This window comes from Crocuta crocuta, unplaced genomic scaffold, assembly GCF_008692635.1.
Source record: "Crocuta crocuta isolate KB4526 unplaced genomic scaffold, BGI_CrCroc_1.0 scaffold339, whole genome shotgun sequence".
Taxonomy (NCBI): domain Eukaryota; kingdom Metazoa; phylum Chordata; class Mammalia; order Carnivora; family Hyaenidae; genus Crocuta; species Crocuta crocuta.
This window is the reverse complement of record NW_027530357.1, coordinates 646778-706457: the sequence shown is the minus strand read 5'-3', so window position 1 is coordinate 706457 and position 59680 is coordinate 646778. Positions and strand designations below refer to the sequence as shown.

Sequence of the window (59680 nt, the reverse complement as noted above, 5' to 3'; positions counted from 1 at the left end):
CTACGTACGACCGCACAGCAGATGAGCAAGTGCGCGGGGCAGGGCGAGCGCCGGCCCTCACGCCAACCACCACTGACAAGGCAAAGGTCCAATCACAGGTGAGAGCTTAAGAGTTTCCCATAAATACACAGTATTTGTAAACTATTATTAAGGCACTCAATTGTAAAACAACAATTACAGTGTCGGAAGAGGGGAGAGGAAGCGGCCACCTTCTTGTGTGGTGTGGCCAACGCAAAGGACAGCGGAGGGCTGGAGGGCTGGTTATAAAGACTCCTATTTAAGAGACTGACTGAGGCCAGGGCACCGGCTGCCAGACAAAAGGCGGTCACGTCCAGGTCTGCCGCGGGGGCGGGCGCTGCACAGCCCCACTCCAGACCAGTCACAGTGATCCGCCTCGTGCTCGGGGGACACGGCATGGATGCGGGTGGGAGCGAAGTGGCCCACAAGATGATCTGATTCAAGTTATAGATCTAGATATGCAGCGTGAACTCCTACACACAGGGATTCAGTTACAGAGCGCACAGCAAGAAGACCAAGTAGCTGAGGGTGGGGGTCCATCAACTACCTTCGTTTGGCATGCAGCACGGGCAGACCCTGTAGGGTGGGAGCAGAGGGGTGAACCAGCACCGCGCTGTCTGGGTCCCAAATCCTTTTGCCTGCCGAGCTCTCTGTCCTCGCTGCGTCTGCGGGAGGCCCTGCTAGGTGGCAAGCCAGAGTAGTGCTGGGTGAAATATGTTCTGGCACTGGGCATCTCCTGTCAACAGAGAGCACGTCTTTCTTCAGACACTTTGGGCAACGTTACTTGTGTGACCTTGAAAACACAGCATTTCTTCTCACTGGGGAGAAATGGCTCCAGGGGAGCACGGGGAGTTGTGAACCTTCTGGGACCTGGCCAGTGTGGAGAGACGGGGGGGCCCGAGTCCAGGTCTGTCCTGAAGATGTTAATTCGGTGGCATCCTCTGGGCTTACCCGGGAGGGAAAAGGCTCTAGAATGGGCTGGAAGGGTTTCTGGCGAGAGGCGTGGGGTGGAACAGAAGGGGGTGCACAGCATAGCCATCAGCGAGCAGCTGGTGAGCGGTTTCACACGTAATGGACAGGGTGCTGCTACCCAGGGGCGTGCCGTTGGGCGCCCAGACTCCACATGGGTCCCCACAACGTGAGATCAAAGAAGCAGGGCATGCCACGAGCGAGGAACTTTGTTCTCAAGTTCACCCAGTGATGGACATCACTCTAAGACCTTGAAGTAGCTACATGGCCAAGAAACTGAAATCAACATTGTCAGATCACGATCAGAGGGTACTGTGGTTTCTCTCTCCAGACCAGTTTTCCCCAATACTTAAAGCTTCACAAGAAGACTCCTCCCTACCCCAACCCCGGAGCCAATGCAAGATGTACATCTAGGGAAGCTTGGTCTAACTTCTGGCATGCCACGTGAATGAAAGCAGAAGAGAGAAAGTGAGGTGGTGCGCGGAAAGCAGTTCAAGACTCAGGTTGGTTATCAAGCTGATCTAGAAAACTCGTGCTATTTCAGCAAGGGCGGTCCCCCAAGACGGTGGTCACCAGAACCAATGACTTTCACAGCAAAACCCCTGCCTCTAACTTGTGTCACCTGTGCTCAGGATTTTCGCCATCAGCAGAGATGACGGACAGGGCATTGGTCAAGACCCAGCCTGTCGTACAGCACAAACTTTCTCTTCCAAGGGGGTCAGTGGGAGTCTGTCTTTGCCAGGGTGTCCCCAAGCCCGGCGGGATGCCCTTGCTCTTCTGGGTCTGGGAGAAAGGCTTTGAGCCTTTCCTTCAGGCCAGAGTGGTACCCTCAAATCCAGAGGGCTTCCTTCTGCTCTGATGATGGGGACCTGGGCCCTGGTCTGTGTAGATGCTGACAGACGAGCCATGCTTCTGAAGACAAACAGGGGGTCGAGTTCTTAATCCTCCTCCTACACTTTCCAAATTAAAAATATCCTGTTCTCACACAGACCCAGTTAAAAGAGCAACCTAAGCTTGTCAGCATCAAATCCAAAGGATTATTTTGACACAGAAATTGAGCCGCCACATGAAATTTAATTTGGCAAAACATATGGAACTTGGTATGTTTTCTGAGAATATGTTTCTTTTGGCCAGGGCGGTAGGGGAAGGGTGTACCCAAAAGGGTTTTCAGGAAGAAGTAGATAATCCCCTCTTAAGGTGATTTGAATGGACAAGGGTGGGAAAATAAATTCCTATAAAGTAATGTTACGTTAAAAAAAAATAAATAAACGCCAGGGAGGAAAACTTCCCGGGGAAAGCGTTTTTGCACAAACTTTACCCACTAGCTAGAACGTGGATGCCCTTGTTCCTGAAGATCCTTCCCGGGGTGCTCTCGGGGGCCCAGGTCTGACCAACGTAAGAGAGCGACTCCATCACCCACTTTCAGGGCTTGGCTGGCCCTCACTGAGGCAGTCTGGCTGCCGGTAGGGTGCCGGCTGTACCCTGGGAACGCTTCAGCTCACAGCACCCTCACGCCTACACAGTGACCCTCCCCTGCGTGAGAGCAGCGTGGGGGGGCTGGCAAGGTCTGGTTCGGGAGAAGGCAAGGGTTTCGCCTGAGGTATCCAAGAGGCAGGGACGGCCTTCAGATTTGCCTGTTTTGTCTTGGAGCCCTAACAAAACCCAGGGTGGGCAAATGTTCTCTCTCTATAAAGGGCTAGAGAGTGAGGACCTTAGGCTTTGCTGGCTTCGTGGTCCCTGTTGCATATTATTATTTTTCTTATAGCCTCTTACACATGTTCTTAGCTCATGGTCCATATGCCAGAGTTCGCGGCCTCCTGGGATGAAAACTTTCTGCTTACCCACCGAGCCTCTTTTTTCTCTCTCTCTGAACACCAGCAGAACTCCTACCCCCAGCCCCGTGGCAGCATGAGGTGCGCAGCTCACTGGATTCTGAAAGGGGCTACCTGGGGCCCAGGCCGGGACTCCAGTCCCCTCCTCTAAGCTGTCCTCATCGCTAGGAAGAGCGGGACAGAAACAGGAAGCAGCGTCCTCACCGAGGGAAAGGGCAGCTGTAAACATCTGGGAAGCTTTTCAACCACCTCGTTTCTCTGAGAAGTTGCTGCGGAGTCGTCCCTGGGGAGGGACACCCCCTCGGCCTCCCCAAACACGCTCCTGTGACCTAAGGAACCTGAGGGCGGGGCTCCTGGCAGGACCATCGATCTGGGTCTCAGGACGGCCGTCCCCACCTGATGCTCAAGCCCTTCCAAAGCCTCAGCACAAGCGCGCCGCGTCCCGCAGCAGAGGGGCTCGCACAGCATTGTGGGTCCTCCTCCCCAGACTGGGGGCAGCTTAAATGTTGCTGCGAGCAGTGACGAGGACGGCACATACACTCTCCACCCCCACCCCTCACCCCGGCCAGACACGCATCACTCGGCGGTGGCGACACACCAGGACAAAGAGGTCAACCGTACGGGTGACTCCACGCACCACAGGGCTGGTTCAACAACAGCGCTGGGCAACTTCGCCGTACTTTACCCAGGGTATTTGGTGCAGTCGACTTAAAAGTCTTAACACTTTTTGGGGTGGTTTTTTGTTTTTTTTTTTGGTGGGGACCAAAAAAAAATTCTCTTTTGGAAAAAACCTTTTCTGACACAGCATCACTCCCTGGAACGAGCCTTGGGTCACTATTGTATCTTAAAAATAAAAAGCACAGCAAGAACAGAGGTAGGACTTAATATATTGCCATCCGAGGGTTTCCCCGCGAGGGCCTGAACGAGCTAGGAATGGGCACCGTGGCGACAGAGCCGTCACCACCGCCATCGTGTCGCACGGTGTGGGGGGAGTACTCATGACGTGTGTGCACATCTGTATATGCTCTTTGTAAAACAGGACTCTTCCTGAAAACCCAGGACTTGGGGGTCAGGGTTTCGTATCTACTGGCCGACGGCTTCTGGCTCTCCCAGGCCACACGACTGGCTTCTCCCCCTTCTTCTTGTGCTGTGTGATTTTGGTCTCTTCCCCTCCTCTCTGCGGCAGGAGTGGGAAAGTCTGAGTGTCAGCTGTCTGGGAGGAATCAAGATGCAAGGGGCTGCCCCAAGCCCCCAGTGAAACAGAGGGATCGCGTGAAAATACCCATCCAAAGGCAGCAAGAGGCGGGTCAGCTTCTGCTCATCCACAAGGAGCTTCTCGAGTCTTCTGAAGTGCATTTCCCTGACGGCGGAGAGGCTGCGGCTGGGTTCCTCGGGGCTGCCTGCGGCTCACATGAGAAGGAAGTCTCACTCGACTTGGCGTCCCGGGACTCGGAGAGGGTGGATGCGTCTGCCTCGCTGGACAGGTCCTCCGTTGAGAAGTTGAGACTTCCAAGCTTGGCCAGAGAGTGTGAGCGTTTGAGCGGGGACGAGACGGTGAGGCCCGCCAGCCGGAGCCGTGTCTCAATCTCCTGCGTCCGCTGCTTCACCAGCCCGGGCTTGCCCCGGACGCTGTGGATGCTGTCGCTGCTGGAGCTCCGGGTCAGGTTGGAGCTCATGGACGAGGAGGTAGGGGTGTAGCAGATGGTCTTCAGGAAGTCTTTTGAGAAATGACTGGTGTGATCCAGGCGGCAGAGGAAGGGGGTGGGGCTCCTGAGGGGGCCTCCTTCAAACGGAGGGGGTGCGGCCTCCGACTTGTTGTCACTGCCAGCAAGGCCTGGCGGAGGCAGGGGTGCCGGCGGAGCGGTGGGGGCCAGAGTGGGGCTCTCCTCGGGGGTGTTGGCCTCCAGCCTGCTGGCGGCGCTGTCCCTGGAGGAAGAAGCCGGGTCTGTGGGCGTGCCCTTTAGCCTCTCCAGTTCTTTGGTGTGCTTCCGGACCAAGCCCGCCTTCTGCAGCTGAATGATGGATTCCTGGTGCTGCATCAAGTAGCTGTTGGTGGTGGGTTTCTCAGCCTCTTTACTGAAGAGAAGCCGCAGGTCCTTGGCTGGCTTCAGATCTTTCTTGGGTGGTGATTCGTCCTTCGCCACTTCCATGCTTGGAGGGTTCTTATCACAGTGAGAGTTCTTCAAAAGGAGTGACTTTGGCAGGACTTTTTGGGTTTCTCTGGAAGGTTCCAAAAGGCTGGCCGGTAGCTCTGGGGCAGCTTCAGCCCCAGAGCCACCGCTGTCTGACCTCCTCGAGCCTGCTGGTGGTAGGAACGGGGGACTTTCACTTGGGCCAGAGGCCAGTCTCTCTAAAGCTCGGGCCCTGCTGGACGCGTAGGCCACAGGGGATGACGTGAGGTGGGGCAGGAAGGTGGGCTGGGTACAGATGGCGGGTGCACTGGGGTTCTCGCCCCGCTCCCTGAAGGCCTCAGGAGCCCCGCTAGCGGTAGGGTACATGCAGTCGGCACAGGATTTGTAGGAAGGCTTCACCTTGTTAAGGATCCCGAATATAGCATCGTGCTGAAAGGGGACAAGAAGGTGGTGAGCACAGGGCAACGAGCCCGGGGGCGCAGGACATGAGGGGGCTGAGGGGTGGGGCTGGGGCAGGCAGCGCCCCCGCTTCAGTCAGTGCAGGAACAGAGGCCTTGCAGAACCCACTGGGCCATGAGTGGTGAGGGATGCTGAACCAAATTTTCCAGACGCCACGTGCCCACAATCCTGGGCACATCTCCCGCCACACAGCCAGCGTGGTGGTCGGGAGCAAGGCCGGCCCAACCTCAGCTCCGCCAACTCATGTGGGTGCCTCCCCCTTCCTTTCCCCTTCAGAGCAGATCTGTGCTTGGGGAGTATGCGGCCTCACAACGGGGCTCCTCCCTGCTAGCACGAGCACAGCACGGCTCCTAAGAACGTCACAGTGAGGTGGCAGAGGGCAAAGTGGCTTTGGAAAGACTCTACTGCTCGCCCAGACACGGGTACCCAGAGTCTTGGATGAGAGCGCCAGGCTGAGGTGCGTTGTTGTTTTTGTTTTTTTTAAACTTNTGTTTTTTTTTTTTTTTTTTTTTAATGTTTGTTTATTTTGATGGGGGGGGGGTGGCAGAGAGCGAGGGAGACAGAGGACCTGAAAAGGGGCTCGAACTCACCAACCACGAGATCAAGGACCTGAGTCAAGGTCAGACACTTAACGGACTGAGGCACCCAGGCGTCCCTGAGGTGGGTTCTATATACCAATGGGGAAGACATTTGCATTGTTTTCCGCAGAAAGCCACCTGCCTCTAGGTCAGTGTGCCTGCACCTCCACACTGTGCCCTTCCGATGGGCGGGGCAGCTGCTCACCTCCCTCACATGCATCGGCAGACAACAGGGCTGCTCCTATGGGCTGAGGGGGGGAGCCGCCCCCCGCCCCCGACACTGGTTTAGCTGTGAGATTCCCAAGCTAGTCTAAAACAAAGGCTTCTTGGCAAAGGGCTGATAGTGCAGGTGTTTCCCTGTGTCCTGCCACGGGCCCTGACTGTCAAGGGTTAATCCCATCCTGTGTCACAGACCTAGGCCCCCCAAGGTAAGAAGTCACAGGGTGGGACAGTACGGGAGGAAACTGGTCTCCCGCAGAACCCTGTCCTACTCAGGGGCCAGCTTCCGGTCAGCCAGTGAGACCCAATCACCCCCGACATACAGCCTGAACTCTCCACCTGGAACTCTGACCAAGGTTTTCTTCTAAAATCTCCAGAACCCAGCGTTCTAAAACGCAGTGAAACGGTCCCGTGGTGGGAGATTTAAGACCACCTTTCGGAGCCCAAGGAGCAATAGGCCAGGAGAGAATTCACTCGTCCAACGCGTATTTAGGGGGTGCCTGTCCCATGTCATGACCTGTGTCAGGGGCAGGGGCTGCAAACCAGACACGGTCCCCGCCCCCAGAGGGTCTACTGTCTTCTAGAGAAAACGGACCCGAAAGCTGAGCGAAGGCACAGTCACCTTACAGGTGAAGCCCTCACCAACCTGGCGCCGTAGTTCACAAGAGTTGAATGAACAAACGAATGCTTGTGTCTTGGTCCTATTCCCTCCATCGTGTCACCCACTTGATCAAATTCCAGCCAGGAAAGGCAGGCGGTGTCCTTCTCACACCTTCCTGCCCAGGCTACGCTCGTCATCTCCATTCTACGCTTCACCCCAGGTCCTGTGAGACCGACGGAGGCTTCCCGTCCTCTCGCTATGGGCATTTGCTCTCTGAGGGAAGCGTGAGTGGGGAGGCGCTCCTGAGTAATTAACACTGGGTCCGGAATGATTACCGGTGGGACGTCAGTACATCTAACTTCCCGTTTCATTCGTATTATAAGGTGGTCAAGGTGAGCCCTCCGTACAGGGGATGCTGGCACCTGCCAGCCTTCCGCGGGTGGTGAGGCCTGGGGAAGCGAAGCTCCTGGGCCCTGACTGTGGCGAGCAGGTGGGAGGAGGGCGGAAGCCAAGAGCAGGCGGCCCGGCACAGCCCTCAGAGCCCACCCTCTGCTCCTGGGCCGCTCGGAGGAGGGAAAAGCCTGGTGGAATTCATGATTTTTGGAGCAAGCGCCGGCTTGCGAAGCCTCTGCTGCAGACCCAGCACCCAGGAGCGCCACAGGGACTACCGGAGCCCGGCGCTGGAAGAGGGGTCTGAGACCAGACATTTGATGATACGGAGCAATTCCCACCAATGCTCAAAGGTGAAACTGTGGTCATGTCGCCCCTGAAGCATTTGTGAACGCAGCGACAAGTGTGGGATTTGTTTCCAGACGATTCAGGGTGGAAAGTGCGGGAGGGTGAGAACTAAGAATGGTCTTGGGTTGATAAACGCGATGCTGCGTGCTAAATTCTGTTTTCCATTCTATGGAAGAAAAACATCGAGGGGCGCCTGGGGGGCTCGGTCAGCTGAGTGTCTGACTCTTGGTCTCGGCTCAGGTCATGATCTCAGTTTGTGAGCTGGAGCCCTGGGTCAGGCTCTGTGCTGACAGCTCAGAGCCTGCTTGAGAGACTCTCCCCCGTCTCTACCCCTCCCCCATGTGCTCTCGCACGTGCGTGCCAGCACTCTCTCTCTCTCAAAATTGATAAAAATAAACTTTAAAAAAGAAAGAAAAGAGAAGAAGGAAACTGAGCCAGAGGTGCTGCCCGCCTGAGCTGCCCTGCAGAGCCCTGACACGGTGTGCCCGCCCTCCCCCTGCAGCAGCACCCGCGGGCAGGGGGCAGGCTGGGCGAGCTGCGGAGCTGCCTACCTCAAAGTCCTCGGGACAGCTTCTCTTGCTGTTGTTGTTGTTCAGGTTCTCCCGGTTAAGCAGGCTTTTGTCAGGCTGGGAGGGGGGCCGCCCCCAGCGCCCTGCTCCCGGGGCCTCCTCCCCTTCCATGTCCTCCACCTGCGGCGGTGAGGAGGCCTTGGGGCTCCTGAACTCCAGCTTCTTCTTCACCTCCTTCTCACAGGGCCTGGAAGCCTCCTGGGGGGGTATGGCCGGCCCGCACGCCTCGGTGGCCTCGGCTGCTTCCTCCAAGAGGGCGTCCCTCTCCAGGTCGTCCAGGCGAACCACGCTGGCGGTTTCGTCACTGGGGGGGTGCAGGAGGGGGTCTGGGAGGCGCCGGAAGCAGCAGGGGAGAGCAGCTCCTCCCAGGGCCCTGCTGTCCGGGAGCCCAGGCCGGGCGTCGTCGTCTAGGCAGGGCAGTGGGGCTTCTGGGGTGCTGTCTAGAGTCTCCGGCAGGAAGTCCCCAGACCCCGTGGGGTCCTCCACGGGCAGCTGGAGGCAGGCATCGCCCTGCTGGCGCCACAGTTTGTTGTGTCGCTGTTTGCTGCAGGGGAAGAGGAGCAGAGGAAAGTCGGGGGGGCAGTGCCCACGGGGTCCCCAGAGGTGGGGTGGGGGTGGGCTGGCAAGGGACAGCCTGGGGCTGACACCAGTATCGCGAGGACCCTCAAGTGCCAGGGCTCACGCCAGGAGCCTTAACTGACTTTGTCATGCAAGGACTGTGTGCCAGATACGGAAAAGCAGGGTGGACCCTGAGTGCCATCGCGGTCTTGGGGGTCTCGTCTCACTCTGTGACCTTAGCCAGTCCACTTCCTGGTTCATCTCTAAGTCTCTCCATCCGTTGGCAAGCAGGATTCTCTCCTCCTGTACCGCTGGGAGATAGCAAACAGGCCTCACACTGGCCCAATCATGTAACATGGAATATGCTTTCACTTGGGCCCATCGGAGAAAACTGGAAATATGTATTTAGGTCAGAAAGATTACGGGTCACAGGGGTGCCTGGGTGGCTCAGTGGGTTAAGCGTCCGACTTTGGCTCAGGTCATGATCTCATGGTTTGTGAGTTCAAGCCCCGCACCGGGCTCTTGGCTGACAGTGTGGAGCCCGCGTCCGATCCTCTGTCCCCGTGTTTCTCTACCCCTTCCCCACTCGCATGTGTGTGCTCTCTCTGTCAAGAAGAAACATTTAAAAATAGGTCTTATAAAGCTGTAGTAGCATTGTTAGAACACATTTTTTAAAAATGCTTATTTTGAGAGAGAGAGAGAATGTGTGAGCACAGAGGAAAGGCAGAGACAGTGAGGGTGAGAGAAATCCCAAGCAGGCTCTGCACTGTCAGCGCAGAGCCTGACATGGGGCTCGAGCTCACAACCCATGAGATCATGACCTGAGCCTAAATCAAGAGTAGGACGCTTAACCGACTGAACCACCCAGGTGACCCTGCTATAACACATTTTTAATGTAAGGGTGAAAAAAAAAGAGAGAAGAAAAAGGTTTGATGTGAAATAAAGGAAGTCAGTCACCTCCACGAACCTTAGGGCACAATGCCAATAGCATGTGGTGGTGCGGGTTACGGTGAGAGAAGCAGAGTAAAAGCACAGCGTGATGTAGGCCCTGCCTTCCTGCAGTGCACGGGAGCACCGTGGCCATTCGTGACCGCTCTGTATGCGAATTCCAGGCAAGGCCGAGAGGGGCCCCCAGATGGGGCTCCAAGTCAGGGTCGGTGCCTGTGGCTGTGAACTCAGCCTGAAGACCCCTGGTGAGGCTGCAAACACCTGATGGCAGCCGGTGACTGAAGGGCCAAGGGACAGGGGAGCAGGACCACCCACCTCTCCCCCTCCCTCGCCTCCTCCGGCTCCTCCCCTTCTGTCCATGCCTCCTCATCATCCCTGGGCCCTGCCCTGGGATCTGTCCAGCTGCTCCTTGGTTGACAGTAAAGGGACTCCAGAGACTAGGCAGTTCTCAGACCCTGTCAACCCTGCCGGGGCAACCCTGCTGGAGCACTCCTGCTTTCACACACGTGGCCAAGCCCATGGGCTCAGCTTGTGGCCTCTGCATACATCAGAAATAACCGAGGGGGGCCCCGCACCGCCCGCTGGAACAGAAAGGAGTCCTGAAGTACAGCAGGGCTCCGCCTCCACGGGGCATCCCCACGCAGGGGCCTCAGGAGCCCACGGACCTGGGGGTGCTCCCTCCCCTCTGCTGCGTGCCGGCTGCGTGCTGTGGGACACGCTACCCCCCAACATGGGGGACAGCCTGTACTGTGAGGACCTTTTCTGGGTGGGGTTAGAGGTTTAAGAGGTTCCCACGAGCCAGGTCTGGCAAAGCACCCGCAAAGGTGCACGTGTATGCTATTCTCCTCACTCTCCCAACAACCCTATCAGGGGGGCGTTACTTCCACACTCAGAAGACACAGAGGCTCAGGGACACGGGCGAGCTCGCCCAGGGCACCCAGCTCATCGGTGCTGGGGGGTGGGGCTCAGTCTGCTCGGCGGCCCTTGGAACCGCCACGGGGCGCAGCCCAGCACAGGCTAGGCACGAAGCAGATACCCAGGAAACGGGGACGGCCACGTGCCTGCACTGCACATGACATCACAGCCGGGTTAGAGGCTGTGCACCGGCCCCTCCGGCAGCAAAACAGCTTTCTGTGCGTGCCAACAAAATCAAACGGATCCCTCCTGGAAACCGCTAATCAAACCCCAAACAATGGTTGTTTTTCTCAGCCGGCCTCCCTCCCCTCTCCAGAGGCAGGGCTATAGCCGCGGAGGCCACCTCCGGGGGGAGGGGGAGGCGCCGATCCTTCTGGGCAGGCGGTCACCCACCTGGCGTCCAAGATGCCTTCATACTCAGACAGCTGCCTCATAAAGCCGGCGTTGGGGCGGGTGATGCTGCGCTTCTGCTTCACGTAGTTGTAGGCTTTCTCCAGGGGCCAGCCGAACTCCTTCATGGCATAGGCTATGACCGTGGAGGCGGACCTACTGACGCCCATTTTGCAATGTACCAGGCACTTGGAGTGGTTCCTCCTGCACGGGCGGGGAGACAGTCCAGACTCTTCAACAATTTCCCTCTCTCGGGAGTTCTGCACGCCCTGAAGTTATCTCCGCACCCAGACCCCCCTTCTGCCCAGATATTTGTGCAGCAGATGGCCACACGCCCTCTAAAGGAAATAGCTTCACTGCAGAATCAATTAGCACACAATGGGAACTCAAAAGAACTCTGTCCTGGCCTTGCCAAGCTGTGCAGGGAAAGCTCCCAAACAGGGCCGCCTTCGGGGACACTCCAGGAGATGCTCCGGGATGCTCCAGGAGACCAGAGGCTTTTCTGCAGGGAGCAGAGAGGCAACCAAAGGGACATCTGCAAAAGCCACGCAGCTGCTACAGCAGATGGAGCCAGGGAGTGGGTGACTGCAGAAAATGGGGTCAGCGAACCAAAGACTACAAGGCCCTCGGGACAGCAAGGTACGCACTGGACAAGAGGTTGGGGAGCCGGCGCCAGGGCAGCAGCACCCCGGACTCAGAGGAGGGGAGGAACACAGGTGCACAGGTGGCTTGCGGGGAGGTGGTCCTGACTTCATAGATACAGCAGAGCCACAGACGGTGCTTCTCGGGACCTGGCTTCCTTGAGAATGGAAGGGGCTGGCAGGGCGGGCCTGGAGAGCTTTGTTTGCACAGCGGGCAGACCCACCAGCCTGCCTGTTTACACTGGAAGCAGCCGGCTGCTCAGGCTCGTTTCCTAGACCCCAGGCTTCAAATTCATCCCCGTATGTCATGCATTTTGTTTTGCTTGCTTTTCTGTTTCACTGCTGGTCTGAAATCTACCCCCCAAGAATTCAAACAAACTGAGATTTGGTAAGGACATGTTACATAGCTTCGCCCCCGATGGGGCACAAAGCATAAGATGGGGTTTCTCTCGACAGCGTCGTGGAGGGTTTTCTCTCCCTTGGTGAGGCAGGGTTGTTCCGTAGGAGAATAAGGGAAGGACCAGAGACAGCGGACACCCGTGACCGGCTCAGGGCAACGGGGACCTCTGACGGTCTGCCCCTTTCTATGAATAGGGAAACTGTACTGACACAGCTGTGCAAGGCGGGCCATACCTCGGGGCGTATGCGGCCCCGAAGGTGCCCAAAGCCCATGTACGACTTGGCCCACCCTCCCCTCTCCTTTGGCTCAGCGACTCCACAAGGGCAGAGTGCCCAAGAATGTGCACTCGGTATCAGACCCTTTTTTGATACCACTTCTGATGCCATCAGCAGAAGTGGGGGCCGACGTCACAGTGGAAGATGGGGGAAACGAAGGCTCGTCAGGGCCCCCACCTTGAGATCAGCGACTGTGCCCTTTGGCGCTACGGGTGCTGTGGGTTACGACCAGAGGTCTGCCGGACCTCAGAGGCTCCACAAACCAGGAGACGGCTGTGTCTGGGACTGCTGTTCATTCCTGCCCACCCAGCGTCTGCCAGACTCAGCCCAGCTTCTCCCGCCCACTTACTTTGCTTTGTTTATAAAATGGTACGCCTCGTTCCAGTGGGCAAGGAGGTCGGTTGTTTCCTCGTCGTAGACTCGGATGTTATGATATGCAAACAAGCCAGGAAAAAAGTTATCTATTTCTCTAGTGACATTTAAGATGTAGTCAACACTGTAATGAGAAAAAAGTAAAGGACACATTTGGAGAATCAGAACGAGGAACTACAAAGAACAAGGTAACAGAAAACTGAGCAAAGAAAAAATTAAACATGCACGCATAAAGGGTATATACGTTTACGGTGGGACTTTTGTTTTTCCTTAACGGTCATTAACACACATTGGTGTGTTTTCTAAATGCCTCTATATGATGACAAGGTATTATATTTAAAATTTTTAAAAATATAGATTTCTTCATAAAAACTCAGAAAAAAAGTTCAAAGCATTGCTAAGCAATACAAATTCTGGCAAGCAAACATACATATTACTTAAATACATTTTCAAACACTCTTAAAGTTTCAAGATTTGTAACTGTTATGAATATATTGAGGCTTAACAAAAACAAAGTCTCCACTTTTAAATAGCTAAAAAAAAAAAATAGAATATATCCATCCATTATTCATGTACCTAAAAACTGCCTTAAATCTTTTTTGAAACAAGGCAGACTAGAAACAAATAAATCGTTGAGAAGGTCCTCAAATGCAGCTTCTGTAGTTCTTTAAATGTGATACTTCTATTCCCGGAAGAACAAAATAATTTCAGGAGTTAGAAAATACCTCAAATCAGTTTTGTAAGAGAATACACAGGAACACTGTAAGAAAATACCTTTAAAGGTCATTTATTTATTCCCAGCATGAAAAGGCAGAAAGAGTATTGCTCTACATTTTAAGAATATTTTTTTTTTTTTTGTCGAAAAAACACATCTTAACCAGTAGTTCTAACGGTGTATTTTAAGATTTGTTTAGTCTTGGTTTTTAAATGCAGTGATTCAAGGATGCCATCATGTCAGACCCACAGAACGGTGATTTTGTGGCTGTGTTGTTTAAAAGAAAATGTCCAGACATCTGTTCTTGAAGATCTAGATTTAAACTTTTTTTTTTTTTTTCTATTCCCACTGCTGGACATTTCTCAGGCTGAGGCAGGTATATGCCTCTGGCCAACACGGATTCCCACCAGAACCCAGAGTGTAACCTCTGTAGAACCAAGAGCGCCCCTGGGATCCGAGCAGCTGCACGGGCCACCCCAGGACCACCAGCACCCATGCCGGGCAGTGGGCCCCGTGCCACTGGTGTGTGGTTGTGAACTTCTCTTGCTAACACGCACAATCACAGGGAACCCCGTTAAAACATAAAACCCATGAATGATTCAGGAGGTGGCATTTTGAAGCACATCTGTTTAGCTGTGCAAAGCTGCCCGGCCCCGCCAGGTGGCTGCCTTGGAGACTGGAGGTGGGGTGTCCGCAGTTCTAAGGGCTCGACCTTGAGGGTTTCTAAGCTGCCTGGAAGGACAAGGGGAGACGAGGGGAGCAGACTCACCCTGAGCCCTGCAGTTCCTCCAGATTGGATGCATTCCATTCAGAGCCCTGGGGGACAGATCACACAAACCCCCGTGAGTGTCACATGTCAGCCTTAGAGCTGCTTATGGGATGCACGGTGCGGGCTAGCCCCGACGGGCCCTTGGCCTTCGACAACGGACAGAACCAAAAGAGGCCGGTATCGAAGCAGGTTCCCGAGGCAGTCACAGTGTCGTCAGCCTGAGCGTGATGCCCTCTGGCCTTCGGGGAACAGCAAGTTCCGCAAAACCTGCACCCCTCTTGCCACTTCATTTCCTAGGACGCCAGCAGGGTCCTGTCACCGGAGGCAGTGGCTTCCGACCTCCCACTCAGGAGAGGGCCCTTGCACACACTGCGAACTTAAAGCAGGGGTTGTCTGGGGCACCTGCGTGGCTCAGTCGGTTAAGCGTCCAGCTTCAGTTCAGATCATGCCCTCACGGCTCGTGAGTTCCAGCCCCATGTCGGGCTCTGTGCTGTCGACGCAGAGCCCGCTTCAGATCCTCTGTCTCCCTCTCTCTCTGCCCCTCCCCTGCTCATGCTCTCTTTCAAAAATGAAGAAATGGGGCGCCTGGGTGGCTTAGTCGGTTAAGCGTCCGACTTTCACTTAGGTCATGATCTCGCGGTTCGTGGGTTCGAGCCCCGCGTCGGGCTCTGTGCTGACTGCCAGCTCAGAGCCTGGAGCCTGTTTCAGTCTGTGACTCCCTCTCTCTCTGACCCTCCCCTGCTCACGCTGTCTCTCTCTCTCTCTCTCCTAGAAATAAATAAAACATTAAAAAAAAAAAAAGAAAAAATATTAAAAAATAACAAAATAAAGCAGGAGTCAGTCCACCTTTCCTGGGAAGTATTTTTAAAAGATCCCACCCTCTGACCCAGTAGTTCCATTCATACAAAAAGCTGTCCTGTGGAAACACCCAGAATTTGCACAGAGATTTATATACAAGGATAGTGATGGTTATTTATAACGACAAACAATGGAAAACAACTCAGAGGTCTGACAAGAAATCAGCAAGATAAATGATGATGAATCTGTATGAGAGAGCACTTAAAAATCATAGTTTTTGGTGGCTGGTCAGTGACACAGGGAAATGCCACAGAATGAAAACAATTTAAAACAAGAAAACAGGATACAAAACTATATAAATAGTATGATTCTTTCCTTTCCTCTTTTTTAAGAAGCTATATAGACATAAAAAGAAAAAAAAAAAAAACACAAATGGGGAAATAAATATACCAGAACACTCACAGTGACTACATCCAGATTTGTAAAACTGGGAACGCTTATTATTTTCTTCTTTAGAGTTTCTCCTATTTCCTTACCTCCCATGACATGTTTTGATTTAAAGCACACTAAAAAAGAAACCTTCCACTTCTTGAGCATATGAGGAACACAGAAGGGGAAGAAAAGCGAAAGAGAAAACTATCACTTGGCCCTTAGGAAATGCAAACGACATGGAGTCAAAAGAGCAACACCCCCACCCCCCAAGTCTCCCTAGAAGCTTCTTTTCCCAGGAAGGCAGGCCCCAAGGACGCAGGGGCTGCAGGGGCCCAGCGAAGCTGGCATCGTGTGGGTGCAAGCTGGATTTCCACGCTGCAGGGAGAGGCTCAAATATAAAAATTCCTTTAATATCTCTCATGGAAAAAGTGACATAAAGCACCAAACCGCACCGAGAAAATAAAGGGAGCTCTGCTCAACGTGTGAGCATCCCCTTGTTGTGATCACCACCTAGTGGAGGGACAGCCCGCCTTCTGGTGTCTTCCATCGGGGAAGACCACCAGCTTCCCAGGGAGAAGAGGAGAGCCCAGCACTGGCCGACAGCTTTCCAGAGAGAGGCTTCAAATCCACATGCTCACATACGTTTTAATATGCACGTTAAAAATACAGCTACGCAGGGCGTGATATATAAGAATATGCTACATATATGCATATTTAATATATCAAGTCTGTATCACGACACATGCATGTGGAGAACTACGGAGCACTTCTTGTGGGCAGAAAACACAACCTTTCATGCCTTCGGCGGCAAACGCGCTACCTCCACTTTCCCAGGAAGTGATTCCTGCTCTAACGATGGGTGCCATTTGTGAGTGGCTACGCAACTGCACTAGGTGCTTTAAAAACGTCTCCTACTTCATCCTCATAACCATCCCACATGGTACAGAAGGAAGGAGAAAGGCAAAGAGGCCCGGTGCCGGTCACGCAGCTGCTCGGGCTTGGGAGCGGGGCCCTGGCCCTGGTGGGTCTGATCTTTGTCACACTACATTGCTTCTCTAATTTTAGCAACATGCCTTCCCCTATAGTCTCTGAGAGGCGCTGGGAACTCGCCAGTTGCCTTCTATGGAGATTTATAGCATTAAGAAAATCTGAGCAAGAGATGGAGGTGGGGAGATTACGCACAGCCCGCCCCTGGGGATGCTACTAGAGCCTGTTCCTCGGCTGGGCCTGGGAGCAGTGCACAGAGCAGTCACCCGGACAGAGAGGGGAAGCGGTGTTTTGGGTGTGTGGTCTGTTTTCCCTACTGCTTCTCATGTCTCAGGATGCCGGGGCATGATTCTGGGGTTCAGGGAGCATGCTCCCTCTGGTAACTGGGGGTTCTGAGCCCGCAAACCATTGGGAGGTAACTGGGTGGGGCCTCTGTGTTCGTGACTGAAGCCCAGGGTGGGGAGAGTCTGGCAGCTGCCGTGAGCGGGCTATGCCGGGGAGCCTTCAACAACTGCCCACAGCTCCTCCGGGAGCCACCCCTGGGGCCTCGGGCTCGGGAGCAAACCCGGGGAGGTCAGGGCAGTGGGGTCAGGGACAGGAGTTCCCAGGGCGTTCAGGACCCAGGTGCCCGTACCTCTGTGACTTTGCTGCAAGGCCCTGCTGATTTCTGTCCCCCCCACCAGACCCTGCCGGGGGCGGTGCCTCTTACGAGATACAGATGGTCGAAGATAAGGGAGGGCTTGTCCATCTGTCCCAGGATCAGGAGCATTTCGTTGTCTATGAATTCCTTGAATTCTTTCAAGTTGCAGCTCATCTGTGTCTCCAGTTCACTCCGGATCTGTGCAGTGGGGAAGGGAAGGACAAGGGATTTGGTACAAAACGACAGCTGTCCACCTCCAGAACAGCAAAGTCACAACTTACACTGGGCTTGTTTTCAAAGAAGATGTTTCGTGGGGCGCCTGGGGGGCTCAGTCGGTTAAGCGTCCGACTTCGGCTCAGGTCATGATCTCACGGTTCGTGGGTTCAAGCCCCACGTTGGGCTCTGTGCTGACAGCCAGCTGAGAGCCTAGAGCCTGTTTCGGATTCTATGTCTCCCTCTCTCTGATCCTCCCCTGCTCACGCTGTTTCTCTCTCAGAAATAAATAAAAACATTTAAAAAATTTAAAACAAACAGAACAAAAAAGAAGTTTTGTTGTTGTTGTTTTGCTTTGTTTTTACCCAAACGCATACTCCTGAGGCGCAGGCAGCACACAGCCAGGGGGCAGAAACACGGCTGCTCGGGCCCGAGGGCAGTCTGACCAGGAAGAGGGGATTATTTTATATGAAGCAGCAGATTCCCAGGGGACCTCTTCTTTTGTGTTTAAGGCATGTTTTTACAGTAAAATAGCAAATATATCCCAGTCAGTTTCACCTTGTTCTGGAAGGCATCACGGTATGGTTTTTTATGTGTATTAACTAATAAAAAGATGATGTATGGCTTTTTAAAGGGGCTGTTTCAACCCCCTCTGTCTGCTTAGTTTAAGCTATTATTATTATTTTTTAGTGTTTGTTTTTGAGAGAGAGAGCAAGGGAGGGGCACAGAGAGAGGGACAGAAGATCCGAAGCAGGCTCTGTGCGGTCAGCACAGAACCCGACATGGGGCTCGAACTCATGAACCGGAAGATCATGACCAGAGCTGAAGTCAGACGCTTAACTGACTGAGCCACCCAGGCGCCCCTAACCTATTATTATAATTCACTGCATTCTTTGAACAAATAGTAAGCTGAGAAAAAGAAAACAGTGATCCAAGGAAACGTTCAAAGGCAGATGGGAAGCGGCCCAGGGCTCGGAACTCGCTGGTAACTGGTAACGCTGAGATTGCAAACAACAGTCTGCTGCATGTCAGTAACACACAAAGCAGAGAGAGGGTCTTAGGAGAGAAATGCTGCTCAGGGCCGTCTACGGGTCCCAGGGAATTGGCACTGAAGGTCTGACAGGTTCAGAGAGGCCAGGGAATTTGTTTAAGGCCCCACGGCAGGTACGCAGTGCAGCCGGACTCGAAGGCCCGCACTCCTTCCGCTAAGCCCTGTGGGAAAAAGCCTCTGAAAGTCAGTGGGCAGGTGCCGGACCTGCCTGTGCTGTGGTCTGGGTGGTGGGACACATGAGCACTGCGTGAGCTCTGGCCTGCAAAGGCGCAAGCCCTCTTACTTCTTTCGAGGTCACGTTTTCCAGGTCCTGGCTCATCATGATGCTCCGGAGCTTGGCCTTGATGAGGCGCTCGGTCCTCTCTCCCTCGGTTGGCCTGGAAAGAAAGGACATTGGGTCACACGCACACCGAGAGGGCACCTGAGGTCAGCGTGTACAGAAACCCCAGATGCTCCTGGGCTAACGAGAACACAGCCTGGACTCAGGCAGCTCCTGCCTTGATGTGCATGTTTTGGTGGTGGGGGGAGGGGACAGAGGAGTCCCGCTCTGGGTCTGGAACTCCCATGCGAGTCCACAGAGCGGAGAGCAGATGGCACGCACGAACAACGGCTGGAAAGCACATCCTTGCCTGGGTCTGCAGAGAATCCCTCTCAAGGCCAGACCTGGAGGCACTAGAGTAGCGTCCTGCTCCCCATCCCCCACCCCCGCCCTCCCACAACCAGCCTCTTCTGTCTCTGCTTGAACGTGTCTGGGCGTGATGACATCGCTGTGTCCAGAGGCAGTCCAGAGTTCCAACTGCATCTGGCTCCCGCGATGTCCTTCTTACACGAGGAATCTATGTGTTTCCCTGCAGCTTCTGCCCATGGCCCCGGTTCTACGCAGACCAGAATAATTCTTCCACAGGGCGCCCCTTTATATATTCAAAGACAACTATAACTCTCCCCCAGACCTCTTGTAATTTGAGGCCTCATGAGATGTGGCTTCCGGTCCTCTCCTTACTCAAGCCGACCTCTCCGTCCGGGGCCCTCTGCAGTGCAGTCCCAGAGGGACAGACAACTCAGGGGGAGGATGGTTCTAAACAAGACAGGAGGGGAGAGTCACTTCCTTCTGGACCTAGACTTTTCATTTAGCGTATGTCAACTCAGGCCACATGAGCTCTGCTGGAGGGAATGTGACACGGGCCACTGGATTGGGCCTCAAAGGCAGCCTGCCCTCGCCAGTGTTGGTGCAGCTGTATTTTAGGGTCCTAGGACGATGGATATACAATACTTCTAAGAGCACAGGGAACGGCTCTGGAAATTAAGTCTCGGGCCAGCTGAAGGGGAGAGGCCAGACCCAAGAGCCCTGCCCGAGGGTCGCTGAAGCAGGTGGGCTGCAGGAGTCACGGGGCTGTTCCCCAGAAACGCATCCACACTGAAATCCATCTCTAATTCTAATGGGGAAGATGGTGGTCGTGCCATCCCAGAGCCAAAGACCACGGTGGGGCAGCAGGTGAGGGAGGGCCACTCGGCATGCTGGTCCTGGGAGAGGTGGCCCTCACGCACCAGACTACGGGGGAGGTGCAACCTCGTGCAGACTCCAGGTGGCCCGGCGTGGGCGTGGGTGTGGGCGAGGCCGCAGGGCACTTACTTGTCCACAAACAGGGCCGGGGAGTCGGGCCGCGTGGACTCTAGGTCCTGCATGGCGTTCCACTCATTGATGCAGCTCTGGTCGGAGCTGATGCAGCTCTCGTAGTAGGTGGCCCAGATGAGAGCCACGCCGCCGGGGAAGTAGTTGTGTCTTCGCGCCACTTCGCAGGCCTTGTGAAGGACCTGCAGGGCAGACCTGGGGTGAGGAGGGGGACAGGGTCAGGCCCGGGGCAGGCCGGGGGGTGCTGGGCTTTCCCCCTGACTGGGGGCTGAGATCATGGCCAGGCAGGGTGATCCCTAAAGGACTTCCTACTGGAGTGCGTTTTCCCACGTATCAGGTTACCTGGGGGCTACCAGGCAGCCCAAAACCTCCAGATTAACACGCCTCGTCTCCATGACACATGCTTTGTCCCCAGGCAGCAGTACAAACGTTATCGCCCACCCAGAATGACTCATGTATCTCTCTGCACTCCATCCATTAACTCCCAAGAGTGAAGATTTCCTTCTGAAGCTGTGGGGATACCGTAAATGTGGAACCACCCGGAAGCCTAGGAGGCTCCGAGCAGGAAGGAGTCTCTAACTTACAGCAGAGACATTTTACTGCGTTCTGAATGACGTACTGTGTAACCCTGTCCCATCAGTGTTATCACAGCTTCAAAGCTTAGATCTCTTGGGGAAATGAAGCTCCAGAAGCTCACATTGATACAGGAATGAAATGAAGACAGGGTTCAAGAAGGAGTGGGCTGGGCTAGGGGTGCCTGGGTGGCTTAGTCGGTTAAGCGTCCGACTTTCGCTTAGGTCATGATCTCGCGGTTCGTGGGTTCGAGCCCCGCGTCGGGCTCTGTGCTGACTGCCAGCTCAGAGCCTGGAGCCTGTTTCAGAGTCTGTGACTCCCTCTCTCTCTGACCCTCCCCTGCTCATGCTCTCTCTCTCTCTCTCTCCTAGAAATAAATAAAACATTTAAAAAAAAAAAAAGAAGGAGTGGGCTGGGAGGAACAGCACGGAAAACGTATACAATCACGGTCAGCTCGTCATCCTTTTCTTTTCTAAAGCTCTTTTTNTGGTTGCCGCACAGAAGCCACCGCGTGTGCCCTACTCAGGCGCGTCTGTCCCATCTCCAGGCTGCCTGTGGGGACTGGCCTGAGCTACACATTTGCTACATTTGGTTCTGTGCCTTAAGTTCTGGAAGGCCTGTTCTGGAAGTTCTGGAAGTTCTGTGGGCCTGTTTTGAAGGCGGGAAGAAACGATCCAGGGGCGCCAGAATCATCTGGGACATGGGGAGACTGAGGATTTTGTGAGTTTCCCCAGAATGGTCCTGAACTGGGGGCGGTGGAGGGTAACAGACAAGGTAAAAGCGAAGCACTGCCTCTCGCGCTGCCCCAGAGGCAAAAAGTAACAACTGTGAAACACTGGGCAGGACCTTCTCCCCAGACCCCACCACCTTTTTCCAGAGTCTTTTCTAGATCACTGGAGAGGGGCACCGTTGTGTTGAGTTTGCTGTGCAGCCCCCCACCCCCTGCCCCCCCCCGGAGGAGGAAGGCTCTGGGATGCCAGCGCCGGTTTGGGAAGCACTTGACGTGACCCATTTCACCTGGCGCAGACTCTACCCACGGCTACGTCATCCCCCAGGCAGCGCGTGCGGGAGGCCCTGCGCTCTGTGTCCCAGAGCGGGGGCCCTGGGAGAGCACCCTCCCAGCACTCCCGGGTTCCACACGGGAGGGCCACCTCCCTCAACAGACTTTGAACCCCACCAAGACAGGAATTATGTTCTGTCGTACGCCCTCCCAGATGCCCGGGGCCTGGCAGAGTGCCGTTCCCCTGAGGGCGCAAATCCAGCGTGTGCCAGGTACAAAGGACCGGCTAATTCGTGCTAGAATGACATTTGGACAGCCGGAACTGTAGATCCGTAAAAATAATGGCAAAAAGACAACCCCGTTACTAACTGGGCAAAGGGCTGGAGCAGACATTTCCCCAAAGAAGATGCGCAAATGGCCAATAAGCACATGAAAAGAGGCTCAGTAGTAATTAATTAGGGAAACACAAATCAGAACTATAATGAGATACCACTTCACACCCCTTAAGCGGGCCATTATGACGAAATAAAACAAAATAACGGGGCTCTGGAGAGGACATGGAGGAAATGGGATCCTTGTGCATGGCTCGGGGTGGAGGGTGGAATGTAAAATGGCACGGGTGCTGCGGAAAAGTTTTGGTTCCTCAAAAGGTTAAACACGGAATTAACCACGTGATCTAAAAATTCCACTTGTAGGTACATACTCTAAAGAACTGAAAACAGGAACTCAAACAGATACTTCGACAGTAGCCAAAGGATGGAAATAACCCAGATGAGAGCATAAACAAAACATAATGTCTAACCAGAGACTGGAGTAATACTCAGCCTTAAAAATACTGTGACCCAGGGGCACCTGGATGGCTCCGTTGGTTGAGCATCTGACTCATGACTTCAGCTCAGGTCACAATCTCACTGTTCGTGGGTTTGAGCCCCGATGTCAGGATCCGAGGTGACATTGCAGAGCCTGCTCGGGACGCCCTCTCTCTCTGGCCCTCCCTGCTCATGTGTGTGCTCTCTCAAAATACATAAACTTAAAAAAAATTATTATTATTTTTTGCTACAATATGGACAAACCTCATCAAGATTTTTTTTTTTAATTTTTTAAAAAATGTTTTATTTATTTCTGAGAGAGAGGCAGCATGAGCAGGGGAGGGTCAGAGAGAGAGGGAGACACAGAATTGGAAGCAGTCTCCAGGCTCTGAGCTGGCTATCAGCACAGAACCCGATGCAGGGCTCAAACCCACGAATCGTGAGATCATGACCTGCGCTGAAGTCAGATGCTTAACCGACTGAGACACCCAGGCACTCCTAACCTCGTCAAGATTTTAAGTGAAATAAACCAGACACAAAAGGACAAAAAGTAGATGATTCCACTTATAGGAGGGACTGGAATAGGCAAATTCACAGAGACAGAATGCAGAATAGAGGGTACCAGGGGCTGGGGAGAGAGGGCATAAGTGTTTAATGGGCACAGGCTTTCCATTTGGGAAGAAGGAAAAGCTCCAGAAATGGATGGTTAAGTTCGCACCTCACAGATGTACACTGAAAGGCATACTTTAAAAAAGTGGTTAAAATGGTACCTTTTACATTATGCATATTTTGCTCCCCCCTCCCCCACAATGCACCTAAATGAGCCTTAAAGTCGAAGGGGGTCTTTTGATTCATGTTGGCAGCTAAAGAAAAAAAATTTTTCGAAGGTAATAAAATTCCCCAAGACCACACTTACCACATGGCCTGGACAGACACGGGCTTGAAGACGTGCATCCGCCCTGCTGTGCTGACGCTGAACCCCCTGAGAAAGACAAACAGAAAAGAACGGGACTGTGGTGAGAAATGGGACACTGCACCCACAGCGAAATGGTGGCCCATGTGGACACCCTGCAGACGAGGGCGTCTCGCGCTCTCTGATAAGGGACTACTGGCCCGCATGTCCAACAAGGGCCACAGTACGAAAAACAAAAACAAAAAGGAAACGAAAACAAACGTCCACTTTCAACCCAGCTACACGAGGTCTGTCAGAAACACCAAGCCTGGTGAGGGCAACGACGCCATCTGATGCCATCTCGTTCACGTTCCTGCCACCGTCCGAGCAGCCACCGCGGCCACTTCCTGCCCCCCGCGTGCCGTCCATTACTTTCGCAATTGTGTGGGAAAGATACTTACGGAAGGCAAAATGTTAAGAAGGAAAAAAATAGAACCATAACCCTACCTCTCCCTTCCCCTCCCCCCAAAAGGTCACATTTTACTTTTTCTCCCCGAAGGCTAACTATGAGGCAAGGTAACTTTTACCGTTGGAATCTCAGAGGAGGGATAACTTCTACTCGGCTCCTTTGCACTCATGGTGGAACCCGCGTACTTCCCTTGGAAGCAAATGTATGTGGGACCCGATGGCTCTTCGTCTCTTGTTTACCTGCCCAGGCCAAACGGAAGGGTTCCTCCTCTGCAGCCCCCAGAGAGGCACCTGACACGCTGCTCCATTTGCCAGCTGCCTGTCTGTCTGTCTTCCCCGGCACCCCACAGACCACGGGCTCCCGCTGTGTCCTTTCCAACCGTGGACTTGGAGACCAGCCCCACGTGGAGGGCGCATGCTGAATATTCATCTAACACATGGAGGTAAATGGGTGAATATCTGCTGCCTGTTGCCCTTGACTATCACACGGCAGCGGATCTCCTGAAAATACCCTTCTGTTGCTACTCTGTGACCCAAACGCCCTGACACAATGCTAAAACGTCCCCTTCCTGGCGTGGCTTGCTGAGGGGCGTTGCTATTTCTCCCGATGTAAGGAGCACAGCACACACGTGACCCAACAGTGCCCCCACCGCCTGGTGTTTCAAAGTCTACAGCGCAAGATTTAAAGAGATCTCCTTACCCATCTCCATCGAGGTGGATTTTCGTGTCGCTCCACAGCCGGAGAACCATCCCGATGGTGCAGCTCTTACTACTCAGGAGGAAAGAGCAGATGCCGTGGAGTTAGGGTCCACCCGCTCGAGCGCGGCCTTCCCTCTCTGTCTTCTCCCTGCCTGGCCAGCGCACAAGGGGCACCCAGCACCTGACCTGGGCCTGGCCACTGCGCATGTATCTGGGAGAAGCTCTCAGGCTGTCTGCAGATGGGCCCTCACTGGAGGGGGTCACCAGTGACCTCTACTTGGAGCTAGTCACAGGGGACTCTGAGCTCACCCAAGTGTGGGTGGGGCCCAGGTCTCGGCTGGGGCTCTCAAGGGGACAGAGAGCAAGCAGCTGCCCTCACACCCACGCTGCCACAGGGGGTGAGGCTGCCGACGGCTGGTACACTCCCGGAACGAGGCCACACACCCTCCAGGGGACGCAGGCGAGTGGTGGCAGCCAGCGGGCCTCCTGTCCCAGGGTGGCGGGGGTGGGGAGGGTGCCAACACCGTTACTGGAACTCATTTCCGGGCCTCGGTCTCTGTACCTTTGTATAGCTGTGTTTTAAAAATTAGCTTAATCTGCTTTTGTTTTGCTCAACCTACCAGGGAAATGACACTTAATGACTTTGTGGACAGGCACCACTGGACAACACAGAGGGAAAGAAAGGGCTTTATCAGAGGGTCCCCTTGGATTATTATGAAAATTCTTCAGGCATTCACAAGGGTCTGCTGGTGACAGACTGCTAGAGCTGCCAAGGCCAACTCCAACAACCTCCAGGGATCTAGAATGTTCTCCTCTGCCCCCTTAGTCACCGCCTGGGAGTGACACGACGCTCACGTGCTTGTGGATGAGGAACTGAGCTCCCAGACCCTCTTCACCCTGAGCACTGGTGACCGTGTGGCCCTTCCCACCCTCGGCTTCTCTGTCTGTGGGGAAGGTAGCTTCAAGCCCTTCATATCAAATTAGACTCAGCCTTCTGTGTTAGGCAAATTCTCCGGCCCCACCCCTGCACTCCTACCCGTACTTGATGGGCTAATTATATTTCCTTGTAGAGCCACAGAATAAAATTTATGCCCAGTCTCGTGGGGCCCCAGAGCTACTTGGCTGTGTCAGTGTGGACCGGCCCCTCAGAGCCCAAAACCGACATGCTGAAAGCCCAGGGTAGAGGGAACCCTGGGAACACGTGGCCAAGCCTGGAAGGCTTGCCCCGTTTGGGCACTGATGACTCACCAGACGCTGGGAGCTGGTGATGAGGAGAGGAGACGGAACAGAAGGCTATGAGCAATGCTGGAGCCAAAGGCCCAGGCTCAGGGCAGGAGGGGGCCTTTCGGTGGAGACGAAGCAAGGGCAGCATCTAAGCTGGCCTCTCTGGATTGCAGAGATGGGGGAGAGCCCAGTGAGTGCCACGTGCGCGGGGCCAAGTCCGCGGAGCACTTGTACTCAGGCTCCCGCCGTACAATCAAGAGCACGAGCAGGGACCATGATATGACCTAACAACTCTTCCTGATCTGTTATTCTGTGAGTTTCCAGGAGTCGTGCAGGGACTGACAGTCAAATTTCTACAGCGAAGGAGGGCCTGTGCGCTTGCACATATGGCAAGTGGGGTCTTTTAGAGGAAGAATAATCTTGAAGGACAGGGTGGGCAGGGGCAGCTGGAGGAGAAGGCAGTGTCAAGTCCCTGGGGCCTGCGAGGCAGGAATAGAGGGGCCGGCTGGGCCAGTGCGGACTCGAGGGAACGGTGGAAGCCCTTCACAGATTGCTCGAGACCAACAAGGGCAGTGTGGCCGGGTGCTCCTGTGGCGCTCCAAGTGCCCTGGGTCCCAGACAAAACAGTGCGCCATGGAACATGGGGGTGGCTGCTCCGGTCTCCAAGGGGGCACACGGAGGGCTCTGAAGGAGCTCTTGGGAGCCTCAGGGCCGCCACCAGCACATGGTGTCCCCTCCAACACCGCACCTGCACATCTTCTCACAGGAACCCCCCGCAGGTGCCCCTGTGGGCAATTCCCATCTCTCCCTCTTTTAAGAATAAGGAAGCAAAATCTCAAGTCAGGGATTTAAAAAAAGCAAGCATATCATGCTGTCAGCAGGGCCAAAAGCCTCGGTAAGGAGCAGGGCTTTGCTTTCAAGCCAGGACTGAGGAAAAGTGCCTAGTGCCCGGTCAGCGCAGAAGCCCTACCGGTGCGGGGTAGGGCTCAGGCTGACCCCAGCAAGGGCCCCTCAGTGCCTGTCACCCCAGGCCCCTGCTTGCCCCAGCAGCCTCCAGGCACCCCCCTCCTGGTGCCTCCCAGCCACAGGCCTGGGGCTGCTGCAACTGTGGAGGGCGGTGTGGAAGGGCACACAGACGTGTCTAGTGCTCAGGTCACAGCCTCCAGACTGTGTGGTCGAGAGCAGAGGCGGGGGCTCTGTCACTGATGTGGCCCCGGCACCAGGCAGGGTGCGGCGCACACAGGACGGGAGTTCGTTTGCAGGCTCGTCTGTGAGCAAACTCAGAACAGGGTGTAGAGGAGAGCTGTGTGGTCTATGGAAGTGTGGGGTCTACACTGCAAGTCTACACCAAAAGGCCCAGCTCTGAGGCCCTGCTCCCGCCAGGAGGACAGCCTTGTAACCAGAGCAGTCCACGAGCCGGATTCCTCGTGTGTGAAACAGAAGGCAGGGCAGCCAGTCCACGGGGCAGTCTAAGGGTTCGAGGAGGCGCCGAGGCCGTGCTGTGGCCACTGCACTGCGCTCCCCACGGAAGCCTCCCGGCAACTCCAGCGGTTTGGGGGGAGATGAGAGGCGCATTCCACACGAAGGTAGGGCCCGGCGCAGGGCCAAGAGCGTTCCTGGAATGGACCCCGCATGGTGATGAAGGATCCTGCCCCGGAAGGAACTTGGAAAGGCAGGCATATACTTGCTGGAGGAACAAGTATAACTGCAACACCAGGCGCCTGCGGGGCTCATGGGTTAAGCGTCCAACTTCAGCTCAGGTCACGATCTGACCGCTTGTGACTTCGAGCCCCACGCTGGGCTCTGTGCTGACAGCTCGGAGCCTGGAGCCTGCTTCGGATTCTGTGTCTCCCTCTCTCTGCCCTTGCCCCCACCTCACACTCTGTTTCTCTCAAAAATAAAAAAAAACTCCACAACACCATTGGACATGAGACGTCTCTGCTTCACAACCTTGCCAACAACGGCCCAGGAACACAGAGCTCAGCCTGCTTCCGAGAGTGGCTGCCTGGGCATCAGGAGACATGAAGTATGGGCCGTCTCGTCTTCAAGGGGCCTCCTCATAGCTCAGCTCCTAACAGCCGTCAGGTGACGCCTGCTTCCGGGTCCGACTTCCCGAGCAGCCCAAGGCCGCAGATGGCAGCACACAAAACTTTCTTACAATGCTGTCGTGTACCGGGAAGGAGGTCATAAAAAAAAACGCCCTCCCTCTTCACTCCTGTACTTGTTAACAAGCCATAAAGTCTCGGTCACTCGTGACGGCAGCTTTCCCAGGGAACAAGACTTGGTCACACAGCTGCCACACCGCTCATTGCTTCTGTGGCTCTTCCTCTCCTCCCATCGATTCTGCCTGCAATGCGCTCTGAATGGCCCCCCTGCTCCACCCCTACCCCTGAACTGCCTCGCTTGCCCTTGGAGACCGGGCTCGCCATCGCGGGCTGCAGAGGCCTCTGGCTTGCCCCTTCTGAGCCCACCTCGCTCCAGGGTCCCCCCCATCTCTCCATCACTGAGCCCACCCCCCCGCTATCTGGTTGTGGCTCCTTCCTCGCCAGGCATATCAGTTCTCTGGGGTGGGGAGCTGCGTACGGCTGGTTCTCCACGGATCTGGCCCGCTGCCTCATACACAGGAGAACGCACCCACCTTCCTTGGTAGATGAGATTAAAAATGATGACTAGAGGGAACCTATCTTAATCCGGTTTTCACAAACCCGGGTTCTACAACGCTCTCACACATACTCATTTATCCCAGATGTGAGAAGAGCTGTTGACCCTCATTTCACAGACATAATGGGGTCTATGATACAACTAACTTGGCCTCCACTTACAGGGCAATTCCAAACCTCTCTTCAAGCTTCTGACCAAGGACCCGTCAGCAAGTACTTGGGAATCCACTTGGGATAGTAATACGGGGTCAGGTGCTCGACGTGATGCCTATCACTCCCAGACTTCAGCACGGGCCCGTCTGGAGGGCACCCTCCCTGCCTCACTGGGTGGTCAGTGTTGTCCACAGCTGTCACCTCCTTCAGGAAGCCTTCCTGGCTAAGGTGCTCTCTTCTAAGGTACCCCGATAGTGCCCAGTGAGTGGTAAACCTCCAAGCCCAGGGTGATTTTCCTTAGACCCAGAGCTGAGAGCAGAGGCTGGACCTAGCACAGTGCCCAGGGCACAAGGGCCGAATGGTGTGCTCTACTGTTCCGCGTGCCTGGCCACCCCCACACCGCACCGACCATCCCATCCCACCATCATTTCCCACGGAGACGGGACCACGGAAACCTTTCTCCAGCAGCAACCCTTGTCTCCACCCCCCACAGAGGGGAAGCACCGCCCCACCAGACTCACCTTTCCTTACTGGAAAAGTCGACTCCCAGCAAGATACTCTCCTCCGTGTCCTGGCGCCCGCTGCTGTCCACCACCACCATGTACCGGACCCGCTCCGCCCAGGCGCTCTCCAAGCGCACGGCCTAGACAGGCAAACACGTTCTTACTCGCCTGCCTTTCCAGATGGTGGCCCCTTCCGTCACCAAATCAACATCAAGGACTTTTGTTTTCTACCTTTCCCCCTGTGAGTTCCGGAATTAAGATGAGATTCTTAATTCTCATGTCTTGTTCATATCCGTGCATGAGGGACAGTGCTTGGCTCTGCGGAGATCCCCCAGAGTTGGTCAAATGGGTGAACAGATAAAATCCAGAGACTGAAAATCTCAACCCAGCACAGAATGACCCAGACACCGAATACATCCTTTCTCTGGACGCTGTGGGTGATGATGAGCAAACCCGGCTTTGGCTTTTGTGAAGTATGGTGGGGGTGGGGAGAGAATTTGCTGCAACACAGAAATCTCCCACCTCCCACTGCTCCTAATTCCCTACCAAATCGCACAATTAAAAATTAACACTTGGTACTTTCGTCTCTTCTTACCAGCTTGATCCGATCTTCACAACGAAGGAGGTTGATCATTATTTGAAGATGTTGGGGCAAGTCACCTGTTGGACCAATAAAGAGTTAGCAGGTCGCCCACCCACCTAGGCAGAAACCTGCAAGAAGCTGATGATGTTACGGGAGAAGACTGAGGAGTCAAAATCTCTCCTCCCACACCACACGAGAACTGTCCCAGAGACCAAGAGGCTCGATTTCTCTTCCTCCTCACCTGAATGCTGCCCGGGAGGATGGGGCCATCTGGCTGACTGCCATGTTTTTAGAAGTTGCTTTTATCTTCTGAAATGCTTACAATATGGGCTTTTCAAATACAAGATGTAGAGTATACAGACAAGCCCCGAGGAGCAATGTTATCAAGTTCAGGGGCACCTGGGTGGCTCAGTCGGTTAAGTGTCTGACTTTGGCTCAGGTCATGATTTCATGGTTTGTGGGTTCGGGGCCCGCATCGAGCTCAGCACTGACAGTGCAGAGTCTGCTTGGGATTCTTTCTCTCTCTTTCTTTCTCTCTCTCTGCCCCTCCCCTACTCTTGAAAGAAAGAAAGATGTTACCAAGTTCAAACAAATGTTACTTTGCAGAAACTACAGACAGGGCTGGGGCAGGGGGTTTGCTAAGAGTTGGTGTGAAAGAGAAGGGTCTGGAGGTCATTTTTCCTGTTTACACTCTCCTGCATCCTCCACAAGACACAGAGTACTTCTACAACCTGGAGGGGAAGTACGTCAAGTGACCACAGAGAGCAGGTACTTGTTGGGTGTCCAGAAAGGCATTCTGAATTGACAGCGAGCGCTGTCATTTTCTCTTCTCTTACTATAAGTTCTGTTGTCTTGACAGCTATTCCCCACCCTCGTTCCCTGGCGCCCACAATGGCAGCCCCCCGACCTGAGATGCTCAAGGAGGAGCACAAAGTGGCTGTCCTTGGGGCGCCCCAGAGCTTGGCCCCAGTGACGATCAACATCCACAGCAAGACCTCCGCGCCCAACCACGACACCAGGTCCCTGTGTCAGTCACCTACTCTGGGAAGTCTGGGGACCGGAGGACAGCAGGTGATGTGAGCAGTGCCCAGGCCTACGCCTCCACTGCCAAGTGCCTGCACATCTGGGCCCTGGTCTCGGGCCTCCTTCTGATCATTACGCTCATCATTATTTCTGCCCACTGGCTCACTGATGATTACCCAAGCAACTCCAGAGATCATAAAAGGTTATGGAGGCTACTGGTGGCTGCCCATGGCCTGAGGCTGTCACCCATTTTCACAACAGTTTATACACACATCTCTCACTCTACAACTGAATTCAATAAAGCCGTACTACTTTATAAAGGCAGTCATCCAGAGCTTCTAGCTTCTCTGGGCAGCCCTAGGTCCAGGAGGTGCCTCTGGGCTGGAGTGGAGGGACCAAAGCTCCTCAGAGACGGTGAGTCTGCACAGACGGAGGATCAATGCAGCTGCAAAGAAGCTGTGTGTTCCAGGCACGGGGCCCCTAACTGAGGTTCCTAATCAGGAAGCAGCAAGTGGGGCTCTGACATAGCCTTCTTCCTGGCTTGTACATTTCTGTTACCATTTCTTTCGGAAGGAAAGGTTCATCTGCAAAGATGCTGGACGAGTGAGGTAGATCTGTATTAATTCTGATTTGTGCAACATCCTGAAGAAACAGTTATCTTTAAAAAGAAATGAACCTACAGGTCACAGCCAGAATCCGAGAAGGATGCATACACTGGGTTCGTTTCTCCTGCAGAACCATCTTTTACATTTTAGGGCAGGTGATGTGCGACTTGTATGTCCTGCCCCAGAGAGGACTCCGGTCGTCAGAAGCGTGCCCACCTTGTCTGCTCTCCCCCTTACAGGACTGCACCCCACACCGGCACTGCTTTCCATAAGGGATGACTGGCAGGTGACAGGTCACATGAAAGGAGGAGAAGGAGCTCCCCGTCCCCATCCCCCTCCCTCTACAACAGCACCCTCGCCTGGTGTGGCCCCAACGCCCCAAAACCACCCGTTGGTTCTGGGCTCGCCTGCACAACCCCACCCCCCACCCCGAGTCATGGAGGCACACAGAGGAACGCAAAAACAAGCCCCTTTGTCTGACGCGTGCCTAAATGAAAGGGACATTTTCACACAGACAGGCTCCTTTCAGTGGGAGCGGCCTGTGGAACTGCTGACCGACAGAACTGCCAGCCGCAGGCCGCCTTCCACACACTGTCTCTGTATGTTGGAAGTGTTCACTCAGCACTTGCGAAAAGATCGGAGAACATAAGCCTCAAGTACAGGCCTCGAGCAAGAGTCTCACACTGAGGACCGGCTAAACAACCCGGACGACCTTTGCACGGGCAGAATTAAGCATGACATGTGCTCTGCTCTGCGTGATTATGGATGGGACTGTGGCTCATCCACGGCACTACACGGTAATTCTAGAAAAACAGGAATTGACGTCCAGTCCAGCCTGTGCCTGCCCTAGGTTCACTTACTGAGACAGTCGCAGTCCCTCTCTCTGCCTTCCTGAGCTCATTGAGCTCATCGGTCATTCCAGACGTCAGGGGCAGAAGAGCCACAAAGCCTGTGGCCTTCTTTCTACTCTCCTGGACCCTCCAGAGATGCATGAACCAGCCTGACTTGGCACTGTTACGTGGCTTTGCACTTCCTTCACCGAGCTCACGCAGAGTGTGAAAACACTGAATCAGAGGGTGGGGACGTTTTATGGAAGGGTGAACTCCCGCTCTGTGTTAAGACACGAACAACGGTTACGTTCCTGACAGGGCAAGACTATGAACAGGTTCAAGAAAGAAGGTTCTGTTTGTAGTGTTACTGTCCTCGCTACCACTGTTGTGACAATCACAGCTACCAGACACAGGGCGCCCATACATCTTACATTCCATCCTGTCTGAGTTACCAGTACTTGGGGCCCGTTGTAAAGATCAGGCAACTGAGGCTCAGAAGTCAACCGTGACTGCTCAGTAAGTTGTACAACTGGGATCAGAAGCCATGACTGTCTGGCTCCAAGACACGCATTCTTGCCCCCAAACACACTGCCTCCTTGTGCAGGATGACTATCTTCTGAGATTAAATCAGAGCCAAATCTTGAGTCCACGTATTCATACGAGGAAAATACTGACTGAGCCTTGCTTGCTGTTTGCTGTTAAGACATGAAATTCGAACACAGGCACTCGGATCCAAAATGAGGCTGGAGGACTCAAGGTCGGAGACAGAGCGATCACAGTGTCAAGAAAACGGGCCGCAGCTGCTGTCCCCTGCTGGTGTTCCGAGAGTCCCAGGCCTCCGCAGGTAGCACGGAGGTGTGCGCCGCCTGTCCAGAAGCGCCCGCAGAGGCGCCGGACCTGTTACAAAGATCTGCTTGTACCCAATGGTTTCTGACTCCTCTTTTCAAACTGCCTTCGGTTTCAGAGTTAAGTCACCTATGAAACCCGGTCCTATGGCTACATAAGCATTTCTTTTTCATGTGCTCTTGCACCTAAATGGATGCTGGGTTTGAGCCCCACTTTATCACTTCCTGTCTACGTCCAAAAACCAAAGCCACTGTTCAGTAATAGTCTTCTCCTGCCTCCCCCCGCCCCCAACAATGTTTGACAAAGACTCGCCGAGAAGTCCTCCAAATGAAAGCTGTCCAAACTTGGGGACAGGAGCAGTGTCCTTCAAGGAGGCACACAGCATCCCAAGGCGGTTATCTCCAAGGGGACAACATCTGGCTGCCACAGGCTCTGGTGCCCTTGTTAAAGAAAATCCTATGGCAACTTGAAATCTGTAGTTAACTGATAAACCGGGAGTGGGGAATCTGCACCCGGACGGAACGCTGCGGACTGCCTTACTGCTTCCGTGGACACGCATGGTCGAAGGGTCACTGGCTCCCAGGCCCACCTGGAGGACCCGCCTGGCCTGCCTGCTCAGGAAAAGGGCTTCTCCCTCGCACCAGGCCGCGTTCTGCTGTTTCTCTGGCCTTGAAAGCCAGCCAACTGCTCACCACCAGTCATGGAGGGTTCCTCCACTGCACGGAAAGTAAGTTCCAATGTGAGAACCTCAATTTACCTGCATGCTTGTGGGGATGCTGAAGACTTCGCTGGCTTTGAGGGCTGTTTCCCTGTTGTAAGAAGAGGGCCGCTCCTTTCACCATGAAAAAGCTCTCACTTAAGCTGGGAAGAATAAAACCAGAGCACAGTCAGGCTGGGATTCAGAGAGGAAAATGGGCAAAGACATGCAGCAGAGGAAACGCTGTAGCATGGACGGACGGTGCATAAGATGCAATGGGGACGCCACAGCTTGTCTGACCATGTCACACGGCACTCTCCCCAACCTCTGCCACAGGCCTGCTGCTGAGACTCTGTGTGAAGAGATCACGCTTCTGCTGCAAGGTTCTCCGGGCTCTTGCAAGGCCGAGAGCTCCCTTCCTGTGGGGTACTGCGAACGATCTCCCCATAGCACCAAGTCTTCTAAAAATAGAGACCAGCTCTCTGACGGAGGTGGGGGCGATGAGTCCCTCTGTGAATTTTTCACCATGTTCTGTGCAATCTTTGTTTCTAACTCCCTGACTTAAGACAGCTTGACTGGTCTTGGTGCCTTCCCTTCATGGAATATAAAGAAGAGGAAATTATACTTTGACCGCTGGTTTGCAAGTGGGTGGCTTAATGACCTGTGATTTAACTTAGTCAAGGGGACTGTGTCCCTACTGCTATAGAAAACTTCCAGTTGACACAAAGAATCTCTCAGCAGAAAGGATCTTTGGTCTTTGTTATTTAACCAGCAATAACGTTTACATTCAACACACAACTCAAAAAGTTACAATTTAAATTTTAAAAATTTCATCTTTGTGATTTGGCAGCTATCAGAAAAAAATCTTTAGACTGTTGGCGACTCTCAGAAAAAAATCTTTAGACTGTATGAACTACTAGTTACTACCAATTATTCAAAAATATCATTAATGCTGAAAATTATCCATAAAATACACCAAAATTATTAACAGTGGTTTTCCTGGGGCGGGGGGTGGGGGGGAGTGTGTGTGTGGAGGGTGGATCACCTAGGATTATCTTCTTTTTAGTTTTTAGTATCTTCTGAATTTTTTGTACTGAGCAAATATTAACTTTTTTAAGTGATTCTTTTTTATTTGATTTTCAGAGTAATAGAAGATCTATACCACACCCATTATAATAAAAAAGCATTTTATCTCTATTAGTTTTGTGAAAGATCACGGTTCACAGTTTAGGGAACTGCAAAAAATCATTAATTCTCTCTTAAGCAACCAATTAACATATAAATGATTTAAAAGGAAAGTCTCTAAGAAAAAGTAGCACTGTGTGTGTGTGTGTGTGTGTGTGTGTGTGTGTTAACAGAAAGCAAATTGATTACTGGTCGAAATACGGGGACGTTTTCTGTAAACAGAAAAAAAAACAAGGGGCGCCTGGGTGGCTTANCATCACCTTCACCCCAGACGTCTCCCAAGAGTAGTTAAATGCTCTAAAGGCTGGAATAAAAAGCTCAGCTAGGTCTAATATACCAGGTGCTACAAAAACTCACCACATGGAACTCAGCGGCTCCTGGAACCAGAAAGCCCTTGATCTTCCATAATACGAAGTCCACAATGAAATCTGTGACTCTTGCTGGTTGAATTCTCACGCTAAAAACAGCGACTGATCAAACACCAAGCGATAAGGCTGTGTGCGCCCTCGGAGTCACTGACACCTGGCTTTGGAGATTTCATAATCCCGCTCCTTTACACCCGCATAACTTCTCTCCGCTTACAAGCCACTCTTTCTGCTCTATCAGCTGTATGTCTGTGCTGCCAGTGTCAAGGGTTGGGGAGCCTGGGACTATAAATACTGAAAGAAGGGGGCGCCTGGCTGACTCTGTCAGTAGAGCACGTGACTCTTGATCTTGGGTTGTAAATTCAAACCCCAGGTTGGGCAAAGAGATTATTCAAAAATAAAATCTTAAAAAAACAAACAAACAAACAAAAAAACTGAATGAAATAAGGAGCATCCTTTCCTTAGTTCAGTTTCACCGACGGAGACAACAAGCTCTTCAGTGCCCGTCTGGCCAATTTAAAACCCAAGCTCTTATTTTAGCAGGTTGTGGAAGGGCCCAACACTCCCCTACCCCTAAAACTTGTCACTCTCTCCTTCTTGAAAATGTTCCAACTTTATTTTCAGAACTATTCTGTTTCGATGCAGATCACTTACTACTTATCCTCATCAAAATTTTAGAGGGCTGATTTAAAAAAAAAAAAATAAAAAAAAAAAATAAAGGGCTGCCCACGAAACTTACAAACCCACCATCGGTTCACAGAAGGAGCCAGGCAAAATCTTCACAAAGCAAAGCAACATCAACCACTTTTTGTTCATCAGTTAAAAAAAAAAGGGGGGGGAGGGGGGAAGAAAAAATATCCATACTGACCAGAAGCCTGAACACTGGAAAGAGCCAGCCATTAATAGTGATCTTTGCCTTGGAAATCATGGGCAAAAATTCCCCTTGGCTTCCCTTACATTTCCTTTGGGGAAAAAAAAGGGGGGGAACAATGCAAAAGAACAGGCTGGTTTTACCCTGTGATCGTCACTGCTTACAAGGCCGGTGGTCCCTCAGTGTTCCTGTGACAGAAAGAATCAGCCTCCCATCTATATATGAAGTCAGGGGCCTGTGCGATGGGGGCCCTCGGAACACCGCCTCTGTCCTCGGGCAATCAGGTGCTGGCGTCTACTGTAAAGAGCAAGACTGAAAGCTGCGGGAAGCCCACAAAGCACATTCTCTCTCCGGGGCCTGTGAGCCGGCTGCCCTGCATCTGGGGGACAGTAAGCAGACACGGCATGAGGGTGACCGCATGCAATGACTTTGGGGCCAAGAGGCTGTAGAGCGTGGGCAGCCACAGGATTTATGAAACAAAATGCAGATCTTTCTTGTGACTCTGTTTCCTGTCTTTTGCTCTGAGCTCACTGCAGGCCCTGAGCCTCATGCGCCCTCTGGGTGGCTGATGGGAACATGATTTCCCGCTGCCAGGGCTCCGTGGGGTCTGTGCCAGGCTTCTGTGCCAGGCTTCTAATACCGAGAAGCGATTCGTGAGCCTAATGGAACAGCACTGGGGATGTCCATTAAGAAATTCATCGTGGAGGGGGACCTGGGTGGCTCTTGGTTTTAGGTATTTCATGGTTCGTGAGTTAGAGCCCCACATCCAGCTGTGCGCTGACAGTGCAGAGACTGCTTGGGATTCTGTCTCTCTCTCTCTCTCTCTCTGCCCCTCCCTTGCTTGCTCTCTCTTTCTCAAAAATAAATAAAAAATTAACTTAAAAAAAAAAAAAGAAATTCACTTTAGAGGGGCGCCTGGGTGGCTCAGTCGGTTGAGCATCCGACTTCAGCTCAGGTCATGATCTCACGGTTTGTGAGTTTGAGCCCCAGATCTGGCTCGCTGCTGTCAGGGCAGGGCCCGCTTCGAATCCTCTGTCCCCCCTCCCTTTGCCCCTCCCCCACCCCCCTCTCAAAAAAAAAAGTGAAAATAATTCCTTTTGGGGATGGCACACCCACTTTAGTGGGTTCTTGGGGTGAGGAAGTACAGGCCCACAAAACACCATTGCGGCCACAGAAAAACCAGCCCTCTCCCCCAAAATGCTGGTGTCCTAGAAAGTATACCTGAAGTTCCAGAGAGGCCAGACTGTGACAAACAAAACTGAGTGTTCGCCATCACTTTAAGACAGATCTTGATGGGAGAGTAAAAACCAGTTCAGCCTCCGCCCTCCCTACCCGGCCCCCCACAATGCTTTTATCTCCACAGTACAAATAAATATGTTCTCAAACACTGGTAACTAACTGCCTGTTTGAGGAGACAACGCAGGATTCGTTTCCGACAAGGCACTAAGGACAGACAAAAGCTTCAAACAGTGCTTCTTGGAAAACCCCAGCCCTCAGAGCACAAACAGCCCCGAAACTGATCCGTGGCAGGAAAAGAGAGAGCAGGCGGTGGTACGTACTGATTTGGGCTGGAGACCTCGGAAGAGCGGAAGGTGGGAGCCGGCCGAAGGGAGACGCAGAAGTCAGTGAAATAAAAAAGGTTCATGACAGCCCGGTTCACATCTCCGACTGCCCCCAGGCCCTGCCTCGTGCTCCCTCGGGAAGGAAGGGGCCGGGAGTCCTCCTCCCGATGATGTTCCCGCCCAGGGGGCAGATGGCTCTTGTGGGACTCTGGTCTTCCCCTGATATTTGGGTTTAAAAAGGCCCTTGTCCCTGTGTATCCTGATGAAAGAGGGCCATTCAGAGGGCGCAAAACAGCTGAGGTTCCTGTAATCACTTTCCTCCCACGGCTTTCTGGGGGCCTTAGGAACAAGCCGCGGGGTGTGTGTTCCGAATTGTAAGGGAAAACAGCTGGCCGCCAAGTAACAAATCCGGGGCAGTGAGGACCCTGCTCTGCTTGACATGGACAGGCTGAGGGACTCCTGTTGCTGTCACATCACCACCCAGTCACCCAACGGTGGCAGCGGCCACAGTCAGTCCATGTGGTCACAGCATCTTACATTCTGAAAATTCTTCAGTCATGCTAACTTCTGCCTGAAGGGACAAACGGGGGGCTGTGAGTGGGTGAGGGGAGCATCCAGGTAGAGGGACCCCCGTTTGTACGCACAGGCGGAGCTCAGAGAACCGCAGACACGCTGCCCAGGGCAGGGCTGCAGGGGTAAAGCAGGCGCAGGTCCCCGAGGGCCTAGCACGGACCCTGAAACCCGAAACCCGCCTGCAGGAGCTGGCTGCCCAGTGTGTTTAGCACTTCTTTGGGCCGGTGAAATAAATTAAGGACATGAGTAGCCACAGTGCAGGACAGAATGGGATAAGTGCCCAAAGAAAGGGGCCTTGCTGGTGTTCAGAGGGGAGCACCTACCTGGCACTTTGGAACACTCCTTGGGGAGGCCCTGTCTGGAAGCTTCCCCTGGTTCCCAGAGGATGAATTAATCCTCACAAGAGAGATGAGTGGGACCCATAACACAGATATGCTGCAGGGGGGCCAACTACAGCCTGCCTGGGGACACGGCCTCTTTATGAGTTGGGACTAGACCCTATGTGGTCCCCTGCCAGTCCCGAGTGAGAATCAGAGCCGGTACCCTGACGTCACCCATCTCTGCCTGCCCTGGCGGCTTCGGTCCCAGTAAAGCACACGTCACTTGAGAAGCCAGGATCCCGTCCGTAGCCCTTCTCCCCAGCAGGTGGAAGGTCCGTGCAAAGGACACAGAGGGCAGGCTAATTCAGGGAAACAGGACTCCCTGAGGAGAAGACTTGGGGCCAGAGCTCTCCTAGTGGCCCTGGGGGCAAGCAGAAGGCCGAGGGGGGCCACCACAGTCCCCTGCCTGCTGCCACCACCCCGATGTGGGGCAGGGCACAGTGCCTGGTCCTTGCAGACTGGATGGGAACCGGGGCAAGGAGTTCTGTGGGCAGCACGGCCCCGCTGGCTGAGAAGGGCTCACAGGGCAGGCTTCTCATCAATGGCACTGTCATTTGCCGGGCGCCAGCCGTGTGTGGGGGGCTCCCAGAGCTCTGCAAGGCAAGCGTCACCTTCTCCAAGTGACAAGTGAAGGCAGCCAGTCAAACTCCTCAAATACAGCCTCGGGGGACAACCTCACTGTAACCAGCCCCCTGGTACACATGGGGTTTAAGAACATTTTATGCACTGGTGTGGGAATCCCTATTTCTGGGTTCTAGTTCCTGTTCTGCTGGACGTTCGTTCTGCTGGGTCACTTACAGGGCTCTGTTCCTTCATTCAAATAGCCACATATTCGTTGACGGAGGAGTACAAGGCGAAGCCAAGCCTGCCCCAGGGTCAATAAAGGCAAAGATGAGAATCCTGTTGAAGAAATGGTGTATATTTGGGTGGTCTGGGTGTGTGCTATGCCACTCAGAACAACACTTCTTTGAAGAATGAAAATAGGAGGTATAGACGCCCCATGTCACAGCACCTTATGCTACTGCCCCAGATTTCCAACTCTGGCTACACATCTGAACCACCTACAAAATCCTAACACACAGTCATGCCCGGGTCGGCCGATTCTCATTCGAAATGTCTGCAATAAGTTCAGGCATCTGCTTTTTAAAAAGTTCCGGGAGAGAGGCGCTGGGGGGCTCAGTTGGTTGAGCATCTGACTTGGGCTCGGGTCATGATCTTCACGGTTCGTGAATTCAAGCCCTGCATCAGGTTCTCTGCTTGTCAGCATGGAGCCCGCTTTAGATCCTCTGTCACCCTCTCTCTCTGCCCCTCCGCACTCGCTCAAGTGCTCTCTCTTTCAAAAATAAATACAGACATTTTCAAAAAATTAAAAAACAAAACAAAAGTTCCCGGAGTGCTTCTGTTGCAGACGTTAATAGTAACCGACCTTAACAGCAACAGAAGACACAGAAAAAATGGGCTTCCTGCATGGGATTCCTAACAATACCTTACACACAGCAGGCATATAAATGTTTTCTGCTGGTAAAAAAAAAAAACATAAAAATGCATGGTGCTCAGTGCCAGGAGAGGAGGTCCTGCTAAGTCAAAGAACAAAAGAACACCCTCCTCGGAAGCACCTAAATAGGCGATAAACAAGTGCATGTATCTTCTACCAAATACGTTCAGTGAGTGTCCTGGCTTTCGAAAGGCAGCCCCACGTCATGATATGAAATAACAATTAACAGAAAAGACAGATCAGCCCTGTGATCAACTCTGCTGTGGACAAACCATCCTGACTAATTTCAGTCACTTGATCTTCATGAAACTCTTTGAGGAAGACCGAGCAGGCACTATTATACTCATCTCAGAGAAGCCTACTTAACTGGGAGGATTTTAGTATTTCCGATGCTACGTGAGAGAATCAGAGCCTAAAACACAGGCTCTGAAGAGTCCCACATTGATCGAACTGGCTGAAACGAACTGAACTACTTGCCCATGGATATCAACCCTCAGCTGCGTATGGTGATGGCTGAGTGGACTGTGGTTTGTCTAGCAGACATGGTGGCAATTCTAGAAAAAGGAAAAAAAAAAAAAGGAATGAAAGTAAAGTCACCACAGAAAAGGTGGGTGCCAACGAACACTCCCGAGAGAAGCTTCCGTTAATTCCATTTAGATTAACAAATATTTGCTGTGCCCGGTCAGGGCTAAATGCTGGGAATCCAGAAATGAAACAGACACGGTTCCTGCCTCCGAGTGACATTTACATTCCAAGGGGTCAGACAGACACAGGACAGTCACTGCAACGTGATGCAGCAGTTCCACGGTAGAGGGACATACAGGGTCCCGTGCGTGTAAACACGTATACACACGGATAGACACGGGTGGAACACCTGGCCCAGCCTGGGGCTTCACAGACATCTCTCTGGAAGAAACAAGACCAAACCGGGCCTCATGGGATCAGGAAACACAGAAAAGGGGAGCGGGCAGCAGGAGAGTAGGAAAATTACGTTACACACACCCCATGATGAACAGAGGAAGTTTGGTTTGCGTAAGTTGGTTTCGCAGAACTTGACCATCCCCGAGTGTACTAATAAATTCAAGCTTCAGAAACTGCAAAGTTAAGAACTGGACGCTGTGCCTAAAGTTGAGCCGCCGACCTATCAGTGAGTTCTCAGAACCTGAATGCTTACTAGTAAACCAATGGCACTCAATGTGTGCTATTTTAAATAAATAAATGATCCCTTCAACCTGAATGGTGCTCTACGGTTTTCAGACAGCTTGCCCCTGCATTTTTTTCACTTAATTCTTAAAATTCAATTCTTCTGATAAAAGAATCAAGATGGAGAAGAGGAATGATTTGTCTGTGGCCACACATCGAAGAAGGGGCAGAAGTGAACGGATGGGCTCCAGGCTCGGTGCCTTCTCTGCAGGGAGCCTGGACAGACCGCAGGGTGCCCTGACCTGCGGGGCTAAAAGCAGAGGACAAAGCCAGGCCAATGCAGATCTGCCTCAAAACCTCTGCTGGCGATGGTCTGGATGGGTACAGACCCTACTCCTGGCAAAGCCACGTTTATGAAGACGGAAGGATAGAAGACTTCCTATCTGCTCTTCCCTCGTTTTGAACTCATGTTCGAAGGTCACCAAGACCCCAAAGCTGTGCCGAGGCCTCGTTCTTTCTCACTTTGCACTCGGCAGGGCCTCGGCCCCAAACAGCGTTCTTCAGCGGCTCACCTGACATACCTGCCCACAAGAGCTCCGAAACTGCTCTCGTCCACACAGAGTGCTGAGGACAGGGAAATTCCAGCTCGGCGGGGCGGTCTGCTGAAGGAACAGGGTCACGGGCAAGAAGTGGCGACAGGGCCCAGCACAAATGTCTTTGCTGCCAGGGCCTGTATTGTTTGGCTGGGAGGCGTGGGCTTTTCTCAGAGAGAAGGAATGTCCAAAAGTATTTCAGACAGTAAGAGACATTCTGAGGCCAGCTACACAGCTCTCATATCAATGGGTAGGAGCGGGCGGCTCCTGCCAGCAATATACCAGCAAGTTTGTCAAAGCAGGATTATTCCCCTCCACCTCCCCGCCCTCCCCAGTATAAGAAAGACTGCAAATGATGTGCCTGGAGTTAGCCCTACAAACCTTAGGATGGGTCCTCCACGGCCCGCCGAGAGCCCTCGGGCCCCGCCCAGGGAAGCTCCAGCTGCTGCTACCTTCCTCTGCACATCTGGGGTACCAGGCTCTAAGCCCCCTAAGGAGGGCAGAAGACACAAAGGCTGCATTGTGCTGGAAATGCAGTGGCAGCAAAGACAGCCCAGCCAGCCAGAAATAACAGGCACACGGAGGAAATGTTTCTGAAACAACGCAAAGATTCCAAGGACAGATGATCTCAACCGTCCCTGGTCCTTTGCCCTTTCTTTTCGGTACGTGGCCCCATCCCACAGTCATGGGTTGCTGGGTCCCAACCCTTCCAGGGGTCCCTTCCTCCCCAGTGGCTCCAGTTTTGGGCCCCGGCGTCCCCACGAGCCACACAACGCCCCCTGGGGCTCCTCTGCATGCCTGGCTCTGTGCTGCGAGAGCGTGAGTGTGCTCTCCACCTGCACCGGGGGTACCACCAATCACAGGCACCTACTGAACACTTACAGCATGGGGAGTGTGGCCGATGAACTGAAATTTGTCATTTTATTAATTCTAATTAATGTTTCATCAGCCACGTGTGGCCAGTGACTATAGCAAAGGCAGCCCAGCTTCAGAAGCTCTCCCTCTACTGGGAATCAGGGAGGTGGCCTCTGGCTTCTGATCCACTGCACAGATCCCACCCACAGCTCTTATTACGTCATTCCTGGTTCCAGAACTTTCAACCACGTGACATTATCTGTAGAGTCCCAACAGGCTAGCTTTCTACGGTAGCTACAATTAGCCATTATAGGTTGCTAACCTCAACTTCATTCATCTGACACTCTCTGACCTCAAGGAGCTCATAAAACAAGTAGAAAAAGTGATTTATAATAAAAATGTTCTTGGGGCGCCTGAGTGGCTCAGTCGGTTAAGCATCCACCTTCGGCTCAGGTCATGATCTCACAGTTCGTGGGTTCGAGCCCTGCATTGGGCTTTGTGCTGATAGCTCAGAGCCTGGGGCCTGCTTCAGATCCTGTGTCTTCCTTTCTCTCTGCCCCTCCCTTGCTCATGCTCTGTCTCTGTCTCTTGATAATAAACATTAAAAAAAAAAAGTTCTTTGTATTACCGTGTACACGATTTTTCCCCTACTCCACGTATTCTCTGCTTTCTCTCTAGGCGGTCTTTTTCAACTCTTCTTCCCTGGTCTCTGTTTGTGGCCTTCTCTCTCTCCTGTCTGCCTCCCTACCTCGTGCCCACATGCCAGCGTTCACACCTTCTCCAGGAAGCCCTCCTTCACTGCACCGAGCTGCCNGGGGCCCGAACCCATGAACTGCGAGATCATGACCCAAGCGAAAGTCGGACGCTTAACCGACTAAGCCACCCAGGCGCCCCCCCTTTCAACATCTTATAGCAACTTCTCTCTCCTTGCAGGTGAGGAAGCTGAGGCTTAGAGGCTGAGTCACTCGTCCCAGGTCATGTACTTCGAAAGTGATAGGAACCTGACCCCTGGTTCCCAAACTGTGTTCCCAGGCACACTTACTAGTCACTTATGGTGAAGTTACCCTCATGCCCGTTTTTGAACTTTACAATGGGACTCAGGGGCCAGAGCAAATATAATTTTCTAAAGCTCCTTCCCTGCCTGACATAGAGTAACTCCTAAGTAAATGCTCATAAACTCACAGAGCTGGCTTCCTGGTCAGTCTCAAACCACAGCCTGACTTACTCACCTTGGTGACCTCGAGGCAGCTGGCACGCGGCGTGTCCCCCACCCACAGGATCAACCGGACACATAAGACTCACGACGCAAATGCTCCAAGTGGAGATACAGTCACCTGGTGGTCAGGTCCTCTTGGCCCCCAAGTGCCCCGACCAGTACAACCACCGGATTCTCCACAACAGCCTGAGGGTCTCGACAGCTAGGACGGTGACTTCTCCATCTCTGGGTCCCTGAGGGCCCAAAAGGCGGTGTGCACTCAAGGAATGTAATGCTGATACCGAACACCTGCGCTGAGTGTCGCATTAAGCAACTTATGCCTATCAACTAACCTAATCCTCAGGGTCTAAGTGTGAGGGACACAGAGGCTCAGAGAGGCTGAGCTGCTTGCCCACGGTCACGTGGCCAGGAAGTGGAGGTACCAGGGCAGGAAACCAGGAATAGGACTCTGAACCTCTACTGACTTGCCACCTCAGGAAAACAGCATGAGGAGGGGGCGTGGTGAGCAGGGCCAGGAAGGCGTCTACACAGGGGAGAGGTGGCTGCAGAGACAGGAGGCTGGTTACAGCCAGGAAAGCTGATCAGATGAGCAAATGTGTTCGGGACGACTGGGACCAGGTTGCTCGCAGTCAGAGCAGGGCGTCATCAGTACGGAGAGGGAGAAAACTGGAATGAACCCTTAGGTGCTAGATCAGAGCGGAAGGTTTGGGTCTGAACTCATGGTTCTCAACATTATTTAGATAGAAAAAGGGATGCAGGTGGCGTGCACGCATGCACATACTTACATGCATTCCCTAGTTCTGCCCACTGAGAGGGCCTGAGGGGGGCACATCTACCTCGGCTCATAAATTCCATCCTCCACTCAACAGAACCAGGGCTCCTTGGAGAAATGACCGGATACGGGGTACAGAAAGTACAGGATGGGGCCCAGAACATCTGGTGTCAGAGATCAAGGCAGTGCTGAAGGATGGCGGGGACATGTCAAGGGTCACGGGAGCCAGTGTGGATGTGACCCCAGTGGCCGAGTCAGGGATAATCTGAACTTTGAAGTCAATGACACAACCAATGGATTATAAACCATGGAATGAAACAAACATGAGTCCGTACAGATATAAACAGACAAGTTGATGGGGGATGGGATTCACATAATTTCCAAGTCCTCCCCCGAGAAATACCCCTTAGTGGTAAAGGGGGAAAGAATAACTGTTTAGTAAAGACGCCGCACAAAACTCATCTTGGTGCCCCAAGTGAACATCACCAGGAACCGGACAAAATGAAATCACGTGCCACCTGGCGGACATGGGAAGTGCACGGCATTGCTCCTGTAGTATCCTTGCCACAGAAACGCCACCCGAATCTAATCTCCAGGAAACACCATGCAAACCTAAACCGAGGGACACTCTACAAGATGAGGGGCCCATCCCCTTCAAAAGCGTCCCAGTCATAAGAGTCAAAGAAAGACGGAGGAAATGTCCCAGAATAAAGGAGTCTCAGACAGGACAGCTACGAGCCTCGTGCAGCCGTGAACTGGACCCTTCTGTTACCAAGGGGTTTACTGAGTCAAACGGCAGACCTTGAATGGGGTCTGGAGGACCAGACGGTGGTAACGTGCCAGGGTCAAGGGTCTGGTCTGTAGAGGGTCCTTGGCTGCACTCAAAGGGTGATGGGCATCATCAGGCTGCCAACTTTAGTCTCAAATGGTTCAGAAAAAAGCTCTTTGTGCTGTCGTTGCTCTAAGTTTCATAAACTTCCCTGCAAATTTCATATTGTTTCACAATCTAAAAAATTATTTCAAAAATTTGCACTTAACTGGATTTGGGGAACGTGCTACTTGTAATTATTCTTTGTAGGCAGGTGATAAGAGCACTTTTCAAAAATTTACTTTGAGAGAGAGAAAATGCAAGTGGGGGGAAGGGGGGTCAGAAAAAGAGAGGGCGAGAACTCCAAGCAGTGCCAGCGTCAGCGCCAGGCCCGAGGGGCCACCTGAGCCCCAGATAAAAGCTTTTAGGACCATTTTTTCAGTCATTGCCACCGGCATACTGCATGGCCTTCCTCTTTCACCTTCTGGAGACTTCTTCACACTCGCGGACGCAGATTTCTGTCTGCCTTGGGCGCCATTTCCCTCCCTGCGTTTTCCAGGATGGAGGCAGCCTTGCTTTGGGCACAAGGCAGTGGAGAGCGACAGGAAACTCCGCTCTTCCAGTTCCCCTTGGTCTGTGTGTGTCCAGAGTTTGACGGCCTCGTGCACACATAACCCTGACCCACGTAAAACCTAATTTTAGCATTTTCCTGCGGGAGACTGCACTTCTGAAACAGCGGGAGGCCAACCTGTCCGTTAGAGCCTTCCATTGTGAAAGGCACATGAAGTCAGGATGCTGAAGGCCTGCAGGATGTGACTCAGCATCCTGTTTTCAATGTTTGGGGCGGCCAGCAGCTCTGGCACCAAGCACGGCCGGTGACCTCACCTCTCCAGACCACAAATGCCCAGGTTAATTGGTGGGATGGGCCTGTAGCATCAGCTCCCTCTGTGGGCGTCAGGGCCAAATCTAAGGCGACCTGCTTATCCGCCCATCATGCTGGGTCTTCTTAGGAACACCCACAGGTGTCTGTCAGAAGAATTCTTCAGGGAGGAACTGACAGGCTGGTATTTTAAAGAATACCATGAATCAAGCAAACAATCTTGTTTCTCTTTGCTTTGACTACTAGGAAGCTCAAAGTCCGATCTGTAGCCACACTCCAGTAACCGTACCAATATTATGCCATGCATTCCACATACAAATCTCTTGGCTTCATCTTATTTTCCCCGACTTTCTCTACATCCCACTTTCCTCACTACTTTTAAATTAATTGTTTTCTATGAATTTTATTCCAAGGTGTTTCAAATCCCCTTTGGACAGAGCTACAGTAGGCACAGCATACACATACTGCCTCTGGAGAGTAAGGACTTTTTGGGGGGTTTATTTATTTTTTTTTTTAATATTTTTATTTATTTCTAGGAGAGAGAGAGAGAGAGAGACAGCGTGAGCAGGGGAGGGTCAGAGAGAGAGAGAGATACAGACTCTGAAATAGGCTTCAGGCTCTGAGCTGGCAGTCAGCACAGAGCCTGATGCGGGGCTTGAACCCACGAACCACGAGATCATGACCTAAGCGAAAGTCGGACGCTTAACCGACTAAGCCACCCAGGCGCCCCAGGACTTTTTGTTTTTTAATTTAGCAAAGACTTTCCAGCATTTAGCACAGAGCCCAATATACAGGCGCTAAATATACATGGCTGAGATGACAAATAAAGCAAATAACTCAGAAACTGTCTCTGCTACCAGGTTGCCTCTCAGAACATGCTCTTCCCTCCCACCCCACAGGATGGGGTCTAGAAAGGGGTGTCCAGGGCCCTAGAGAGCAGGCATCTTAGGGAGCCCTCTTGCTGCACACTTCAGTAGCCTCAACCCCAGGCTTAAAGAGCCACTCCCAAACTGCCACCTGCAAGACCAGACACAGACCAGGCCGGGCCTGGACATCTGGGAAGTGACAAGCGATATCCAGAGGCGGCAGCTAGCCTGGCCCTCTCCAAACCACATCCCTCCCGGGTGGGGATTTCGACTGGGCCCAGATTCGGGGAAGCACACCATGAGAACTCTTGTCACATGTGGGCCAAGCCTTGACTGGGAGTTACTCCTGCCAGGCCACGGGAGCCCCCAGCCGGGAGAGATCAGACATTTCCTAACTCCAAACAGCCACTTTCTTTAAAACAAAGACTTTTTAAAAATAACTTCAAAAGTATCCTTAAAAAAAAAAAAGAAAGAAAGAAAGACAAGTCTAAAAATAAAGGCACACAAGCCACGATGCTTCCCAGATAAAGGTCTGGTACAAGGTTCAGCAGAACTTGGGAGGGAAATCGGTCAAGGGTTACTGTTTCTCCGCTCAGAGTCCACTTGGTTGACCTTTTGGTCTTTTGTGGTGAAACTGGGCATCCACGGAGGGAAGAAGGTCAGGACAGCAGTTGGAAGGGCTGGCGCGCACTGCCGTCAAGGAAAATTACCACTAGGAAAAGAAAACAGTAACAACAACAAAACCAGCTACTACCACGTGCCGGTCAGTCTCAGCAAGGACTCCACGCGCACACAGCACAAGACCCTCCCTCAGCCTCTCAAGGGCTCTGAGAGTGAGAAGGACTTTTCCTCGGTTCAGGGAGGGCAGGCAGCTGGGTGGCAGGGCCCGAACCCCGACCCAGAGGCCCTGGGGGATCTCTGTCACTTCCATGGCCGCCTGCCATCTCCCTGGAATGCTGGGAGCACAGCAAGGCCGGCTGGCGAGCTTCCCCATCGGGCACCACCTCGGCCGCCGTGGGAGCTGTCACGGTGCTCACCCCATCTCCCCTGGGACTCACCGCCCGCCCCCTCCCCAGCCCGATGACTGCCCTGCCTTCAAAATGGCTCCTTCTGACTCTGATTAATCCTATTTTGATTAATCCTGTCTTCTTACCGGCCTTCCTTGAAGCAGAAGGACTTGTTTTGGACAGTTCTCTTAGTCTGAGGAATTTTCTAATAAGTTGTCCAAACCCCGAGGTCTGTGTAAAGCACCACGTGCAATGCCAGAGGCAGGCTCTGGAGGTGGGCGTCCTTTCCTCCTAGACTGCTCATGAGGACACGGCGTGGCTCGCCCAGGGCTCTGCTGAGGAGCGGGTGGGTCCATGCAAAGGCCCACTTTCTCCCGGAGGCCATGCCAGCGTTCTCCAGCTCAGGGTCGACCATAACTCTGACCTGGCTAGATGCCCCACAAATACCTGACCTTGCCCTCAGCGCTGGAATAAAGGAGAAAGCAGGCAGTCTGTTACAAACCTAGAGCAAACGATTAGAAGCACAGGGTGACACAGGACTAGGCTGGTGGGTCCTCAGACTCTCATTCTCGGATTCCGGGGCTGTACTCTAATCCTGACTCATCACTTTACCAAGGAGTGAGTGGAGGCCCAGAGATGTCTAGTGACCTGCCTCAGGTTGTACAGCAGATGACACATCTAAGGACAGAACCTAGGTTTTCTGACTCCCTCTCACAGCTTTGTGCCACTTACCATAAGGGTGGTCGCCGGCACTAGTGTCCACCACGAAGGAAGAGCTGGCTCGAGCCCTCACGGTGTGCGCATGCGCTCCCCAGTGCCTCAGTGCGTGGGGACAATGAGCCCAGGGCCCTGTGGCATTCTTCTGAAGTCTAAGTACTGGTTATTTCAAAAGTTTAATGAAATCTAGACTCAGAGCAAAATTTATTTTAAGTTAACCTTCATAATAAGTTTAATTAACTTTCAGCAGAATCAAATTACCTCTTTTTCTCCGTCCTCATTTGTTCCCTCTCTAGATGAGTTTTCTTTCTTTCTTTTTTTTTTTTTTTTAATGTTTTACTTATTTATTTTGAGAGAGAGAGTGAGCATGAGCAGGGAAGGGGGAGACGGAGAGGGAGGGAGAGAGAGACAGAGACAGAGAGACTCCCAAGCAGGCTCCATGCTGTCAGCACTGAGCCCAACACAGAGCTCGAATTCACAAACTGTGAGGTCATGACCTGAGCTGAAATCAAGTCAGATGCTTAACCTACTGGGCCACCCAGGCGCCTCTCGAGTTTTCAAACAGCAACAAAAAATTTAACACATACCGAAGGGCAAATTCTGAACTGAAAATCAAATGTGCCGACGCTCCAGGAGTAACCCCTGAGTTAAACTAAAGGGAACAGCAGGACAGTATAATGGTCACAGAATTTTAAAAGTTCGTGAACCCCAATGTTTAAAGCTGGGGGTCCATGAGAAGCTACTGCCTATTAAACAGGGGGTGGGGGTGGGGGCGACAGGAAAGGATGCACTGAACACAAAACCGCACGTCTCCTGTGAGGGACTGAGCAGAGCAGAAAGGGACATGGGTTTCTGAGTCACAGCGACCTGCATTCAAACCCCGTTCCCGGGTCCCCTGCCTTTTCCAAGGGCAGTTTCCTGGTTTCCTAAAGCGGAGGCGGCAGAGGCTGTGGCGACAACAAAACAAGGTCCGGTGCGCAGGGGTCCAAACCCAGTGCCTGCACCTGTTGGCCCCAGTAAACAGAAGCTGGTGTCCCCGGTGACTGCCCGGGAAGGGGGATACATCACTGCTCGCTCCAGGGCGGCTCGGGGGGTCCTGTGACTTGCTAAATAAAGCACACAGCTCATGGTGAGACCGCTAGGGTCCAAGCAGGAAGAAGGGCTGCAAAGCCATGGTCCCTCGGGGGGCGGGGGACTCCTTCCTCTCTGCCTCCTGGTGAGAGATCCGAACCATGGGCAGGGGGGCCCGCAGAGATGGCTCCTGAATTCGGGGGCAGAGGACAGGTTTTGAAGGCAGAGAAACAGGGAGCCTGAGGATCTTGGCTCTACCACTTTGTACCACGTGAAACTAGGCCAGTTAACGTCTCCAACGCGCACTCTCCAAATGGGAGATCGAAATGGCGCCTTCCTTGCAGAATATTTGCGAAGATTAAATGAAATAATGCGCAAAAGACAACCTGTGGAGTGGAGCACGTGGGAAGGTTGGCTTCCAGATCCTGTGTCCCTGCTTCTCTTTTCTCCTTTGCACTTACGAACACACTGGTAACGCACTAGCTCGGCTTGCTTTCTGCCTGTCTCCCCCATGAGTGTCGGCCACGAGGGCAGGGATCAGTCTTGTTCGCTGCTGTATTCCCAGCTCCTCGAACAGTGGTTGGTGCGTAGTAGGTGCCCAGTAAACATCCGTTGAATGAATGGCTTGTAAGCAGACAGGCTGGGACAGAGGGCTACTGAGGCTGACCTAACGGCGCCTATGCTGCCAAAGTTCAGGGGGAAATGGCAGAAAAATGTCTGTCCTTAGTATCCTGTATGTCACCTAAGAGCACTTTGGGCTCCTCCATGTGAAAAAGGACACAGGAAAGTCAACTTATGAGACGGTGATGGCCCATCGGGCACACACCAGGCGCTGGGAGGGTGGAAGCCAGGAGGGAAGGCCTTGAGCAACTGGACAAGGCTCAGGCAGGGCCTTGGGCTGCGGAGGCTCTGCTCTCCCACCATCTTGAAATTCTTAACTGTTTTTAACAAAGGCCTCCATGTTTTCATTCCATACTGGGCTCCACAAATTACGCAGGCACCTCTGCCAGAGGGGGAGCATTTATGTACTTAAGCAAACACACGATAAAGCAAGTTCCAAGTCCCGGGGAAATATAAAACAGAAAAACATAAGTGGGAAGGAAAAGGAAGAGCCATGAATCTCTTCCTACAGAAGCCCCCGAAAGAGAAGCAGGCAGAGGGCATTTGTGTAGCATCTACAACGGTGAAGAGGTTTGTGGAGTTATGACATTTAACTCTGACAACAATCCTACAAGCTGTGGACAACCAGGCCCACTGCCCAGTGAAGTGACAGATGACAGGGGTGGGAACCAGACCCAGGCCTGTCCCCGAGAGTCAAAGCTCATGGACAGAGATGCAGGTGGTATTTCAGAGGACAATCATCAAAGTGGAGGTGAATCCAAGAGATGCCAAGCCTGAAAGTGTGAACAAGTGCATGGGTGCCACGCGGTAAGGATGTGGCACTCGCTGGCATGGCGGTCGAACCCTGCGGGCTCACTGGTGCTCCTGGTCCCCTCCCGTGAGGACCCAACATCCCTCGGCCGGCATCACCTTGACATAATGCGCCCACAGCCTGAGACCGGTGGGCAGAATTCTGAGATGGCCCAAGATCCCAGCCCCTGAAGCAGGAGCCCTGCGTGAGCCCCCATCCTGAGTGTGGTGCGACCGGGTAACTGGAGGAGACAGCTGTTCCCGTAATTAGGTTATACTGTATGGCCAAGGTGACGGGGTGGCCCCTCCTGGGACTGCATTCCATTCCAAGACCCCATAGCGGCAGATTCTCCTGTCAGCCTTGAAGAAGCAAGCCACGGTGACCTTCTGCAGATTCAAGAAAGGGAATTCTGCCAAGGACCACGGAAGTGCAGAGGAGGATTCCCCTCGGAGGAGACGCCAGGCCCTGGTGGACCCCTTGGCTAAACTGTGCGAGACCCCAAGTAGAGGACCCAGCTAACGCACGCCCAGGTTCCCGACCCTGGTGACGTGAGATGAGAACGGGGAATTGTTTTGGACTGCCAGGTCTGGGGCAGCTTGTTACACTGATTCAGTGACCTGCTGCAGAGCCAGAATGTGGGGGGCACCTGAGGCCTCTCGGCAGGACTTAACCAGACAGACCATCAACAATGAAGTCCAGGCCAGGAAACCGTGGAGAAAGGCAGAGAGGAGCCCCAAAGGGTGGACGGGCATAAAAGATGGTGCACTGAACGGAGACAGGGAAGCTGCTCTGCGGAGCAAGGCCACGCCCACCCCCACCCCACCCGGGTGCTGTAGGGGAGGGAGGAAAGGTACACCCTACTCCGGATGGTTACAAGGAGAGTGGGGTCCTCTGGGGAGTTCCAGGCCAAAATCCAGCAGGGAAGAAAGCACGCAGTGAAAAGTAGGGGCGCAGGGAGCCCCGGACACCAGAGAAAACAGAGAAAACAAAGTCTCCTGCTGCCTTGGCCTGAACGTCTGCTTGGGTAGGCACGGAAAAAAAAAGGAAAAGAACTCTAATGAACATTTTCATACGCCTGGCTTGGAAACGCTGCATGGAAACAACAACAACAAAAAACATTCGCTCCCAATCCACCCTCTGGAAGCAACACAAGCATATCCTCTCCCCGGGGCCCCGCCTGGCACACAGGCACTTACGTCTCATGCCAGCCTGAGGCAGCTCCCAGGACAGCCAGGGAGCAAGGAGCCGCTGCCAGCAAAACCATCTGCTCACCAATTCCCACAGTCTGAGCGGCCCGGCCTCCAGAAGGCTCTTGCTGGAGGCCGGTGGCGGCCTGCACACGCCGAGGGCGGGGGATAGGACACAGAGAGCTGGGTCTGCGCTGCTCTGCGTCGGTCGGCTTCATTCTGGGCGCGGGGTGATCCACTCCCAAGCTGTTTCACGGGAGGCCTGCAGGGAACCCGTCTGAATCACGACAGATTCTGCAGACGGTGCCTTCCTATTTGCATCTTACGGGGACGCAGCTGGGTCACGGAGCATCCCCGGCGGTGGCCCTGAGGGGCCCCACGCGACACGGTGGACGCCACACCTGCAGGAAGTCAAGCCCTCTGAGTCTGGGCTGTGAACTAACACAGACACGAACGACAGCTCCCGAGAACCAAATGGAGCGATGGTCCCGGCACGAGCCTGGCTCTCTATGAGGAGCCCCACACCAGCTACTCCGTGACCCTGAAAGGTCATGGTTGTACGTATCTCACGGATGGAACAAAAGAGACCCGCAGAGGTGTAGTAAAGGCGCAGAGGTATAGGAGCTTGGCTAGTAGGGCAGGACCCAGAGCCCGAGCCTCCGTCTGCCTGACTCCAACCCCCACGCTGTGTCCTCTACACCTCGCTCCTGCTCATACAGGTGAGGCATCGACTGCAGAGTCAAAGCAAAGCGAATGTACTTAAACTGCTGAAATGCACGCACAGGCCCAGAACGAAGGCCCTGTCCCTAAGGCAAGCGGCACCTACAGCGAGGGATGACACAAAAGCACAGGCACCTGCAACGCAGGCCACGGGTGCCACCTGCCGAAGTAGTGGAAGTCACACATGTCGGGGGTGGGAGCATGGAGCTGGCTGTGAGGACTGTGGCCAACAGAAAACAGAACTGGCTTCAAGAAGGAGCATGGCCAGGGAGTGGGACAGACACAGCACGTGCGAGCAGGGGTGGGAGGCAGGGGCAGCAATGGAGGGTGAAGGTGGAGCGCAGCAGAGGCAGGACCAGAGCGAGCAGCCCAGGCGTGCTTCGAGATAGTGTCCGGCTGACGGCAGGGATGCAAGCCCGAGGGAGGAGCGCGGGAGGGGCCTGATCTCAGCTCTTGTCGCGATCTCACGGTTGGTAGGATCGAGCCGCACATCAGGCTCTGCGCTGAGAGTGCGGAGCCTGCTTGGGATTCTCTATCCCCCCCCATCTCTGCCTTTCCCCTCCTCACACTCTCTTTCTCTCAAAATAATTAAATAAACATTAAAAAAAAAAAAAGCAAGCAGGATGGAGTCGTCAGCCTGAAAACAGGGAGTAAAGTCAAGGTGGGGGAAGGGTGACCCAGAAGGGACCAGGGAGGACAAGGTCAGAGCCCAGGTCCCTGGCTCCAGGCCAGGGTCTCCCCTGGCTCACGAGGGTGCGGTAGGGGCCCTGCCGGTAACAGTGGGGAGGGATTCCCGCGGTCAGCAGACATCCAGGGGGACAGTCCCGCGTCAGCTGGGCTTCCCGGTCCCGGTCCTGGCACTGCCTTCCACCCCTCAGTAACTTCAGGCAGGCTCCCTCACCTGGACGGCTGGGACAGGGGACTCCACTGAACCATGACACTGCTCTCCAGACAGGCAGCTCCTCAGGACCAACTCAGGGGCCTCGCGTCAAATATAGTACTGGCTGCATGCAGCCCTGCGCCTCCAGCCCCTCCCCTGTAAACCGGGAAAAGCCCCTCGCTGGCACTGGCCGCTGAGAGGATTAAGTACCACAAAGTGCAGCACGGCCTTCCCTTCCCTCTGTGAGGGCGTCTCCAGCTCCAAGCCGAACACAGAAAGGGTCTTCTATGGGCCACCAGGGAACACACGTTTTCATATCACCTCTACTTGTGAGTTCTTGTTTTTTAAATATATATATATTTTAATGTCTTTTATTTTGAGAGACACAGACAGAGAGCGAGCGAGGGAGGGGCAGAGAGAGAGGGAGACACAGAAACTGAAGCAGGCTCCAGGCTCTGAGCTGTCAGCACAGAGCCCGATGTGGGGCTCGACCTTATGAACTGTGAGATCATGACCTGAGCCGAAGTCGGACGCTCAACCTACTGAGCCACCCAGGTGCTCCTACTTGTGAGTTCTTCTTAAGTGACATAATTCAAAACACTATGCTGTCTGCTAATTAAGGGCACTTTGGAAAAAACAATAGTTCTTTGCCCGCAAAGACAATCTAAGTGAGAGAGCTAAATATTTTCTCCAGGGGGAGAGCCCTGAAAGAAAGGCGGGGGGCGGTGGTGGAAGAGATTCCAGCTCCAGGGAGGCTGGGGGCACAGCGAGGCTGGGGGCAGGAGATGCACCTGCAGAGGCGGCAGGCCCCCCTCCAGCACTTCCTCCCCCAGGAAACCCCCCAAGGGTGACTTCCACTTCTTCCCCACTTCGCCTCCGCAGAAGAGAGCCAAGCAAGAGTCTGATCCACAGCACGGCCCATTACTGCCCCCAGTTGGGAGTCTGGCTGATTCTAGCCTCCGAGCCCTGACCTAGACCCTGAGCAGCCAAACACCCCAAACAACTCAAGGGACAGTAAATCTGTCATCGTCCCCCAGGGGAACATTAAAACAAGGATCTGGCCATTGAAATAAGACCTCTCTAGTTTTTGGAGGCTATTATTTCCCTCTACGTCTGATCCTGAGAATGCAAGTATTTTCTCTCCCTTCTCTCAAAGACATAGAACCTTCAAAGACAGGTTACGCATGTTTCTAACACTTCTGCATGTGAGCTTAACCAGAATATCCCGCTCTCTGAAATGAACGGTGGACCCCAGTTTCTGAACACACATTCCCCTCTCCAATTAGATGTCCTCCTCCTCACGAGATGAAACATTTTTTTTTAAAGAATAATATCCTTGAAGCTCTATTTTCTTTTTTAGGCTCTAAGAGAGTTTCAGACGGGTGCCTTAGCCTTGAATACATTATATACTAAGAGCACATTATAGAAGGGAGTGCTAAATCTTCTGTAAACGCAACACCCAAAAGAAGGCCTGCGTGTTTGGCAAGGAAAGACAAAAATGCTTTTGGGGTCTACCAGTGAATACAGCAGCTGGGGGCTACAGCTTGAGGAATTTTTTAAGAAGAGTGTACTGAAAGGGGCACCTGGGTGGCTCAGTCGGTTAAGCATCCGACTCAGGTTCAGGTCATCACCTCAGGGTTTGTGGGTTCAAGCCCCGCGTCGGGCTCTGTGCTGACAGCTCAGAGACTGGGGCCTGTTTCAGATTCCGTGTCTCCCTCTCTCTCTCTGCCCCTTCCCCACTCACACTCTGTCTGTCTCTCTCTGTCTCAAAAATAAACATTTAAAAAAAAAAAAAAAGGTGTATTGAAAGATTTCTCACAAGCACCAAAAAATCCACTTGAATTAAACTTAGGGGGTAGGATGCCTGTTTCAAATCAGCAATGTGCTTACCTCAGAAGAATGCCTTATCAAAAGCAGGATGGAAAAGTGAGAACATTATGATGATTACTTTTTTCAAAGGCAGAGGTAAAATCTAGAAGCAAGTTCCAGAGATGCTCATAATGGTAAAGCAAGAAGGGCAGTGGGATTCTGTCAATGATGCTTTCTTTTCTAAACGTCAGGCGACATTATGAGAGCTGTTTATAGTGAAATACATATACAAATGTTAAAGCACTACCTCTGTCCATGCTTTGGGTATAATTTTTAAAGCGCTACTGAAAAAACCTGGTGTGTTTTTTTCCCAGGTTCTCCCCTTCGGAAAGGCACCAGAGCAGTTAGCCTGCTTGGAAGGAAGACTTAGGAATGAAAATTCAGTCTGCTTACCTGAGGTTTACCTTTCGATCTTCATCACTGCCGGCCTCCAGCTGCAGAGAAAGAAAGAGAACGTCACCTTACAGACACCACCAGCAAATGAGCCGCAGACACGAGTCTCACATTTTCTGCTCTGATGTCTGGAAAAGATACAGATGTCCAGGAAACCTGGCTATTTCTACATGGTCGCACCCTTTCCTCGGCAAGCCCACTCTGCGGTCCCTCCGAGTCATTTCCACGGAGGAATTTCCAGGCTTCCCAACAGTTACCCACATTCCTTCCACCCTGTCATGCCTTGATTCCTGTTGACTGGACATTCCTATTTGGCGCTGCTCAACATGCTCTTCTCAACTTTCTAGGCTTCTTTTGGATCTCACCCTGTTTTTTACAGGGTGGGGGGCTATGTCTTAAGAGCATCTATTTCCTCCTTCAAGCCAGGTCATAGCTGAGTGACCAACACCATTTTAGGCCTCAACACATGGGTTTAAAAATAAAAGGGAAAGAAAAGATAAAGAAAAACCATTCGAGGCAAGTCTTTCACGATGGAAGGTGGCCAGGAGCAGCCCGTCTGTCGGTGGGTCTCAAAAGCTCTTGGTGCTTCTCAAAGGCTTAAATGTTGAATATAAAACTTTCTAGGCTACTGGTTTATTTATATAAATGAAAGAAATGGACGTTTGATATTTTCTAGAAGTTTAAAGGCCCAGAGGGTTCGAATCTAAAAGTAATTAGGACTTAAGCCCCGATTGCCATGTCTCCCTTTTTTGCTTTCAAGGAGAAAACCGAAATAACACCCCCACCCCACCCCCTAACAACTCTGCACCACTGGGACCTGGCATGTTTGTTACGTTACACAGAGGAGCCCACTGACTAGGAAAGAGAAACCCGGAAAGCAGTGATGGCCCAGGAGAGATGCAAGGCTGACCGAGGGCAGGGACCAGGCAGGCAGAAGCCAGAGGTGATGGGAAAAGAGTACAGAGCTCACAGGAGAAAGGGGCTGGAGTCGCAAGGGACGCACAGCAGAGGTGGCAGTTCCAACAAAGAAGGAGAAACACACCAGAGAGTCCTGGAGTCCCTAAGCTTCATTACGATCCCGTATGTACATATCAGGCCGCAGTGGGCACTGGTGGCCAATTAGTTCCCACGCTCCCTACCCTTCTGGAAAAGTCAGGCAAGCCTTCACTGACCACAGGGCCAGGAGCTTCCGTCCCCAAGCCAAGCATAAACAACTCACACAACAACAACAGCACAAACTTAGAAGAGAGTGTTGGGTCTGACTCAATGGTCCCCAACTGGGGACATTTTTTCTCAATAGGGAACACCAGGCAATGTCCGGAGCCTTTTCTGAGAAGATGCTGCTGGCATCTAGTGGGTGGAGGACCAGATGACGCTAAATATGCCACGATGCACAACACATCGAATCTTCTGGCCCCAACGTCAGCAGTGCCAAGATTGAGAAACCCTGATCCAACGCCCCGCCCCACCCCACCCCCAAGAAAAAGAGACTGGAGATCGGCCCACAAAAATTAGTCACCTTGAAGCTTGTCAAAAACAACAATGTCACAATCCGTTCCTGAAAGTTATTGATTTATCTGCTGTTGTGCTTTCTGCTTATTCGCACAAAGGAATGAGATAAGGCTGACAGTAAAAAATGACATAAATGGGAGAACTGAAGATGAGGAGGGAGGGGGAAAAATTAAGAGAGGAGGGCTGCTGTGCTGGTCAGGCTGAGTTCCCCGTTCCCACGCTGAACAGGCTGAGTCAGGAACCAGCCGCTCGGAGAGCCTCTGACTCAGAGGAGGAGCTGCATTTTGAGCAGGAAGGGAAGTGATTTAGGGGTATAGACCTCAAAGCCACTTCATTCTCGGTCGCTCTCTGGGATTCCCGGGAGTGAAATGAAGGCGGTGTAAGGTCAGTTATTCCAGAGAAGAAAGCTGTATGTGCCCAAGGACGCATGTGAAAAGGATGGCCAGCCCTTTCGCAGGAGCTGAGGCTGAAGGAATGTCAGAGCAGGGGCCCAGGCGGCCTGGACCTGCGTCTCCTGACCCCATGTGCCCATGCCTGTGCAGATCGCCTCGTTTCTTCACACCTCACTCCATCTAGAAGAAAGCCCGGCCTTCCAGGGAACACCCCCACCTCGGCTAGTTCACTGGGCAGTTAATGCTGCTGCTCTGCTGATGGTAAATAAAAAGTGGCTAAGGGGTTTATTCTCAAGTTTGCTGGGTCATCGGCACTTAGTAAAACTAATGCTCTCTATGACAGTTTTAAATGTCTAGTGGAGATGACCCAAATGACCCACATGTGATCGGCCCACACAGTGGAATATTATTTGGCAACCAAAAAGGAGTGAAGTATTGCCCCCTGCCACAACATGGCTGAACCTTGCGGACATCATGATAAGTAACAGAAGCCAGACACAAAAGGTCACCTTATTGTATGATTCTACTCATATGAAATGTCCAGAACAGGCCAATCTATGAAGACAGCACAACTATTAGTGGGAACCCAGAGGCTGTGGAGAGCAGGGTAAGGCGGGGGGGTGGGGGGAGGAGCTGCAGGTGATGGCAAAGGGGTGTGGGGGTTCTTTTGGGGAGTGCTGAAAACTGCTGGCCCAAGATGATGGTGATGGTCATGCAACCCTGTGAATATACTAAAAGGCACTGAATCGTACATTCTGGAATAGTGAGGTGATGATACAGGACTTACATCTCAGCTAAAAGATAACGTAAAATGTAAAACCTGTTGTCTTGGGGGCACCCAGTTGGCTTGGTCAGTTAAGTGTCCAACTCTTGATTTAGGCTCATGGCATGATCTCACGATTCGCGGGTTCAAGCCCCGCACTAACAAGCGCAAAGCCTGCTTGGGATTCTCTCTCTCCCTCTCTCTAAACAAATAAAATTAAATACATAAAATTAATAATAAATAACAAATAAATAACATTAAAAACAAAAACCCAAAGAACAAAACTGTGTCTCAGACAGGAATAGATCAGGACTAGGATCCAAGGCTGACAGGCCCTCCGTACAATCCCTTACGGAAGCCGAACCCTTCCCTCACCTCACAGTTTTTGAGAAGGGAATGTGAGATGAAGTGCTTGGAAGTACTCTGTGAACTGCAAGACGGCAGGAATCGTGATGATGGAGGAGAACAGATGTCTGTGCGGGGAGGAGAGAAGCCACTGCTGCCTGAATTCTCAGTGACACGCAACCGGCCACCCATGTTCTTTTCCCTGCGGGCGACTTGCAGAATCCTGTCTGCAGACAAGGGAGCTCGTCAATGGCCTCTCCTGGAGAAGAAGGGGCTGTGCGTCGGGGTCCAGTCTTACACCCTCTCTGAAAATGTTCCCACTGCTCCTGGTGAGACAGGCTGAAGGGCCACCTGGCCCCTGCACCCAGACTAGTTCCTCTTCTGTCCTGTCTCTCACAGACACATACAAACCTTTCCGTGTAGTCAGTCAGTTTC

At 52.9% G+C, this 59680-nt stretch overlaps 1 protein-coding gene across 4 annotated transcripts; it reads right to left on the bottom strand.

The window, feature by feature from the left end:
• Window positions 1-3687: 3687 nt before the first annotated feature.
• On the bottom strand, window positions 3688-59288 carry SSH1 (slingshot protein phosphatase 1). Of its 4 annotated transcripts, none has more exons than XM_077765967.1 (15): window positions 59276-59288; window positions 56234-56274; window positions 29426-29490; window positions 29062-29148; window positions 28849-28970; window positions 24292-24360; window positions 23148-23213; window positions 19850-20044; window positions 18503-18596; window positions 17025-17153; window positions 14099-14145; window positions 12592-12738; window positions 10930-11130; window positions 8098-8659; window positions 3688-5380 (listed from the first exon to the last, which is right to left on the bottom strand). In XM_077765967.1, exons 3-15 carry the CDS (start codon window positions 29462-29464, stop codon window positions 4127-4129), a joined length of 3012 nt encoding a protein of 1003 aa, XP_077622093.1. In that variant the 5' UTR covers window positions 29465-29490; window positions 56234-56274; window positions 59276-59288; the 3' UTR covers window positions 3688-4126. The 4 variants fall into 4 exon arrangements, with proteins under 4 accessions (XP_077622093.1, XP_077622090.1, XP_077622092.1 ...); XM_077765964.1 differs by lacking the exons at window positions 56234-56274; window positions 59276-59288 and adding exons at window positions 33475-33578; window positions 52381-52633; XM_077765966.1 differs by lacking the exons at window positions 29062-29148; window positions 56234-56274; window positions 59276-59288 and adding exons at window positions 33475-33578; window positions 52381-52633.
• Between the last annotated feature and the right edge of the window lie 392 nt (window positions 59289-59680).

Coding starts and splice junctions, on each gene's coding strand:
- SSH1 (XM_077765964.1), bottom strand. CDS start 52,589: ATGAAGCCGACCGACGCAGAGCAGCGCAGACCCAGCTCTCTGTGTCCT. Junction 29,149..29,425: donor GTGAAGATCGGATCAAGCTG/GTAAGAAGAGAC, acceptor GGATCTCCGCAG/AGCCAAGCACTGTCCCTCAT. Junction 11,131..12,591: donor CATTTTATAAACAAAGCAAA/GTAAGTGGGCGG, acceptor CCGCCCGTGCAG/GAGGAACCACTCCAAGTGCC.